A 72,089-nucleotide genomic window follows, 5' to 3' on the forward strand; every position below is an offset into this window, starting at 1 on the left:
TTACGTTGTTGATATCATTTTGGGTTCAACTAATAATAGGTTGTGTAAGTATTTTTCAAATTTGATGACCTCAAAATTTGAAATGAGCATGATGGGTGAACTCAAGTTCTTCCTAGGACTTCAAATTCAACAAACTAGTGAAGGCATTATGATCCACCAGCAAAAATACATCAAGGAACTAATCGGGAAATTTGGAATGGAAAATTCTCATTCTATGCCCACTTCAATGGTCACAGATAAGAAATTGACATTAGACGAAGATGGTAAGTCTGTCGACGAAATGACTTACCGAGGTAATTTCGATTTCATAGGGTATTCAGATGCAGATTATGCAGGTTGTTCGCTTGATAGAAAAAGCACTTTCGGCATCGCTACATTTTTTGGACCATGCATTATAATGTGGGGGGTCAAAGAAGCAAAATTCAGTTGCCTTATCTACTGCTGAAGCCGAATATATTGCTGCTGCACTGGTATGTTCTCAGTTATTATGGCTTAAACAGCAATTATATGATTATGGTATCAATGTTGGGTGTATTCCTATTTTATGTGATAATACGAGTGCTATAATTATTTCTAAAAACCCTGCACAGCACTCTCGTATTAGACACCATTTTCTACGCGACCATATCGATAAGGGCAACATAAGACTTGAATTTTGTAGTACAGAAAAACAATGGGCAGATATTTTAACAAAGTCGTTAGCTAGAGAACGTTTTGATATTTTACGGTTGGAAATTGGTTTAATCAGTGGCACCTAAATGTGTCATAATTTTTCATTCTTCTTATGACTGACTAGATTAAGACGAGATTGTATTATTGTGTCCGTATTTTCCGCTGCAAGTATATCTATATCATATATTGTATTATATTACGAGAATATTCCGTCTGCTAGTCAAGTATATTTTATGTTTTATTATGAACCAATATTCCGTCACAATATTTCCCTATTCTCCCGTTTGGCCGAAATTTTATCATAAAATCTCCTTATACTCTTTCGTAACCAAATCTTACCCATGTGACTTACCAAACTTTATCCATATCTTTTACCATATCACATCATACAAGATTTACCCTATATATTCCTAATTAAAAAAAAATATATATTTTCTTATGTTCAAGCCTACACATCGTCTATACATAGACTCCCACCATAATTCAATTTCCTCAATTTTTCATAAATACTCCACCTTCCTCTCGTCCCATCACCATCATAACTCTCTCAAACTTTCTCCCTCAAAACTCACAAATACTCAACCTCACACAAACAACCATCTTCATCATCATCATATCTCCTAAGCCCTCAACTTGACTCAACTCAACACGACTCAACTCATCATCAACACGGTCTTCAACCAAGACCGGTTCATCCAAACCCATGCAACCAACCCAACTCAACCACAAACCCGTCTTCATTACCACCTAACCCAAAACCTACCAATCCCGATCATAACCGGGTTGGAGCTAGTGTGGATGGGAAGCGAAGAAAGCTTAATAAGGGGAAGAATAAGGTTGTTGTTGAAGAGGATACGGTTGAGGAGGTTCAAGTGGAGATTATCCGTGATGGTAAGAAGAGGACTCTGTTTCGGGAATATATGCTGAATGCCACGGTCGTCGGGCTTGATAAAGTCCGTCTTACAAAAGAAGAGAGGACACTTGTGAACCGTGTATTCAAATACGGTATTCATGGTGGACGGTCTTATCCCGCGGCTTGGTACGGCAAAATTGAAGCTTTGAAGTTCTTTTCCGACTTCTTGAAATTTCAATAATGGACCAAGATTTGTCAGTTTTCTGGACCGGTTTATCCTATCGAGGTAATCCAATTTTATGCTTCGGTTTCTATCAAAAATGGAGTTTTGCATGCGGTTGTGAATGGGTCCGAAGTCACTATCTCCATTGATGACTTTTGCACTCTGTTTTCGGTCCATGATGATGCGATGGAAATCAACCCGAGTGCGGAATGGGGAGATGTGACCGAGGAGGAAAAGTTTGAGATTAAGCGATGTTTTGATGTTGATTCTACGGATAATAACAATATGTTGGCGGGTTCATTTTTGCCAAAGTTGAAGTTTTTCTTCAATTTTCTTTGGAATACTATTGTTCCACGAAGAGAAGTTTGGGACAAGGTTTCGACTTATGAGATGGTGTATAAATGGCTTGAAGGGGAAAAGGTTAGCCTTCCGTTATTTATTTTTTATCGCATTATACAAACGAGTATTTCCGTCACCGAAGAAAAATTTTATACAACCTTGGATTGGCCATATGGAATGTGGATTTCTCGTTTGTTGGAGCATAAGCAAGTTGTGAGTCCGGATAGTTATGGTGTGAAGATCAAAGACGAGATGTGTGATGCATTTCTTAAATTGATGAAATTGGCTGCTATTGGGCCGGACTTGGTGTTTCTATCTAAGGGAAGTTCGGTTGTTGTTGAGAAGGCGTCGAATGTAATGGAGGCTATGGAAAATAAGTTGGACTCGTTTATGGCGAGTATTGTTTAGAAATTGGAGACACAAGCCTCGGTTTTGGCTAATGTGGTCTCAGGTTTGGAGGGGTCATCAAATAATGATGGAGTGAGTAATAGTGATGTGGTGGCTTACATGCGGGGCTTGGAAGGACGGGTTAAAATGATGGAGAAGAGCATGTGGGATATCCGGCATGAGATAGTACACCATGGGTATCGAATGGATAATTTAGTGAGTCAAGGCGGTGCTTTGTGGAAGGATGGACGTGCTCTGCTGGAGGACGTTGCATTGACACTCGAGGCTACTAAGGCCTTATCTTTGAAAGTTCTTAACTTCGACACTTGCTTGACGGCTCAAGCTACTCATGTGCGATCGTGTTTTGATCGACTTGATTTCTGACTCGTCCCAGTTATGTTAACCCCAATAGGGTCAACCATAATATCCCATAAGCCATCCTAGCCCAACTCGTGCCTCTCCTTATTTTGCTCTCTTGAACTTTATTTTCGTTAAATGTTCAATTCGGCCCATTTTGGCATTACTTCTTATTCGGCCCATTGACATTGGTTTGTAGTAGACATATTTTATATTTTGCATGTTAGTCGTTGCACTATTTCTCGCTTTATAATATGTGTTGCATCTATATTTCTTTCCCCGGTTTATATTATTCTAGTTGTTTTATGTCTGTTTTCGTCTTTTCGATGATGCCAAGAAGAGGAAGAGAATAACCTTGATTACGTATTTGCCAAAACTTGCTCCTCGTCAAGACCTTTAATCTCTTAAGGTCCTTAGGTGCTATAACTTTGAATATAAATAGCTTGTTTTTGCGTTCAACTGACTATAACTTTGGTAGTATTATGTTGAGGGGGAATTTGTACTTATTCACAAATAATAGAGACTTGTCATCATCAAGGAATTTGTTGGACCATATAGCTATATGTTATGTTTTGATAATGACAAGTGCGTTCCTTTACATATATATATATATATATATATATATATATATATATATATATATATATATATATATATATATATATATATATATATATATATATATATATATATATATATATATATATATATAGAGAAGAGATCATGTAAGGCCATGATATATATTGAGTCCATAAGGTCTTTTGTGAGCCATTGGATGGAGGGAGATGGAGGGATGAGATGAACCCACCAAAAGTCATTATACAAGCAAATTAACACACTTTACTAATCCACCCTAATTAACCACTAATTTACTATATATTTGTTTTCTACCCACCCATTTCTCTCTCATCTCACACATTTCACTCTTCTCTTCTCTCAAAACCTCAAAAAAAAAAACCCAAAAAATCCAAATAAATAAAAAACCCAAAAAATCCAAATAAATAAAAAAAACCCAAAAAATCCAAATAAATAAAAAAACCCAAAAAATCCAAATAAATCAAAAAATCCAAATAAATCAAAAAACCAAATAAATCATTCATTTCTCTCTTCCTCATTCACCACCACCCACCACTATCCCAACCGCCACCACCCACCGCCCACATCCACCGCCACCTCCACCACCGCCGTCGGTAATTATATAAACTCTTTTTTTTTTTTTTTTTTCCAGATTTTGCGTCTCGGTTTATTTTCGTCACTTTTTTTTTTTTTTTTTTTTTCGATTTTGTGTTAAATTAGTTGTTTGGGGTCGGTTTATTCTATTTCTTAATTTTTGTTAGTTTTTGTTGTTATTTATTCTTTTCAAATCTATTCTTATTATACGTTTTTTAAATAAAAATTTCGGGTTTTAAATATCGTTTTTTTTGGTGATGTACTTTTTTTCAACTAAGATCTACTAAAATATTGACTAAAGTTATACAAATAAGGACTAAAGTTATACAAAAATGGACTAAAGTTATACAAAAATGAACCAAAGTTATACAAAAATAGACCAAAGTTATACAAAAAAAGACCAAAGTTATACAAAAATTGGACTAAAGTTATACAAAAAATTGGACTAAAGTTATACAAAAAATGAACCAAAGTGATACAACAATGGACCAAAGTTATACAAAAATGGACCAGAGTTATACATAAATGTACCAGAGTTATACAAAAATGCACCAGAGTTATACAAAAATGCACTAAAGTTATACAAAAATGAACCAAAGTTATACAAAAATGAACCAAAGTTATACAAAAATGAACCAAAGTTATACAAAAATAGACCAAAGTTATACAAAAAAAGACTAAAGTTATACAAAAAATTGGACTAAAGTTATACAAAAAATGAACCAAAGTTATACAAAAATGAACCAAAGTTATACAAAAATGAACCAAAGTTATACAAAAAATGAACCAAAGTTATACAAAAATCGACCAGAGTTATAAAAAAATGCACCAAAGTTATACAAAAAATGGACTAAAGTTATACAAAAATGAACCAAAGTTATACAAAAATGAACCAGAGTTATACAAAAATGAACCAAAGTTATACAAAAATGAACCAAAGTTATACAAAAATGGACTAAAGTTATACAAAAATGGACTAACTTTTGTATAACTCTAGTGCATTTTTGTATAACTCTGGTGCATTTTTGTATAACTCTGGTCCATTTTTGTATAACTGTGGTTCATTTTTGTATAACTTTGGTTCATTTTTTGTATAACTTTAGTCCAATTTTTTGTATAACTCTGGTGCATTTTTGTATAACTCTGGTGCATTTTTGTATAACTTTGGTTCATTTTTGTATAACTTTAGTCCAATTTTTTGTATAACTTTAGTCCATTGTTGTATGACTTTGGTCCAATTTTTGTATAACTTTGGTGCATTTTTGTATAACTCTGGTCGATTTTTGAATAACTTTGGTTCATTTTTGTATAACTTTGGTTCATTTTTTGTATAACTTTAGTCCATATTTGTATAACTTTAGTCCATTTTTGTATAACTTTGGTTCATTTTTGTATAACTCTGGTTCATTTTTGTATAACTTTAGTCCAATTTTTTGTATAACTTTAGTCCATTTTTTCTATAACTTTATTCTTTTTTTGTATAACTTTGGTCATAAAATGTATAACTTTGGTCATAAAATGTATAACTTTAGTCATAAAATGTATAACTTTAGTCATAAAATGTATAACTTTAGTCGTAAATAGTAAAAAAATCAAACAATAAATATGAAAAATATGAAAAAAATAAATAATAACAAAAACCAAAAAACTCATAATAACAAAAACAAAAAACCAAATAACAATAATAAAACCAAAAAACCAACAACCCAACCAAACCCGAAATCTAAAATAAACCAAATAACAATAAAAAAAACCAAATTTAAATATCGTGTGTATAACTCTAATGCACGCAGTGTATAACTTTAATAGACAAGATGTATAACTTTAGTCATAAAATGTATAACTTTAGTCATAAAATGTATAACTTTAATGTTTTAAGTGTATAACTTTAGTCGTAAATAGTATAACTTTTACAAAAACCAAATAAATATGAAAAATCGTAATTAATCAACAAATATTAAATCTGAAAAAAAAATTAAATAACAACCATCAATAACCAACAAAAAATTAATAACCAACAAAAATTTAAAAACCAAATAACAATAACCAACAAAAAATTAAAAATCAAATAACAAAAAACAAAACACAAAAAACAAAGAACAAAAGAGAAACAGGCTAATAATTGTAAAGTTCAAAACGTAAAGTTCAAAACAAAACAAAAACAAAGAACAAAAGAGAAAAAAAACGGAAGTCAGTGGGTGTTTTGGCAACAAACTAACAGCACACACACCAAACAAAAAATCAAATAAAAAAATCAAATAACAAAACCAAAACAGCCTAATAATTGTAGATCTGGGGAAAAAAAATATAACAAAACCAAAACCAACACAAACTGAAAAATCAGAAAAAAAAAAAAAAACCATCGAAAACAACGCAAAAACCAATCGAAAACGAAAAATCCCGAGGGTGGTGGTGGAGACCGCCGAGGGGAGAGGATGAGGGAGGTTGCAGAGGGTGTTGTGGAAACCGCCGAGGGTAGTGGTGGAGGTTATGGGTGGTGGTGGCCAGATTTGGCGAAGGGGGTTAGTGGTGGCGTTGGGTGTGGTTGTCGGGGTAGTGGGTTGTCGGTTAAAGGACAGGGGTAGTGGGTTGTCGGGGTGTGGTTGTCGGCGGTGGTGGGGCTGGAAGTTGGCGGTGTGAGGAGGTGGAGGCAGTGATAGGAGGGTGGTGGGGTCGGGTAGTGGTGGGGTGGTGGTGGGTCGGGTGTGGTGGAGTGATTTTTGTGGGTTTTTTTTGTTTTATTTTAGTTTGGGTTTTTTTTATCAACTTGGTTTTTTTTTTTTTAGAGAGCGTGGGAGAAAATGAGAGAGAAAGAGTGAATGTGAGAAATGAGAGGGGATGAGTGAATGAGGAAGTGAGTTGGGAGATTAGAATGGTGGTAGAGTTATACACAATTAGGTAGAGTTATACACAATTAGGGAAGGAGATTAGGGAGGGAGAATTGTGACCCTTTAATGAGATGTAATCTCATCCCTCCATCCCTTCCATCCAAGGGCTCTTATAAGGACTTAGGGCCTTATATGGTATGAAGACCTTATAAGAACCCTTCTCTCTCTCTCTCTCTCTCTCTCTCTCTCTATATATATATATATATATATATATATATATATATATATATATATATATATATATATATATCTTTGTTGCCTGTAATCGTTTGTTTCGTCTTAATTAGATCTAATAAAAGGTTACAATAAAGCAAGCAATGTTATAGTAGCTTTGACTATAACATTGAAGATTTGTGACCATTGAAGTAATATTATAGCTGCTTGAGCTATAGCAATGAAGATTCATGAAGCATTGTTGTGGTTATTTCAACTACAACTATGATGATCACTCAAGTAAAGACAGGATCAAGTCTTAAACAAGCTCAAGATGAAGAGCTTTTAATCAAGATGAAGAGATGATCTATATACTGAAGATCTCCAGAAAGATTATCTAGTATAGGACATCGTCCAATAACGGTATTTTTAGAAGTAATATTGGAAAGGTAAAGTTATAGCTATTTCACCTATAACTTTACTTACCAAGCTTAATGTTATAGTCATTTGACCATAACTTTGGGCTGCAAAATAAAGTTACGATTTTGGGTTTCAAAATCAGTTTTCGAAGCTTAAAACTTTAATATATTTTTCGTGAAAGTACGTGTGTGTAGAAATAAGGTACGGGTTTAATTAGATCGAATAAATTTATGATTATCCTATTGATTAGTAAAACAACTTATGAGTTGTCATGCTATCTAGAGTTTTCTAATTTATCTAGGTCTACACCCTAATTCATGTATCAATATCTCAACTAGGCTTTCGAAATAAGATGGTGGGCTTATGTGCCGTCGTCCATCTTGCTTCGACCCCTTGCACAAGTAAATGATTAGGTTAAATCTAGATTGAGTTGTCAAAAGATATTTTTATATCTTTACAATTATTTTGATTTATCTTATTTGCTAAAGAGATATTAATGAATTAAATATGAGAGGATAAGATTTGTTTCTTGAGAAACATTCCACAAGGGCCTCACGACACCTTCTAGGATTTCGACTAAACCCTAACTCTTCTCTCTACTATATATACACAAGTACTTCAACATTTCAAAACAACTTTTCATTATATAAAAATTCCTTTGCAAACAAATCAATTAAGCTTTCATTTTTCAATCGAGTAAAAATTTCTTGATTTGCATTCGAAATTCATTTTAGAAAAGTCGTGCTTCATATTGCTCTTTATTTCTAAGGATTACGTTATTGGATAATAGTGCTTCATATTGTTTCTTACTCGTTCAATTGTGTGAACATTAAAAGAACAATCAAGTACTTTCTTATTAACGTAATATAGATAAAAATCGAGTATTTAACGGTACTCATTTGAGTTGCAACTAGAGTTAGTTGTACGAGTGAATTGGTAATTTTGTAATCCGTAGAAAGGTACTAATAAAATTATTAATCGAGAATAGTGGACGTAGGTTTCGACTTGTGAAACTGAACCACTTCAAAACCACGTGTGTCACTCGCATTTCTTCGTTCTTTTATTTACGTTTTACTTTGCTTAATTAATTAGTTAAAGTTTAATCGATAGACTTTAAATAGTTAATAATTTAGACACGCTCATACGAACTGTCGAAAAAGTGGGCTAAGTTTTTATACTCAATTCACCTCCCACCCCTTCTTGAGTATTTCGGATCGATAAACTCTTCATATACCAAAACTGAAAGATCTCGGTTTCCTAACACCTTTCACTACAACTTCAGTGTATATATTTCCTACTTGTATCCTTGTTAAGAAGAACAAGTAAAAAAAGAAAGAGAAGGGAAAAACTTTATCTATCATGTCTTCTTGAAATTTCATGAAGGCTACATATGCACGTCTTTGCGAGCCGAATTATCAGTCACGGTTTTGTGATCTCAAACTAGCTCGCATTCGTAACATTTTCAAACTCCTAGTACACATGGACAACGTCACTTGTGTTAGCCTTGTTAACGAGGACCAACTTATCAACAATACTTTTCCTTCTCTTGTTGTACGATGTAAGATTCTCATTTGAAGAGATAAATGGACCGTCAAACTTGAACATGTGTATCCGCAAAGAGAATAGAGCTAGTAATTAACTTGGCAATCAAAGATTTTTGAAGGAGAAAGTTTTAATTACCCATTTCATCCCTTCCCTCCATACTATTATCCCGAAAGACCTTTGCAGAGTTTCATGGCCTTGTTTAGTTCTTAATTAATTGCTTTGTACCAGGTTCTTTTTCGCTCTTTCACCAATAAAAAAGTACGTTACATTGCATTCTCAAATTGCATTATAGAAGAGTAGACCTGTCAGAACTTAACTCGATCCGTATATTTGATCTGACCCGTAATCCTATTAACCCAAACTCAAAATGATGCGTTACTTTAGGGTCAACACAGGAGTCCCGACCTGTCGGACCCGTTTGAGAGGGGTGTAGAGTAGAGTGTTATGGTAAGTATGGAGAAAGAAGAGGTGTGAGGGAGAGGAAACAAGTAAGAGGGCAGTCCAGAAAAGAGAGAGGCCATACAAAATGAATCCATAAGCACAGTACTTGGAATAGGAAAGTTTAAACAAACAAAGCCCGACGCTACCTTCTCCTTCTTCCTCCCTCTGTCCCCTTCCCACCTCCTGTACTAGTTTACTAGGGTTTTAAACGACAAGCACTCACAATTCAAGAATCAATTCTAATATCCCGCCAAATTAATCTCCTTCTTATAATCCTTAATTAACTAACTACCCCTCAATTCCACCATTCTTCTAGATCTCTGGCACCACCACCAACAACAATGTCATTCTCTCTCTTCTCCACACCCCAACAACAACAACAACAGTCCAGCCTCTTCAACTTTAATCAACCCCAACAACAACAACAACAACAACAACCGAACCTTTTCACCCAACAACCCCAACAACAACAACAACAAACGGCGTTTCAATTTCAGCAACCACAGCAACAATTCCAGCAACCACAACAGCAACAGCAGCAACAACAGTTGTTTCTTTTTACAAACGACAAGACGCCTGCCAGTTACGGCACTAAGTGGGCGGATCTTCACCCCGACTCTCAGAAAGTTCTCCTTAAAATCGAGTATCTTTTCTTTCCTAATTTCTTTTTTTTTTTTTTTTTTTTTTTTTTGATATTTCTGTCATTAGGGTTTTTGTTATGTTAATTGAGTGTTGCTATATTGAATATTGTAGGGAAAGAATACTGGAGTATAGAGATGAAAGCCTGAGATTAGATCAATGTAGTCGTCTTTTCGATTCTTCCGTTTCCAACAATGCTTTTGAACTCGATGCTAGTCGCATTCTTCAGGTTTCGTTCCTTTCTTTGCCTTATTTTTCCCCCTGTTAATTATTACCTTGTTTCCAACCTTTTCATTCGATGGACTCAAAGCATTGAAATTTGGTGTATTTTTTTTATTGAATTAAGTACAAACTTTAGAATAGTGTTGTGGAAATTAACCACATTCAGTACCCGAATACGTTCTTGTTGTTGCTGGGTTGTACTGCTGTTTCTTGATATCCATTAAAGATTCTTTTATCTTAATATTTTGACAATCTGTTTGCATCCAGAGTCGTGACTATAGGGTCAGTTTTGCATGCACTAGGGTCAATTACTAGCCGACTAACCTCTCCACCACAACAGTTTCAATGCTTTGTGATTTATTGTTAGATTTGTTTCGCTGTTCAGTGACTTTGTGCATGCATATTATTTATTTTGGTTACAAGGGAATTATGGAAAGAGGATATGAGAACGAACAGTCATTGATAGATGGTGTGATGTCATGGCAGGAACTTGGTGGAATTAGTACTTCAATGGAAAGACAAAAAGTTGTAATGCAAGAGCTAATGACTGTTGCCAAGGACATGCTGAGAAATGCTGAGATTGCAGTTCGTTCTTTTATGATGCTTCGATCCAGATTCCTTCATCAGAAAACCAACCCCACCTCAACTCTCACCTCTCAAGGGCCAACGCCTCCTGGTGGTTCTGGTCAACCAGCTACAACCAATACGTTGCAAGTTGTTGACTTCTATAGCGGGATTCCAAAGAAACCATCCCCGTTCATGCAGCAAACAGTTATCCGATTTGAGAAATACCTCGGGGAATGCCGCCAGTGGATTGAAGAGTTAGAGCAGCTTCTTCTTGCAGACTCTGATCGAAACTCCATCAGTTTTAACTCGTCAGTTGTGCAGTCTCTTCCTAAAGTACTGACCAACGTTCATGAATTTTTTGTGCATGTAGCTGCTAAGGTAATGTAACTCACGATAAATTGTTTCATCCTTCCACTTTTTTATTTTATTTTCGTGATGATAGAGAACATGTTATTGAAGATAATAGATTTATTAAGTGAATTTGTGAACAAAAGAACATGCCTGATAAGCACTCAAATAGCTGGGTTATGCCTTATGCCTTTTTTTAACAAACCACTAGACTGCAGACTCGCAGAGTCATTGGTGAAGTTCTGGTTAGGTTGACTCTGACTCCCCTTGCTTACATCTGTTGAGAAATACTCGTAGATGTCAACAGTAACATTTTACTATTCTTCTTCATTTATGATTTTATCTCGTGTTCTTCATGCATCCCTATATCCATTCTAACTTCTGTGAAAACTGCTGCCTCTGCTAAACATTTTGCTGTTCATTTTAGGTGGAGAGCATTCATCAGTACATTGCATCCATGAGAGCAGCATATCTTGCCGACCAGCGATACCGTGGAGATGTGAATGATCCTTTTTTGGAGGCCGATAGACGTGAAACGGCCAGACAAGAAGCAGCTGCAAAGAGAGTACACCCGACATTGCATTTGCCTGCACCACCACCACCACAGCCTACAACTCAGGTTGCTGGGTTGTTTGGCAGCTCAGCGACTCCTGGGGTATCAACTGCGCCACAGACTTCGTCATCATCTGGTCCTTCTCTTTTTGGCACATCATTGTCTACTCCTGCTGGTAGTTCTTCTGGACAACTGTTTTCTACCGCTTTTTCTACTCCTGCACCTTCTCTTTTTCCATCATCCGGTGCTTCTTCCCAGTCATCTCTCTTTCCTTCCTCGTCACCATTGCTGTTTGCCTCAGCCTCAACTCCCTCGCTGTTTGGCGCCCCGTCATCTGCTGCTAGTGGAAACTCCCTTTTTTCAACGCCTTTTGGAACAGGTACTCACTCATAGTATCATTTGCTTAAAACATTATGTAACTTTATTAGCATTGATAACCTGAAATCTCTGTGTACACGTGGAAGGTTTGTGCATTACTTTCATTGTGAACTGAGTACGTGTGGCCTAACTTCTCCTTTGAAATTATATATACTAAGAAATCTTGTGATTCATTATCTCTTCTTGAGCTCGTATCTAAGCATAACCGAAATTCATAAGGCATAACTATATTGCAATACCAGCCATTAAAAGTTGGTTAGAGTTATAGGTCAACTTATGTTACTTCGACACCTCAGAATGGCTGTGTCTCCCTTCTCCAAATTCCGATGTTCCATCATGACACTTTTAAATCTTCATATTAGGCCAAAAACATGAGACTTCTCATGAAACAACCTTGTCCGACACTTGGCACCATGTTGGCTGCGCTTGCAACAAAGTAGGAATAGCACAAGGCAAAACTGACCGATCTTGTTAATCTAATGTAAGACCCTAAACACCAACAGAATCACCAACAAAAATATGTCCAAACTCATCCTATTTGATCCTTAGTTGGCCCTTGCTATTCTATACCTAACATTGACCCGATTTGAATCCATCCAACCGAAAACCACTCAACAACAACATTGCCTCAGTGGCTCCCTCAAGTTGCAGGGTGTGTGTGTCTTTGTTGAAAAAGAGGGCGGGGGATTGCTGTTGTTTGTCTTCGGATGTACGCAGCCTTACCCCCGACTCCTGAAGTACCAACACAAAGAGCCTGTTGCCAAATGAGCCTGCATCAAAAGACTGCCCGCGAGAAGGAATTAAAGACCAAAAGTGAAATTGGCAGAAACAGGACAACTTTCGCATTGCCTCAGTGGCTCATGCACGCATAGGCACAGCCACCAGCGAGGCACACTATTATGCAAGTTCAATATGTTTTCCTACTAGTTCAATATGTTTTCCTACTCCTCAACATGTAAATCTTCTTTAAAATCTAAACAAGGAAAATACTGCACAAACCTTTATCTACAACATTCATATATATATTTTTTTTTTGTAAAAATTGTGCGCCTTGTGCCTATAAGGCGCCGCCTTCGTCTTGCGCCTTTGGCTTTGTTGCCTCGGTCTCTCCTGGCCTTGGCACACCTCATGCCTTTAAACTAAAAGTGGAAGAATTCTATGGGAAAGAAGTACACAAGTACTGACGAAAATCTTATTATAGGATTAAAATGACATTGCTCAGGCCTGCATAACTTCACCAGGAACCACCCTGAAATTACTTTCCCTGTACTGACACGTACCCAGAATGACACGGTAATAGCGCATTTAGAAACAGGTTGGAACCTGAAACAACTCTATCCCACCTAACCGGAGCAGAAGTGCTCAGAATACCCAAAATGAGCCAACCTGAAATGACCTGACGTGTACACCCGAATAATCTGTTTGCTGGCATGTTACTGTATTCAAAGCTTCTACTGTGCAATGAAATAGTGAATTGATAGGTGGTTCAATTCACCTCGAAGCTTAGCAAGCGCAACATTAGGCTGTGCAAGTTTGTTGGTGTCAGTTGGTGTTTGCCTTTGTTGGCTTTGTCGTGGTCTTAGCAGGTTTTAGTGTTCAACATAAACCCTTGCTAAAATGGTGAGATATTATGCTGCATTGCTGAGTAATTGGCTCAGGTTTATTCGTGGCAGGTAGTCGGGCTGGTGTGACTATGCCTTTCCTAGCATAAGTCCTGAGATATTCACATATAGGAGGATCAACGATAGACCTTGTCATTTTGATTAGTGTTTTTTCTGATTGACAGGTGCTGCATTAGCATCAGGGTCAAGCCTGGGAAACTCAACTGTAAGTAGATGTTTTTTATGTCTTGATTTTTTTTGGATAAATGGAACCTAAATAGATCAATACATAAGAAGTTTGTCTCCCATGTCTAAGCCACCGGAGTTTTGGAATCAAGGCTCTGTTGTTGCCGTTGTTGTGTATGGCATGTCTATTTGGTGTTGCGTTTTCATTCTCCTACGGTTTTACAATAGTGGATAAGCTTGTATTCATAAAACTTGTAACCAGTGCATGGAATGCGTAAAGTTATTTTATACGACACAATCATAAGTAACATGTAAAGGTAAACCCCATGTCTTTGCTGATTACTCACTGTGTTTGCATTTATGGTTGACAGAGAAATAAGGGAAGAGCACGCACCTCAAGGCGGTAGCTTAAATATTTCTAGTTTAGGGAGACAAAAAGGTCGCATGACTGTGTCAGTGGTTGTGAAATTGAGCATTTGGAGCCTGATGTTCTCAAGTGAATACGTCCACCATTCATTAAAACTTGAAGCTGCTTTGGATATGAGAGTGCTGCCCAAAGATCCATCGTCTAACAGTCTGCCTTGAGTTATACAACATTGCGGAGCACACCCTTGGTCGGGTACAAAGTCGTCGTAGAATACCTGGAAACCATTGTTTTTTATTTCTATTTTTTCAGCCTGTGTATTAATATGATTGACGCTCCGAAAGGAGCCCCTATTATTTGAAGCGATAAGAATTCTACATTTGTCTTTACTCTTTACTCTTTAGGGGTGTGATTTAGTTGACTTTGTTCACCTGTCATTGTAATCTTAATTGATTCCATACAAGTATAGAACACTGTTTTTCTATGGTCCTTTTTTCTTTTCTTGGATTTGCACCTCTAGCTTAGTCTGGATTTTGAGTTGATAGAAGTTTGGAAACACGACCGCCTAATTTTGTTGCGGCTGCATTTCAAAAACTGAACTCAACTCCTTAAATTAAACTTGAAAACTCTTTCCAGCTGATCATAAATTTCATTCGTGCTAGTGGCAATGCAACAATGTTAGTTGATGCTGTAAAACTAACTTCTGATTAGAGCTGCTGATTTAGGGAAAAAACACGAATAATATTTTTTCGAGGGTAAAAAAAAAAAAAAAAACTTGAATAATCGACTTGATAGATTAGAACTTGAAGTATGTTGAGATGAAGCACGTATGAAGTTGTGCAGAAAAATGGATGGCATTTTAACAGTATAACAACATTTGGTGCTGCTGCTTTCTCTTGATCGGAAATAAGCAAGATTTATTCTCATTAACATTTTTATTCATAATGCAGCTGTATTATTTTTTAGTGAAGATGTTCATGGATGAGCAATTTCAATGAGGCAATCACATAGTTTCTGTGGCTGGCTGATCATTGGCGCGTGGTCTGCATCTTCAATCTCCTTGACTTCTGGCACTTGACTATTTGTGATCATCCAACGTGCAAATTCCTCGGTAATTCCTTGGTCTTTTTTGCAGATGATGTAAACTCGCCTGACTGAGCCATACCCACTGTTAGAGAAGTTGTTTGCCTTTGCCAGGGATGTGAGAAAGAGCGACCCTGGCCTTTGCAATGCCACTGCGAGCTCCACGTCCTACAAAACGAGAAAAATCTTTTTAATCTTAAAGGATCTGTTTTCGGATATCATTCAAGGGAGAAAAGGCTAATCGGAAAATGTGATTTCTCAAAGAAAGTATAATTATTGTAGTTTGTTCAAAATTATGCGTGCGTACCTGCGCAAGAGAATGGCTGTATAAAATTTGCATTAACTGGCGGTTTATGAGCACTGCTGTCGAGGGCTCTTCTTGGGGACCGTAAGTCCAAATCTGTGAATCCAACCACCCTTGTTCAGAAAGGGCTTTATCAAGCTTCAAACATAAGAGAAACAAGGCAATAGTTGGACATCAGTCAATCTTGCTACTTATCATACATACTACTCACTCCTTTTGTTTCTTTGGAATTTCATTATTTAATTAAAAATAGTTATGCAAATCTTAAAAAGCATGAAATAATTGCATGGGTGAATTGGAAAATTTCATGAATTGGAAAAACTGGAATTGTTTAATTGGCTAAAATCCCATGAATTGCTTTTTTCCGGGCATTGACGCATTGCCAATACCTCCATTATGGAGGAAATTTATAAAACCTAGTCCTAGGTGATTGAAACTCCACATCAGTTCGATTTCTGTATCCCAACCAAATGAATTTTAAGCAATTCACGTGAGAATGGAACAATTATTTTGGATAAATTTTGGAAGAAAGTGGATAATAAAATTCGGATAGAGGAAGTTCTAGTAAATATAAACTCACTAGTTTGCTATATTCCGACCCTAAAATTACTCATTCCGCCCCTAAAAAATACCGTTTTGCCCTTGAATAATTAAAACCCCACATTTTGGTAACATTGATTTTAGTATATTATTAAACGATAATTAATAACAACAACGATAATTAATAACCAACAACGATTAAATTAGAAACAAAAATGACGATTAGAAACGAAAAAACTTCAAACGACCATAACTTTATGCTCGGGTGTTCGATATTAACGATTTTTTTTTTCAAATTGCTTTATGGCCGGTTTTTCGTCTTAATCGTCCATTTTTGTCTTAGTTTAAATCGTTAATTTAATCATTTCATCCATCATCGTCTAACATAAGTAAAAAGTTCATTAATTCGTTAGTTCAATATTATTTTTTTGTTAATTTATCCGTAATTAATACGATAATTCATATCTAAGTTAAGTTACCGTCCCCATTTTCGATTAGTCGATAAAAATTATTGCTAGAAATATTATTTAGAGGGAGAAGGGCACAGTTGAAAAGTTAATTGAATAATAGGGGCTGAATGAGTAATATATGGACGGAATATAGCAATTTTGTATATATTACCTTATCCACAACAAAAGATGGTTGGTGAATGGTGTCAGGCATAAGAGCAGTAAGAAAAACAGCAGCAGAAATCTTAAGAGGGAAATATTCCATGGCTAGAGCAATATTCATTCCCCCAAGGCTATGCCCAACAACAACGACCTTCTCGAAATCTGGCAAAGACGACATGAAATCAAGCAAAGGCTTGCAATACTCTTCAAATGTGTTAATTTCTTCTATTTTCTCAAGGTTAACACCAGAGGCAGCCATGTCTAAGGCAGTCACCTTGTGCCCTTGTTCCTTTAGTAAAGTTGTAAGCTTGTACCAACACCATGCTCCATGGCCTAACCCATGTACCAATACAAAATGCTTCTCTTTTTTGCTAACATTCATTTTTTTCTTGGAAGTTTTCTAGATGTTACTTGGAGAATAATTCAGGAGTTATTCCTGATATTTAAGGAGCACAAATTCTCATTATAGACGGACACTATCCGTCTTTACGTATAGACGGATACCATTTTCCCTCACAAAATACCCATTTGGCATAAAGTGGGACGCACATGAGGGGTGCCCCACCTTGTCCCCCTACCTATTTTATTAGAGGTCTTTATCCGTCTGTTCGTCCCACCCATCTATACCAAGACCTATTGTTTAAGGAGTCCTATCCAAAATTTGATATGGGCCCTAATCTTTTCATCATTTATATCATCGTAATAATTAAATTTAAGAGTTTAGTTTTATAAGCGGGAAAGTGGTGATTGACTCTCATAATTCTATACAATTGTACCAATCGTTGGTTGCCGCAGTGGTAGCATGGGGTTGCGCTTGGTAGGGAGGTCTGCGGATCGATCCCCAACAACTGCGATTGAGAGGGTTTAAATACCGTAATCCTTGGACACGCCCCGAAATCCGGATTAGTCGGCCCAATGTGGTTCGGATTACCGGATGGTTTAGACCAAAAAATAACTCTATACAATTGTGAAATTAACTCCCATAACTTTCAATTGGAGTGATTAGACCCCATAACTTACATAATAGGTGAAATTAAACCCCTTTATCAAAATCTCACGATAAATTCAATTTATCATATCACTAAAATAAAAATGGTTATGTTCTTATGAAAAATACGAAATCAAATTTTAAAAAAGTTAATAAAAAAATTAGCATAAATTAGATAAAATAAAATTAAAAATATTTTACAAAAATCAAACCCAATTTATTATTTTTATATAATGTACAGATTTTTCAAATTTTATTTATATAAAGTACAAATTTTCCAAATTTTTGTAAAAAATTTTAATTGCAAATTATTTTGTTAGGTAGTTGTGTTAAAATTAGAAGTTGGAATAAAAGATTTTCATGACAAAAAATATAAAAAATATAATAGAAGCGTAAAAAAAATATTCAATTTTTTCAATATTTCAATAATTAAAAAAAAGTTTATACATAAAATTGTTATTTTTTTTCCAAAAAATCACACCGAATTTTACTATTTCTTATTTTACATAAGAACATAACTATTTTTACTTTTTTTTTTGAGGTGAACTATTTTTACTTTTGTGATATGACAAATTGAATTTCTCGTGAGATTTTGATAAAGAAGATTAATTTAACTTATTATGTAAGTTATGGGGCCTAATCACTCCAATTGAAAGTTGTAGGGGTTAATTTCACAATTGCACAAAGTTATGGGGGTCAATCACCACTTTTCCGGTTTTATAAGTCATATAAATTGTTCTTATATTAAAGGGGAGTATTATTTCATGGTCACTTTTAATACGCTAAAATAATCACAAAACGCTCTAAATTGTGTAATTGACTCTAAGGCATATTCTTATTGGCTAATTAAGACATTTTCGGCAATTACTAAATATAATACTTTATAGAGATAGTTATTATATTATTTTAGTAAATTATAATTGCTTGCTAGAGAATATTTATGGTAATTAGTCACGATAAGATTGAATAAATAACTAAAATAATATAATCTTATAAGATCACACATATAAGCACAATCAGAAATATATCAGTTCATTGACTTCGAGAAAGTGTAGCTAGTAAATGAAACAAAACCCTAGAGAGAGAAAGCCTATGACTGCATAGAGAGAGAAAGCGAAGTTTGACCTAGATTCCGCGCCAATGACGAGGAAATCTAACCTTCAACGACAGCGGGAGATGTCTTTACGAGGACGGAGCATCCCTGCAAAGCAAAGAGAGACGTCCAACAATGATGAAGAAATGAACGAAACCAAAGAAGGAAACCCTACAGAGATTCATGTCGGCCCTGATGTTGATGTCAATGGAAAAATGAAAAATATCAATGAAGTTGTTGGTATCCCTGAACTAGTTGTTGAAACGGATAGTGAGGATGAATCAATCCATGAGGATGAAGACGATGTGCATGAAGAGGAGGAAACAGTAGTGTCTGAAACGCAGGAAATAGAGTCTGAGGAGGATGATGATGCCAAAACAGAGTGCGATGAGATGTTACAAATCCAACCTGGGGATGTGGAGGAAGAGACAGTATACTGGAACCAGGCGGTGATGTGCTTCATATTGGGTGCTAATCCGCCATGGGAGGTGGTGGAGGGATTTATTAGGCGTATTTGGACAAAATTTAACATCGACAAAATTTCCTTCCTTCCAAATGGCGTATTCTTGGTTAGGTTTAAGTCAGTGGAGATGAAGGAGAAAGTCTTATTGTCGGGGCACTATCTATTTGATAACAAGCCAATGATAGTCAAGGAATGGACGAAGGATATTGAATTAACAAAAGCTAATGTCAAGTCTGTCCCTGCCTGGATACGCTTGCATAACTTACCCATTAAATTCTGGGGTAAGAGTCTGCCAAAGATATCAAGCTTGGTGGGCAAATATGTGAAAAGTGATCAGGCTACAAATGAGAGGCGAGATTAGGCTTTGCAAGAGTGATGGTGGAGATGATGGTGGATCAGCCTCTCCCATCAGAAATTTTGTTTAAAGATGAAAAAGGAGATGTGATTAAAGTGGAGGTAGAATATGAATGGAGGCCTATTACTTGCAGTAAGTGTCAAGGAATGGGTCATGATGGGGACCAATGCAAAAGAGTAGAGGAAATAAAGAAAGTAGCTGTGACCACTAGGAAAGTATGGAGGCCTGTTGCTAAGAAAATTCCTGAGCAGCAGGCACATGAAACTGTTATTGATACAGTTTTGGTGGAATAAGTAGCTGGTAAGTCTCCAGTCAAGAATGGTCAAATTATAACTCCCCCAATCAAGAGATTGACTATTCTTAATAGGAGAATGGAGGAGCCTGGTGGATATAGTAAAGTGGACTTTGGAGCTCAATCATACAAGGAGGTTGCTTCTTCTCCACCCCCAATGAAATCAGGTGTAAATGGTAATGAATTCTCCCCTACACATTCACATGGATAGTATTGGTTTTTTGGAACATTAGGGGTATGAATAGAGTAGGGAAACAGAAAAGTATTAATTATTTCTTACAGAATAAAGGAATAGGCTTATTTGGTCTATTGGAAACAAAAATCAAGAATAATTTTTTTTCAAAGGCTGTTAATAGTTTCAATAATGGATGGTGTATTTCTACTAATAATGGATATCATAGTGGAGGAAGAATTTAGATTTTATGGCAACCAAAGATGTTTAGAGTGAATTTTATTGAGTACAATGCTCAGTTAATTCATATGAAGGTTGAATCTTTGCTTGACAAAGGCATATGCTACTTGACTATGGTCTATGCCTTCAATGGCATTCAAGAGAGAGCTCCTCTTTGGAATCATCTGAGGAAGATTGCTGGACAGACTCAAGGTCCATGGGCCATAGAAGGTGATTTCAACTGTATCTTAGCTGCCAGTGAGAGATATGGGGGTGCATCCACTATGGCTGAAATGGAACCTTTCAGGAGATGTGTTGAGGACTGTGAGGTGGTGGATATTGCTGTTACTGGCTCTCTGTGTTGGGAAATGTGTCCTCAACAATAGTGCGATCACATGATTTAAGTATCATTATTAAATCTCATTTTAAAGAATACAATTGGGAAGTAATTTTATTCTTCACAACTCGGTCAACATATATCGGTAATGATTGGGCGACTAGAGTTTGACATTACCGCGTGTGTGACGGTGGTGATCATTTGACCCCTAGGTCATACCTAAAGGGCAATACACTTAATTGATTATTTAATTAATCGTATAATGTTACGAGTTAATTAAATTTCTTGAAAAATTGACGGACAATTTTGGTAGTAAAATTTACGTATCAAATTGAAATATGATTAAATGAGATACGGTCTGAGTAATCGAATTGTATCATTACTCGGATGAAATTATTGTTTAAAGAAACGATTGGATTTGAATGAATTATTATAAATACAATCTGTTGTGATTTATAAATGGTAAAAATATTTTGGCACAAGTAATTATGAAATTACTAAGTCAATTTTTGTATATGACGTATTTTTGATAATACGTTGAATTTTTAATATATTAAAAATTACATAACAAATATATGTGACATGTGACATGTAACATGTAGACAATTGACAAAAATAATATGGACTCCATATTATGTAAATGCCGAAATAATGGAGGGGATTAGGCTTAAATTGTGTTTATATTTTAAATAAGAAAGCATAATGATTATAAAGTAATCTAGCCATGCAAGCCTATGAACATTGTTAAGAGCAACAATTTCATGCATTGGCTCTTTCCTTTCCTCCACTCCCACCGGTTTTTGGGAAGAAAAACACTTGAGATTTTTCTTATTTTTTTTTGCCTAATATTCACTAAGAGGTAGTGGATGTTCATTCATTCTTTTACTCATCAAAATATAAGATTTCTAGAGAGACAAAACTCTCTCTTCTTCTTCTCTCCCATATAGCCGAAATTATTAAGTGTATATAATAATTTTGGGTCATTTTTCTACTAGATTAATATTATACTAGTATTCATAATATTAATTAGATTAAGTGTTAAGCCTTGGGTATAAAGCTTGGGGAGAGATCTTATTCTTAGATCTTGTTCATCCATTGGAATAGCTCAAGAACAAGAAGAGAAAGGTGATCTCTCTTGTGCCCAATATAGCCGAAATATTGAATGTAAGGACATTATTTCTCTTCTTTTATATTATTGTTTGCATGCATAAAATCCGTTTTAATTTTATGACAAATTATTTTAGACATATATGAGTATGTTTTTATGTATATGAATCTACATTTCCTTCAATCGGTATCGAGAGCCACGGTTGTTTGCATGCAAATTGGTTAAAAGTTTTTCCGAGTTATATGAATAACAAATAAAACTTGTAAAATTTGTGTTATTATGATATATCACGAAATAATTACATGCATGTTAATATTTCTGGTCCTAAAGTGTTTTAGGATATTTTGGTTAATTTTTCGGATTTTTATTGTTCATTTTTAATAATAATGACATTTAAATGTGATTTTATGAGTAAAAATGTCATTTTTGGTCGAAAATTAGCTATACTTCGAATTTTCACTTGGTTTTTGGATATGTTGTTACATATATTATTTTGAGATAACCTGTAAATTTTCATAATTTTTGGACTAGTTATGCTCGAAAAATGATTTTTTCATCATTAAATTCGGATTTAAGAGAAAAATTAGGTTAATATGAGTTAAATTTCGAATCTGGTCATAGAAATTAATATGTTGTCACATGCAATTTTACAAGATGTGTGTAAAATAATTGGCTATAAAGAAGTCTTTTAGCATGATTTATGAATTTTTGAAGAAAAATAGCATAAATAGTGACATTATTAGTGAAAAATTAATAAAACATAATCTATGACTTAGGAAAAACGTCTAATGTTGCATTTTATTATATTTTTCAGATCTAAAATTGAAAAGTTAATGAAAATAATTTTTCCATGTTTTTATGATTATTTTATTATAAATTGATAAACCGCAACATTGTTTTTCCGGAAAAATTTCGAAAATATTTAACCTAAGATTTTGAACATTATGAGTGTCATGGAATTTTTCCAGAATGTTCATGAATTTAAATTTCAAATTTTGAATTTATTTGAAATTTTTGGATTTATTTGAAGTTTAATAGCTTATTTTGTAATTTTTGGTCCATTTATGAACAATTTTGTAAATAAAGGTTAATTATGGTCAAATTATTAGTGAAGACTATATTTTGAGTCCTAAGAGGTTAGGGTAATTAACTTATGCATAAATATGAGTTTATGTATTTTTGTGATTATAAAATGTTGAAATCACGCAAATCCGTAAAAACCGAGTAATATACGATATTGGCTAATTAAAAGGCGATTTAGCATAAATTTGAGCATGTTCATACATATTATAATGCTGCATTTTTCTTTATGATTGTCATAATTTTAATTTATGTAATTTTGAATTATGTAATTTTACTTAGTATGGCCTTAGATTTTAATTGGTATTTCCCGAAATGTATGGGAATATCGATTCGGTTGTAATTTTTATTGTGATCTCGTATCACCGTTTTGTAATTTAATAGATTTATTTTATGTTAGTTACAAATGTATAATAGGAAATTATGTAATTTATTATGTAATTTTATTCATTCCGGAGTTCCTAAAGACGGATTTCTTCAAGAATGGCGATACATAAAGACGGTGTTACCTCGAGATGCGTGCCACAACCGAAGTTCAAGGGACCAATGGAGTTGGTTTCCGAATATGTAATAGATTAATAGTTTTTCTATTTTAGGAAAGGTCATACTAGGATTTATTTTTTCCTTTATGCTTGCATTTTATTTTATGTCACATGCATCGCTAAATCGCCATAACTAAACATGCATTGTCTTTTATCGAGTTTTTCGACCGTGTCAATTAGAATTATCGTAGTTCACCGCTTTAGTTCACTTCAAACGTGATAGATAATAAATTGACATGACCTCTCGCTAAAACTATCAATTGAGACATAGCCTTACCAAATAGTAGAAACCATGAAAACCTATTTCGTGAGGGAGTGCACTCGGCCACACCGGGGTACAAACCTTGTTACGTAGGGGAAGTGGGTGATGAATGTTAATCCACCGAATTCATGTTGATGAGGGATGTATCGGCCCCACCGTGCCCAAGTTAATGTGGGTTTGGATCATGGACACATTTATTCGAAATTTGGATTGAACTCAACAAAAGTATTTGATAAGGGATGTATCGGCCCCACCGTGCCCTTGTCGATGTGTTTTGGGCTATAGATAATTGTTAATGTAATATTATCGACCAAGAGTTCTAAAAGTAGAATCGATTAAACGTTAATCCACCGAGTTATATTGATAAAGGATGTATCGGCCCCACCGTGCCTAAGTCGATATGAATTTGGGTCTTGGAATCATTTATTATAGTTGGGTAGAGGTCACTATATAAATGTTCATATCTTGTTAAAATTGCAAGTATGATTTAAAAAAGACAAATGTTAATATTTCCTTTCCTCCATATTTGTAGTGCATTACAATGAATCCATCAAATGCTACCGCACCGATAACCATTGAGTCATATCACCATGTTCTTGACGACGTATGCTCCAACAATAATTTCGATACAACTAGAGAACTTCATTTCGGGATAGGTTCGGATGGAAACCTTAATTTCATCACCACTTCTAAACCACCCACTACTACTAGACCTCGTGTGAGTCCGTCTCAGGAAGACTACCTCATACGATCTATAGGGTCTTTGTCTCTGGAAGATAAAGATGCCAAAGCTAGTGGGAGCTCTAGCAATCAAGTTCTTGCATCAAAGGGTGAGAGGTTCAAGAAGAAAGGAAAGAAAGTCAAAAACTTCAAGCAAGTTAATGATGAGTGCCATTATTGCTATGGCATGGGACATTGGCTTAGGAATTGCCCTATGTATTTGCGAAATATAAGGGAAGGACTCATTGCTCCAAAAGGTACAATTCCTAAAGAAATTTATATTATTGATATAAATTATACTTCCACTACGACATGGGTACTAGATACCGGTTGTGGTTCTCACCTTTGTAATCATTTACAGGGTTTAAGAGATGTGGAGAGGCTTAGCAAGGGAGATGTGGATCTACGCCTTGGAAATGGAGCTCGGGTAGCGGCCGAATCCAAGGGAACTTATGTTTTAGCTTTGCCAAATGGATTTGAGTTGTATTTGCATAATTGTTTTTATGTACCTACACTCTCTAAAAACATTATTTCAATCGCCATGCTAGACGTGGACGGTTTTTGTTTTGCCATTAAGAACAATTGTTGTACTATTTCTAGGAATGATTTGGTTATTGGCCAAGCCACTTCCATCAATGGCATTTACATTTTAGAGACCTCAAATCCAACAAGAGATATTTATAACATTCAATCAAAGAAACTCAAAACAAGTGACCCAAGTGAAGCGTTCATTTGGCATTGTCGATTAGGTCACATAAACGAGAATCGCATCAAAAGATTAATTTCAACTAATGTGATTACACCATTTGATTATCAATCATATGGCACATGCGAATATTGCCTAATTGGCAAAATGACTCGTAATCCTTTTAGTGGTAAAGGGACACGAGCTAGTGAGCTATTGGGACTCATACACACCGATGTGTGTGGACCATTGTCTATCACCGCTCGTGGTAATTATAACTACTTCATAACCTTCACCGATGATTTAAGTAGATATGGGTATATCTATTTAATTAAACATAAGAGTGAAGCGTTTGAGAAAATTCAAGAATTTCAAAATGAAGTGGAGAACCAATTGAATAAAAGGATTAAGGCACTACGATCCGATCGTGGTGGAGAATACCTTAGCCTTGAATTTGATTCACACTTGAAAAGTCGTGGTATTATATCACAACTTTCTCCACCCGGAACACCTCAACTTAATGGTGTTGCCGAAAGGAGAAATCGAACCTTACTAGATATGGTTCGATCCATGATGAGTCAAACCGAGTTACCGAACTCGTTTTGGGGATTTGCGATACAAACCGCAATTCGATCTTTGAATAATAGTCCCACAAAGTCCACCGAAAAGACTCCATGTGAGATGTGGATTTTGGTAAGATCCCAAATATATCCTATATGAAGATTTGGGGATGTGATGCTTACGTCAAAACTAAGAACGACAACAAGCTAGCTCCAAGATCCGAAAAATGCATCTTTGTAGGTTATCCCTCGACCTCTCGAGGGTATTACTTCTACAAACCTCAAGATCATAAAGTGTTTGTGTCTTGCGAGGCTGTCTTCTTAGAAAGAGAATTTATTTCTAAGAGACAGAGTGGGAGAAATTTTGAACTTGATGAAGTTCAAGAGCCACAAACCGAGATAGAGACGCAAGAAGATGTTCCTTCGTCGTCTAACGCGGTTGTACCTCCTCCACTAAGAAGGACGGGCCGAGTAATTCGCCATCCCGATCGATATGTGGGACTTATCGAAGAAGATGGAACACTCGATGTGTTACTTATGGAAAGTGACGAGCCCGCCACCTACAAGGCCGCAATCTCTAGTCCTAATTCCACCTTATGGCTTGAAGCCATGAAATCCGAAATGGATTCTATGCTTGAAAACCAAGTTTGGGACTTGGTAGATTTGCCTAAAGGGGCAAGACCCCTCCAATGCAAATGGATTTTCAAGGTAAAAAATGGCATAGAAGGACATGACGATGTCTACAAAGCTAGGCTAGTGGCAAAAGGATTTACCCAAGTCCAAGGTCTCCATTATGATGAGACCTTCGCCCCCGTAGCCATGCTAAGATCCATACGGATTTTGTTAGCGATCGCCGCATTTCATGATTATGAAATATGGCAAATGGATGTCAAAACCGCTTTTCTAAATGGGCATTTAGAGGAGGAGGTGTACATGATACAACCCGAAGGTTTTGTTGATTCTAAAAATCCTAACAAAGTGTGCAAGCTTAAGAGATCCATTTATGGTCTTAAGCAAGCATCTAGAAGTTGGAATCATCGATTTAATCATGTTATAAAAGAAAATGGTTTCACTCGAAATGTTGAGGAACCATGTTTATATATGAAATTCAGTGGGAGCAATGTTGTGTTCCTAATATTGTATGTCGATGACATACTACTCATTGGAAATGATATTCCAATGTTGTCTTCTGTTAAGAAGTGGTTAGGTAACCACTTCCAAATGAAGGATTTAGGAGAGGCACAACGCATATTAGGTATCTGGATCTATAGAGATAGACCCAAGAGGATATTGGCACTAAGTCAAGAGTCTTATGTTGATAAGATTCTTCGACGATTAAGCATGGACAAATCCAAAAGGGGTTTGGTACCTATGGTAACCTAACGATATTGAGCAGGACTCAATGTCCCTCCGAACCCCATGATGTTGAACGCATGAAGTTGATCCCTTACGCTTCCGCTGTTGGATCAATCATGTATGCCATGATATGCACACGTCCTGATGTCTCGTATGCCTTGAGCATGACGAGTAGATATCAAGCAAATCCAGGTGAGAGTCACTGGATTGTTGTCAAGAACATCCTTAAGTACTTGAGAAGAACTAAGGACTCTATCCTTGTGTTTGGAGGAGACACCGAGTTGCGTGTTACAGGATACACGGACTCAAGTTTTCAAACGGATAGAGATGACATGAAATCACAAGTGGTTTTGTTTTCATGCTCAATGGTGGTGCCGTAAGTGGAGAAGCTTCAAGGAAGTCAGAATCGCGGATTCGACAACGGAGGCTGAGTACATAGCATCGGAAGTCGCCAAGGAAGCTATGTGGATCAAGCAATTCACGGAAGGTCTAAAAGTAGTACCTACCGCCGATGATCCCATCACTCTCTATTGTGATAATAGTGGGACGATCTTCCAAGCTAAGGAGCCAAAGTCTAGTAATAGATCTAGACATGTACTTAGAAAGTATCATGTAATAAGAGATTTCATTGAAAGAAAGGAAATTGCGATTTGTAAGGTTGGGACGGATGACAACATAGCCGATCCGCTCACCAAGCCTTTATCGCAGGCTAAGCATGATGGGCATGTTGCGTCCATGGGACTTAAACGTGTACCAAATTTTTGTTAGATTTTGAAATGAAATAAAAGTGTTGTTTTTGTTCATGTTCATAATCGCATTTGTCTTTTATCCTTAATTTATACTTTGTTACATCCAAACGGGTTGTAGAGACAATTGAACCCCGTTAAAGTGAACATGGATTAACATTGTTTTGCCCATAGTTACTTATATGAGGTGACGTCTCGAAGTGACTAGAGTGTGAGGCGATTGATGGCAAGTTCAAGTGCCATACGGTCATGTGAGATGACTAGTCGATCACATAGGCGGTAGATTAGGAACATTTTGTCGGGCCTAATGACCGCTTATAGAGTTCTGGCAAATTTATATAGCCTGGTCGTGGCGAGAGATACTATAGTGTTCTAATGAGTCGATTCTTTTGACTAGAGACTATTCACCTAAGATGGCACAGTTTGATTAACTTTGATTTGTGTTACTACGACCTTCGTAAATGGGGTCAAATGGGCATATTTTGGGTTATGATGGCTGTGGCTAATCGAAGGGAATGAGTGCGATAGGAATTGTCCACCCCTTGTCAGGGTTATAACAATATCTCGGGGCCACTCGAGGAGCAATGAATCGAAAATGCGTGGCCACGCTCGGAAAGTATCTATGATAGATAAGTCCGGTCAATCGGTTATTCTCCAGATCGAGGAAACCACTCTCGATATGATCACTTGCAAGTACGACCCGAAAGACACCTCGCATTGAGTGGGAGATAGTAATAGGACAAGAGAATTGGTGACGCACACTTGTCGAGGACAAGTGGGAGATTGTTGGGAAATGTGTCCTCAACAATAGTGCGATCACATGATTTAAATATCATTATTAAATCTCATTTTAAAGAATACAATTGGGAAGTAATTTTGTTACTGTCAACTGGTCAACATATATCGGTAATGATTGGCTGACTAGAGTTTGACATTACTGTCGTGTGACGGTGGTGATCAGTTGACCCCCTAGGTCATACCTAAAGGGCAATACACTTAATTGATTATTTAATTAATCGTATAATGTTACGAGTTAATTAAATTTCTTGAAAAATTGACGGACAATTTTGGTAGTAAAATTTACGTATCAAATTCAAATATGATTAAATGAGATACGGTCTGAGTAATCGAATTGTATCATTACTCGGATGAAATTATTGTTTAAAGAAACGATTGGATTTGAATGAATTATTATAAATACAATCTGTTGTGATTTATAAATGGTAAAAATATTTTGGCACAAGTAATTATGAAATTACTAAGTCAATTTTTGTATATGACGTATTTTTGATAATACGTTGAATTTTTAATATATTAAAAATTACATAACAAATATATGTGACATGTGACATGTAACATGTAGACAATTGACAAAAATAATATGAACTCCATATTATGTAAATGCCGAAATAATGGAGGGGATTAGGCTTAAATTGTGTTTATATTTTAAATAAGAAAGCATAATGATTATAAAGTAATCTAGCCATGCAAGCCTATGAACATTGTTAAGAGCAACAATTTCATGCATTGGTTATTTCCTTTCCTCCACTCCCACCGGTTTTTGGGAAGAAAAACACTTGAGATTTTTCTTATTTTTTTTGCCTAATATTCACTAAGAGGTAGTGGATGTTCATTCATTCTTTTACTCATCAAAATATAAGATTTCTAGAGAGACAAAACTCTCTCTTCTTCTTCTCTCCCATATAGCCGAAATTATTAAGTGTATATAATAATTTTGGGTCATTTTTCTACTAGATTAATATTATACTAGTATTCATAATATTAATTAGATTAAGTGTTAAGCCTTGGGTATAAAGCTTGGGGAGAGATCTTATTCTTAGATCTTGTTCATCCATTGGAATAGCTCAAGAACAAGAAGAGAAAGGTGATCTCTCTTGTGCCCAATATAGCCGAAATATTGAATGTAAGGACATTATTTCTCTTCTTTTATATTATTGTTTGCATGCATAAAATCCGTTTTAATTTTATGACAAATTATTTTAGACATATATGAGTATGTTAAAGTGTATATGAATCTACATTTCCTTCACTCTGTACACCTGGAATAACAAGCAGAGACCTGAGGAGAGAATTTATAGCAGGATAGATAGATTCTTAGTTAATAAAGAATGGTGTGATCTATATCCTGACAAATATGCTCATTTCTTGCCAGAGGGTTTATTTGACCACTCACCATGTCTGATAAGGAGTTCTACCAATGTGAGGGGCAAAATCAGTTTCAAATACCTCAATATGTGGGGTAGCTCTAAAGAGTTTATCAACACTGTAAGGAAGAATTGGGACAGAGGCATAGAGGGTACTCCTCTCTATAAATTGACCACAAATCTGAAGGGACTCAAAGCTGGTCTGTATCAGCTGAATAGGGATGCCTTTAGTGATATTGAAAAGGCAACTACAAAGCTGCAGCAGGAGGTTGAGGATCTACAGGCTCAACTGGGCAGGGATCCTGACAATATGCAGCTACAGCAGCAGGAGTTTGAGGCTTTCCAGGAGCTGAAGATTAAGAGTCTGGCTAGGGATAGCTTTTTGCATCAAAGAGCTAAGAGTGTCTGGATCAAGGAAGGGGATACTAACTCTGCTTATTTCCATAATTCTATCAGGCACAGAAGGAATAAGAATAGGGTGATCATGATTGAGGATATGGATGGCAAACTGTGTGAGTCTCCTGATAAGGTACAAAATGCTTTTCTGAACTACTATAAGCACCTGCTGGGCTCTAGTCAAGGGGTGCAGAAAATCCACAGCAAGATCATTGATCAGGGGCCTAGGTGTTCTGAAGCTTAGGCTGCTACTTTACTTAGACCTGTCACTGGTGAAGAAGTCAAGGATATTCTTTTTAGTATCCCTGATGTCAAATCTCCAGGTCCAGATGGGTATACTAGCAGGTTTTTCAAAGATGCTTGGGGAGAGATTGGCAAGGATGTTATCACTGCAGTGCTTGACTTCTTTCAACATGGTAAGATCTTGAAACAAATTAATGCAACTAATCTCACTATGGTGCCCAAATGTGATAGACCTCAGTCTGTACTGCAATTCCGTCCCATTGCTTGCTGCAATGTTATATACAAGGTCATATCAAAGCTTCTATGTGCTAGGTTGGTTGAGGTCCTCCCTTGCATTGTAGACAAGAATCAAGGAGCCTTTATTCAACACAGAAGCATTCAAGAGAATATCTTGATATGTCAAGACTTTATTAGACTGTATGAAAGGCCTTCCTCCTCTCCTAGGTGTATGTTTAAAATTGATCTGCAAAAAGCCTATGACACTGTTGAATGAGAGTTTGTGGATATGCTTATGATAATGCTGAAATTCCCTTTGAAATTTAGAGTCCTGGTAATGCAATGTATCACTACTGCTTCCTTCTCTATATCTCTAAATGGTGAGATGTTTGAGTTCTTTCCAGGGAAGAGGGGTCTGAGACAGGAAGACCCTCTTTCTCCCCTTATCTTCACCCTCTGTATGGAGTACTTGACTAGAACTCTTAAATATGCAGCTGCTAGATATGACTTTGCTTTTCACCCTATGTGCAAGGAAATGGGTCTTACAAATCTGATGTTTGCTGATGATGTCTTGATGTTTAGTAAGGGGGATGCTAAGTCAATGATGTTGTTACTGAGATCCTTCTCTACTTTTTCAAGAGCTACAGGCCTTAAAATTAGTGCTGCAAAATCTAATGCTTATTTCTGTGGAGTTTCTAATCAACTAAAGTAAGAAATTCCAAGTGTGTCTGGCTTCAAAGAGGGGGAGCTGCCTTTCAGGTACTTAGGCCTGCCTATTCAAACTACCAGACTGCAGAAGAAAGATTGTGAATGCCTTGTGGAAAAAATATGCTCCAAAATCCATGGTTATGGGTCGAGGAAGTTCTCCTTTTCAGGAAGACTGACTTTGGTGCAAGCTGTTCTAAAGAGCCTATTGTAACACCCCCTCATACCAAGGTACCTTACCAGGACTACCTAAGCATGAAAGGCTGTTACCATCTCGGTTGCCCGAGGTTAGTATAGATCAAAAGCGTCCGTCCCAAACACAATTATTAGAAGTGCTGTAAAGTATTAATGTTTACAACAATCCAAACCCAAACAAAAACCAATAAAGTGAATACAACTGAGGACAACTACAAAATCATAGCTAAGACTCAGGATCGTGATACTACAACCGTGATGACGACTTCCCCCACCACCCAAGCTCACCAAATGCAATACACCGTCAAGTCTCTCACCATCCCCGAATGGATCACCGCAGTTTTACAAAACAACAACAACGGGTCGTACCATTCAATCAATGTAAGACAACAAACAATATAACCGGCCGATCATCCTCCATAGTAACCGACTACACACCGAAGTGTGTAGCCACCGCCATTACCCATCGCAACAGGTAATCCACTCCGCCAATGGGTGACCGCAGCCCATCCCCACCAAGTCCAGCTCATCAACGAGCGACTAACAATCCCCGTCCCTTAATGTGCACATCCCCTCCCGTGGCGGGTTCCACGGAGGGCGAACTAGGGTGTGAAGCCACTCCCGCAAGTGACTCCACCACAATCACACAAACCACAAAGATCACAAAAATGTCTCAACACCACAACCGTCACCACACAATCACATCACCACCGTCACCACAACACCCATAATCCGATGATCAGCAGATAACAACAAATACAACATAACTACAGTCTTAAATCAATTAACAGTAACTGAGTAGGGAAACCCTACCTTTTCGTAATCCTCTTCTTACGCCGCAATCAATCATACAATAAGCATAACAATTACCACATCGTCACCTACAACAATGATAATCAACAATCACATAACGCACACACTATATGCAAAACCCCATTTCCCCCAAATTCATAATCAAAGACAAACCCTAGGACAATCATCAACAAGCATGGGGAATAAAGACTTACCGACGAAAGGATGAATGATTGAATGCGGTTGCTAAGATTGTCCATACATACACAGAGGAGAGATTGGGAATGATTAGAGCGTCGTAGGTTTTGATTAGGTTTACAAACCGTGTTTTAGAAACTGATTTCTCAAATTTTATAATCTCTAAAAACACTCCCATCAACCGTTGAATTAATACTCGTCGGATCGGATACTCGGTCGAGTATGATGTATACTCGGCCGAGTATCCTCCACTCGGTCGAGTATTCATCATACTCGGCCGAGTATTCCTCGCGAGAAGCCAAACAGAACATACACTTAGCACTACTCGGCCGAGTAGGCTCTACTCGGTCGAGTACTTAGCTTAATAAAATCCGTAGTGTTACAATCTTCCCCCCTTAAAAAGAACTTCGTCCCCGAAGTTCCAACCCAACCTATAAAACATGGACACCTAACACTAAGTCTACCAACAACACTTACTTCCACAACATGACTCACGGTATCATCCCAACTACAAAGATAGCCTCTCGACACTAACTCCAATATTATCGAATAACCACAATATAACGTTGCCAACCTTGTCTCACTTCCATAACACTCGAGCACTCAATCCACAAAAGAAGATCAATCATCAAAACGGAGTGTTACATTCTACCATCCTTAAAGCGAACTTCGTCCTCGAAGTTTACTCAAATACATAAACATCATCTTCCAACTGTCAAAACTATCGGACTCATAATCATTATCATACAACTGTCAACACTGTTGAAATATTCTCTCATTGCTAAACATCGAATTACTACAAGCACGGTCATGACCTTTAATCAAATCAATTAAAACAAATATCCGTCCTCTATGCTACACCAACACTCTACTTCCAATAATATTACGACATGCACAATCCTCAAACGCTATTTGCCGCATCCTACTCCTCTTAAGACACATGTTACGTCCTCGTAACTCATTAGTACTAAATCCTCAGCTATACCTCTCATTATCTTCATTGCCACCACATGTGAAAGATACACGTGTATAATCTAAACACTTACTATTCCTATATCCAAGGCTCTCTTACTTAAACAGTTATCATACCTCAACTCATTTTGCACTCCATTTAACCAATACCACACAATCCTGATCAAAACAAACACTCTAACTCTTCCACATTACCGCAACACGACATACCTCTCTATATAAACTATATAAAACTCTTATCGCCAAAAGCATAACTCACGATCCGCACTTTTTTCGTACACTCACACGAGATCCTCATGTTCTTTCCTTCATTACCGCAAAACTCATACATAACTTAACATGACACTAATTCCCCAACACTCTACACTCACTATCTCAACCCAGGATTATGAACCACCTGCATCTTTCAGGTCATTACCACACATGTTTTACGAATCACTAACCATTACCATTTCTACCAAAGCCTCATCTAGAACAAGATCAAAATTACAGAATAACCTATCACAACCGTGTCCCGTCAATGAATATCACTATACCATGATAACAACGAAAACATATACAACTCTCTTTCATATAATCCTCATACCCTCATTCCCAACCCGAAATCGGTAAGAAACATCAACAAACAAAACAACAAAGCTTACATGTCTAACCGAAACTCACAAGAAACAACAAAGAACAAAACAACAATCTGTGCATAATCGGTATGTACTTTCGAAACTCAAATCGTAACCACCCCGTATACTCCACCACAACGGTGACGGCATCGCAACTTCGCCACCAACAGCCGCACCGCAGCAAAATGCCCGCATCACAATACGAAATACCGTGCCGGATCACCACCCGAGGCACAACAACCACATCGATAAACATCACGCCCACATATAATTCCCACAAGCACTGACTCGGTATAACTCTCCGGACAAGAAAACTTACTCAAAACCGCTTTACTCGATCATAACAAAACATTTTATACAGAATAAACATACAAGAATCTCATGCACATCATTCTTACCATTTCACTAATAAACATGTATCATCAATACACATGCAATTTTAACTATCCATGTCAGATCAATCAAATTATTACCTTTTGAACCTTATTCCATTATATTGTCGTACCCAACATATATCACAAACATTCATATAACAACTTTATGACTATTACACCATACATTTCTCGTGAGGTCGAACCTCACACAAACATTTATACACATCATAGACCCATAATCACATCCAACCAATCAATCCCGATCACGTAAGTTACCACTTGACAATGAATACCTCTCATCCGGATTTAACCTGTGTGCCTTTCATAACATATCCTCTCATACCCACAATTATCACTCCTCCGAAAATTGTAGCCATAACATCGCACCCAACTTGAGCGAATACCTCACATATCTACATCTTATACTCCCTCACAACCAAACATATTAATTACCCCCACAAAATCAACCTCATTAAAACAACTAACTTCCCTAAAGTAACATCATCCTCAACCACTAGTGACAATACGATGGCACCAACATCCTTCATGTGATCACTCTCTTACTAACACTTCGTAATATCACAATCCGTTTTCTCTCCTTGGTTATCATCCCAAGTAAAGAACATCCAATCCATCAACAAGATTTACCTCAATATTCTTCCCAATACTATGCTTAATTGTCATATTACCCGATTCCCCACCAAGATTTCATATCGTGCAAATTCTCTACCCAACTTTTACTTTACTTAGTTCCTCGAAACTCCCGACTAATCATGTTGTTCAAAACTCCTATATAACCATTAACTCAAATCCTCATACTAGGATTATACATCTCGACGATTATTTCTTACTTTATATCACATAACTTCGGTGAACATTTTCTTAGTTTTACTCCCCTCATTCTTTTCTTTTTACACTCGACAAAAGCAATTAACCACTCAACTCCTTATTACTTCTTACCTAACTCTTAAGTAATTTGTTTATTTCTCCCATAGCTCCACAACTCTAATTCCATTAATTCATATCAATATCTTATCATTCTTCTTATCATTTATCCTCTCTCATCTTGCTTCTCACTCACCCTTGTCACATCAAGTCTACACACTAATGGTTACTCTTCCATTAGTCGTATCTCCCTTTCGTATCTCTAGGAAACCAAAAATTTATGTCATACCGTTAATTTTCCATAGAATTACACACTAGGCTTACCCCTTAATATTCCAACTTCCCAAACTTAGCCACTATCTACAAATCCACATCGCGACATCACTTCCTTTAAGTTCACTATATACCTCTCTTTCCTATCTTCTTACAACAACCTTCCATTACATATATCCTTAAGCAACTCTATCCTAGCTGTCTTCCTCCCTAAATCCTTACACATCCAAATATGCCACTATTCTTGTCCCATATCTCAATCTTTCATTCTCATGCTTCTTTACACTTACATCACCCTTGTCCATATACACTTACTTTTATACTACTCAATACACGACTATTTCACTCATCATATCTCACAAAACATGCTCTTTACCTCGATTAGCTCATCATTCTTCCCTTTTCTTCTTCCACTATCCTTCACAACCACATTAACACATGTCTTCCTTACCCAACACATGTCCCTCATAAGCCATAATTCTCCATGTCATACCTTCCTAAACTTACGTATCAAGACCGTCTCACATATAAAAGAATGCATTAAGACTCAAAACATACATGTGTATATACCCTATGACTCAAAACAATGAAAAACATAGCCACCGGCTCAAAACAAAAGTAAAAACATAGCCATCGACTCAAAACAAAAGTAAGAACATAGCCACCGACTCAAAGTGGCCGCCCAACGAGGTACTCGGTCGAGTACATAACATACCAGGTCGAGTATAAGGTACTCGGTCGAGTAACTATATTACTCGGTCGAGTTTCGACTCTGAGAAGCAAACTCAATTGTCGCAGAAGGATTACTCGGTCGAGTATTGGGAATACTCGGCCGAGTGGACCTTACTCGGTCGAGTTTGAGACTACTCGGCCGAGTTTAGGACTCCAGACGCTAAATAGTATTATCACAGAGAGATTACTCGGCCGAATATGGAACACTCGGTCGAGTACAAAAGACACTCGGCCGAGTAGGGACTACTCGGTCGAGTATCGGCAGCGATTCTTAAGACCGTCCAGTTTTCGTAAAACAGTCATATCTCACTCGTTACTTGGTCATTTTGGGCGTGTGACCTATCGTTAGAATCGTAAGAGGACAAGCTATCACCTCAACTTGGAATTACAGCAATATCATTTCTAGAACTCGACTTATGACAGTTTTAAGACAACCCTTCCAAAATCGGTTTGTATACAAATTAAAATTTCTTAACAAAACAACTTAAACATGCATAAAGCAAACAATAACAACTCAATACTTCTAAAAACCAGTACATAGGTGAACTTTCATCATACTCACATTAGAATTAAACACGACATTCACATATGTAGACGTATGACCTTAACCACATGCTACGACCAACAACCAAACATTAACATCATCATGATTATGCAGACACATCCTACCTCACATTACATATACTCCAATTTCACATTTCGTTAGCACAATTACACAAAATTTTCCATCTATATATGACACTTCACACCCCATTTCAAAAGCCTAGCAAGAAACCACATAACATGCTTCGATTCTCACACACAACTACGCAATTCCTTTATCATATACCACCATGGTCAAATCCTTTCATTTCATCCAACAACTACACAAGGCTCAAGTTACAAGTATTACACACACATGACTCAAGCATACAAAATTTCACCCCATGTGACCGGCTTGAGATCGTAAGGGCCTTAGTGCGACTCCGGGACGTCTCCCAAGTCTTTGCGGTAGCTCCAAACAACTCTCCCCGGGTTCATTTTATTTAGACTCCCTAAGTTCATTGGGTTCATTTGTTTTAGGTGCCGGAATCGTCGGCTCTGATACCACTTTGTAACACCCCCTCATACCAAGGTACCTTACCAGGACTACCTAAGCATGAAAGGTCATTACCATCTCGGTTGCCCGAGGTTAGTATAGATCAAAAGCGTCCGTCCCAAACACAATTATTAGAAGTCTTTGTAAAGTATTAATGTTTACAACAATCCAATTCCAAACCAAAACCAATAAAGTGAATACAACCGAGGACAACTACAAAATCATAGCTAAGACTCGGGATCGTGATACTACAACCGTGATGACGACTTCCCCGACCACCCAAGCTCACCAAATGCACATACTGTCAAGTCTGCTCACCATCCCCGAATGGATCACCGCAGGTTTTACAAAACAACAACAACGGGGTCGATACCATTCAATCAATGTAAGACAACAAACAATATAACGGACTGATCATCCTCCATAGTAACCGACTACACACCGAAGTGTGTAGCCCCGCCAGATTACCCATCGCAATGTAATCCACTCCGCCGATGGGTGACCGCACCCATCCCCACCAAGTCCAAATCATCAACGAGCGACTAACAATCCCTGTCCCTTAATGTGCACATCCCCTCCCGTGGCGGGTTCCACGGAGGGCGAACTAGGTGTGAAGCCACTCCCGCAAGTGACTCCACCACAATCACACAAACCACAAAGATCACACTGTCTCAACACCACAACCGTCACCACACAATCACATCACCACCGTCACCACAACACCCATAATCCGATGATCGCAGAGATAACAACAAATACAACATAACTACGGTCTTAAATCAATTAACGAAGAATCGAGTAGGGAAACCCTACCTTTTCGTAATCCTCTTACGCTGCAATCAATCATACAATAAGCATAACAATTACCACATCGTCACCTACAACAATGATAATCAACAATCACATAACGCACACACTATATGCAAAACCCCATTTCCCCCAAATTCATAATCAAAGACAAACCCTAGGACAATCATCAACAAGCATGGGGAATAAAGACTTACCGACGAAAGGATGAATGATTGAATGCGGTTGCTAAGATTGTCCATACATACACAGAGGAGAGATTGGGAATGATTAGAGCGTCGTAGGTTTTGATTAGGTTTACAAACCGTGTTTTAGAAACTGATTTCTCAAATTTTATAATCTCTAAAAACACTCCCATCAACCGTTGAATTAATACTCGTCAGACCGGATACTCGGTCGAGTATGATGTATACTCGGCCGAGTATCCTCCACTCGGTCGAGTATTCATCATACTCGGCCGAGTATTCCTCGGCAGAAGCCAAACAGAACATACACTTAGCACTACTCGGCCGAGTAGGCTCTACTCGGTCGAGTACTTAGCTTAATAAAGTCTGTAGTGTTACACCTATGCTCCTACTGGGCTTCTTTGTTTGTGCTTCCCAAAGGAATAATACAAAGAGTTGAAGCTACCTGCAGGAACTTCTTGTGGGATGGGGGTACTGAGTATAGGAGAGCTCCATTGGTGGCTTGGGACAAGGTGTGCAGGGCTAAAGAGGAAGGGGGCCTGGGATTACAGGATATGGAGATGTGGAATAAAGCTCTAGTTGGGAGACTAGTGGACTGGATATATGAAGGAAGGGATTCTGTCTGGGTCAAGTGGGTGGAATGTAACCATCTTAAGGGTCCGTTTGGATTGAAGGAATTTGAGAGAAGGGGAGGGGAGGGAAAGGGAGGGATTTAATTTCCTTTGTTTGGATAAAAAATATTGGAGAAAGGAAATGGAAGGGGAGAGAAATGAGAGAACTTATTTTCCTTCCTATAGAACAAACTATAATCTTTCCAAGGGTGGCAAGATTTGGAAAGAAAACATTATTTGGACTCTAATTATACCATCAATCCTCCATCCATTCTTATCTCCCTCCTTCCTCCCCTTCCATTTCCCTTCATAATTTTTATTATCCAAACACCCACATCCCATTTGCCCTCCCCTTCTCTCCCCTCCCTTCACCTCCCCTCACTCCCCCTCCCCTCCCCTTCCCTCCTAAAATTGTATCCATACGGACCCTAAAGGAAGGACTTGGTATGAATATGAGCCTAGTACTAATTCTAGTTGGGTGTGGAGACGTGTATGCAGGGTCAAAACTGAACTAGCAGCTGGATACTTGACTGGCAAATGGCATGACCAACCTGATGGTTACTCTCCTGCTAGCTGTTACAGATGGTTAAGAGGGGTTCAGCCTAAGGTTTGTTGGCATCCTGTGATGTGGAATCCCTGGAACATTCCTAAGCATAGCTTTATGGGGTGGCTATGGGTTCGTGATGCCCTAAAAACAAAAACCAGGCTTCTGCAATATGGTGTTACAGATGATGCTGATTGTATGCTGTGTGGGCAAGGTATTGAAACTCAGGAACATTTGTTTTTTGACAGTTTTTATAGCAGAAGAGTTATCCATGCTATAAATCTGGTGATGGGAGGAGTACTAGCTACACACGATCTGCTGGAATGGAGTATGCAACATATTGGTTCCCAGGTTCAGAAAAGAGTATTTTCTGCAATGCTTGTGTGTTTGATTTATCAGATATGGCAGCAAAGGAATAAGTGCAGGGTGGAAATGCAAGTGCTCAGGCCTGAAAAGCTTAGTACATTGATCATACAGGAGATTAGAGCAAGAATCAGGAGTAAGGACTTAAAGATGCTGAAACATGATGATGTTGAATGGTTACATAGCATGAATTTATTGTAATATCCTATATGACTCTTGTACTATGATATCCATTTATTAATATATACTTACATCTTACCAAAAAAAGAAAATATATCAGTTCTATAAGAAAACAATATAAGCACCAATTTCATTTCTATTGTTTTCTAAATTGTGTAATTGCTGTTATTGGCCAACCTTCATTTCTATTGTTTTCTACATACATCACAAAGAATATATCTTCCCGTGTTCCGATCAAGAGTTATCTATTCCTTTTGCCATAATAAAACCAAGAAATTAGAAACGAGTGATTTCGGACCACACAAAATAAATAACTATTAACTAATATAATTATTTATATTATGATGTGTCTACCATAGTTGACAAAATGCTGACTGCATTTACGGAATAATAGAAAACAAGGTTTGGGGGATGTAACATTCATCTACCTTGGAGTCATAGGTCCCAAAAAACCAATTTTGTGGAATAATTTATTGATTGATTTAGATGAGGAATCTTTTGTCTTCTAAAATAGGTGAAGCTTGGCTTGGCTCATCAATTGCGACATTTTTGGACAATTAAGGTTATGAGATTATGAGGTGTCTACCATAGTTGACAAAATGCTTTTGCAACAATAATTTCTCAAATAATATACTTTTACTCCTTTTATCTCAACTGCACAACTCTTGATTTGCATTAATCCCGAACAATAATAATAGTACCTATCATCATACAACATGAGGCTTTAAGAATAGTTGGGTTCTGGACAGATAAGAGGGTTGTCGAGTTTATTTAGCGTTACTTTGTGTCGAAAGATTGTTTATGAAATTTGAGTCACCAGCGGGTAGTTAACAATAGTATATGAAAAATTAATGAATCTTGCAGAATAAAGGAAACTTGATTATTAATATAAATTATGATTAAGGAGATACTTAATCAAAAGTACAATATAATTTTGCTTCTTTTCAAATCCTAGTGTAAACTTAAGTTGAATATGTTCCCCATCATTCGATTTTTACAGTCACCCTTTCGTAACTGATGCTTTCTTCATGTCGGAAAGTTGTAATAAATCTTTCCTTGGGGTTAAAACTAATCAACGAGTACTACAATGAATAAAGGGAAATGAATCTAATACTTAGCAGCCTTGCCACACTTGAGGGCATTCGGAGGGATATCAGCCTCGGACAAGAGGCTTTTTTCGTCGTTCCACACCCGGAAATAGAGTTCCTGGCCCAAGTACCTCCTGTGCCATATTTCAGACCTCAGGTTCCACATTCCCTTGTTATCTACTGCTGCCAATACTACTGTCCATGAGTTTGGGTACACCTGCAAATACCGCCAATTGTAATCTCCATCGATCAATATCTGTATCGATCAGTTAATAATCTAGGCGACATCTGCAACTACTCGGTACTTTTTATTTGTAGTTTACCTGTACAGTGGTCCTCCATACAGAATCGACCAGATTGTATTTTTTCCTCATTGCAGGAGTCCATTTCTTTGCTCCATATCTAAAACATGACCAATCATCAAAACCAATCATCAAAACATCCAACATCTAAAGAACATAGAAATCAATCTGACTTACGCCACAACAAAGAAGTTATGGCCATCAAGATGCCAAGACTGGAGCGTTTTTTCTTTGTTTTGGAAAACTATTTCCACGAAATCATGAAGAGCAAGGCCAACGACTGATGTTCCATATTCTAGACGCTTGCCGGGTGTAGGAACATCCTTAATTGTGTTGAGGTTGAAGACATCAGGGATGTTGTAGTAGTCAGCAAGCTTCAGTGGAGTGTCTGGATTCACATAAGAAACCTGGTTTACTGCATAACGCTTCTTACCATTAATCTTGCCAGCAGAATTGGCCAGTATCAGAGTCCTTGTAATCTGGATACCCCCATAATGGTAAGATCCTTGAGGGTTTGGCCTTGCCGCATTAGCTGTAAGGTTCCATCTACAAGAAATCGATTGGCACTTGTTACTCACAGAACTTTATCTGTAATAGTTAGATTTCATAGTATACTTTCATATGAGTAATATTGTACTGCGTGCAGACGTGCAGTGACTACACATGTCACTTTAAATGGTTTCGGGTAGAGTCATTAGATTATTTAAGATGTTTTGCATCATTTCGGTTGACAGTTTTGAAAATACGCGATTAAATTTATTTTAAAAAATCAATTTAGTTCATTTTAGTTAAGCACATAATTACTCAGAACAGAAGGAAGTTGGTTGTACCTCAAAGTTCTAGCTTGCTTCATAGACCAGTGAATTTGATAAGTAGGGCCAACGGGCAAAGGGTCAGCAGGAGGAGTGGTTGAACCAGTGTAATGTAGGATGGCTCGGCCAACAAGGTGTTTTTTGGTGAATCGAGCTGAAGCAACAATGTGATAGTCCTTAACCATCCCGTGGAGGGTCACCAAGAAAGACATGGATTGGCCTGGATGAACATCAAGTGACTCGTACATTTCTTGGAGGACGTGGGAACCCTCAACCTCAACTAGCTTTAACATGTGCCCTTGAATTCTAACATTAACTGAAAGCATTGTCCCAACATTTGCCACTCTAAACATGTATGTTTTCCCTGCACCAACCCATTCTACATGTTAGGACGCAAATTGGCCCGACCAGAAACTGACGCAAACCAGATTATGATTCTACATAAAATAACATTTTTATTTTGGTACATAAATTGTAGTCTGCTAGACATGTTCAATACAAAAGATAGGCGGAGAAAGCCAGGAAAGCAGTTCTGACATTGAAAAGTTGTTAATAACAATGATCTGAAACATTCCTTAAAATGACCTGACGCGGGTCAACTGACTCAAAAATGACACAAATTGACCTGTTCATAAAATGATCGAACAAGAGTGAACTAATCATAGGACCATTTTACCATAAACATAGCAAAACATGGTTAAATTTACCTGCTTCACTGGTGAAGACAGTATTTTTAGGATGTCCATTGATAAGTATACCATCAGGGACGGGCATAGCTTGTCCTAAGTCCAAGTTTTTTCGAAGTAGCTGCAAAACAACAACAATTTAAGGTAAAATCAAGTCAACAGCTTCAAACTATAAAATAATAAGAATAGTCAACGTTCATAGTAGACGAGTGGCAGTGAAAAACCTTGAAGTCAGTCTTGTACCAGTCTCCAACAGTGAGAGTAAATTGTTGAGCAGGTTCAGGGTAAGGGCTAGGAATGACAGGTCTTCTGTGAATGTTGAACCCTCCAAACCCACCACCGGTTCTGTGCAACGATGTCGAGGGGTAGTAACTGTATGTACCAATTTGATCCTTAGCCTGCATCCTGTAAGTCCAATTTGAGTGAGGCGGTATAGGACAGTTTGTTCCTAGTACTCCGTCTTGCCACGACATTCTCCTCTGCCACATTCCATTCCTGCAGTTACACAACAACATAAACTCTTAGTTGGCGATTGACTGACAAAACAGAGAAAATAAAGTTGCATACGTATACTAACCATGTCATGAGGAATGGCTCGTCGAGCTTATTAATGACGTTAACAATGATATTGTCATTGGTTTCACAGTCCATAGTTGGGCCAGGCAACTGTCCGTTAACAAGAATAGCCTGAAAGATGACAGCATTTTATTTAGTTAGGATGAAATTTTACCTAATCTTTAAATTTAATTTTGCAAGAGAAAAAGTAGGATATCTTTTGAGGTGAAAGAACCAACCCTCTGAGATACACCAAGAGGAGAAACTGTTCCATATGTGATCTCCAAATCGTAATATCGGTATGGACTTTCTGCATTAAGTCCAACTAAAGTCGATAATGCTAAAATTCCGACAAGGAAAGCCAAGTATTGCGTCTCTCCCATCTTCTAAATTATAGATTGACCAATCAACCTACTTAAAATAAAAAGACGGACATACACATTAATAATCATTAATCATTTTATATTCACGCAATACAACCGTAGCCATATGAGATAATACGAGAAGAATGTAGCTAATGTTGCAATGTAATTATGTAACAGTATGACATGATTAGAAGATTAATATACTACAAGTCTATGATTACCTAGTAATAGAAGAGTAGAGCAAAGAAAGATGGAGTTTTAAGTGTGTAGTTTCCAAAGGCCCTTATATAAACCAGAATTTATTTTAGTGAATTTATAAACAAAGAAATACTGACAGCCATTGAAAAAATGAGAATATGCCACGGTGGATTATATTACGGCGTACTTCATGGTTTTTTTAAGTGATCATCCTTTATTACTCCACTTTCTTGCTTGGGCAATGGAGGATACTTCATTCTGCAACCTTCATTTCTGTTTAATTCCAGTTTCGTGTTTATTAAAAATACGCAATATCAATTTAATTTACAGTAGGAAATGATAAAAAGGGTCGGAAATATGCAGTTTTGATCATGGGCAGACACTTTTTTTCACGGGCCAAGCCATGCAGCCATGCTGATAATGCTGAAAAGTGAATTGCATTTCAAGTGTGATACAAAGATATGCCAAAACTTTTCGCTAAAATAGTAAAATGCTAATTCCATTATGATAAACCCCGCACAAAAACAAGCTATATCAAACGATTATAAGCGATTCGGTTAACAACGCACAAAACATTCCATATGTACATTTTGTTTCTACAGTCTATAACAATTTTAAATGGTTCTAACAGTCCGGCTTGCCATTTGAAAAAAATTACGAAATTAATTTGCCGTGACAAAGATTATTATTTGTCGCTTTGAAGTTTGAACGTCTTTGTCAATAGAATGGTGATAGGGCTTCATCCACTTTTGCAAAATTTGAATAACACCCTAATTAAAATAAGGAAAATGATAAATACAGCCCTAAAAAGGAATGAAAACCTTAAAGCAAGCATTAATGACATTAATTTACGCGTAATTGTGTCATAAATTCCTAATTTAATTCCATTTTGGGAAGTAATTTAATTCTTAAATACAGCCTTCAGGGCTGTATTTATCATTACCGTTAAAATAATATACAAAATCTCAAATTTAATTTTCACTTATTGTTGAGCGCCTAAACCGAAAGGGCTATAAATGTACGAGTAATCAATAGAAAATGCATCAAAATCGTCTATGAAGCATGATCAATTACATAAATAAGGTATTTCCATCTAATTAGATGTTTTCTTTCACATAATGTACCGTCTTATTGATGTGATGAACATTGATAAATAATCTCAATCATTTCAACCTCAAATTCTTAATGATCAATCATTTGTATATAATTTATAAGTACATGATCATTATAGGTTTGCACTTTGGTATTTATAATTATCAATCTCCAAAATTTAATCTCTGCATAACAACTAACACTGTATTACGCTCATTTTTCTTGATTTTTGTGTCAAAAGTAATAAATAATTATTAGTCGAGATAGATGGAGTAATGTTTTAGACACAAAAATTTGGGACTTTTACTTAATCTTTTAGTGGATAGGAAATTTGACAACTCTAATTCCAATCAAGTTTTACCTCACAATATAACATACGCAAACAATTTAAAAATCATTTTACATTTTTTGTTCGTGTTTAAAAGACTAGAGAGTGAGGCTAACAATATTGAAAAAGATACTCCGTACGTGCTAGATAGCATATGGTCTTTATTGGATAGTACTCATTCCATCCCAATTACTTATTTACTTTTGGTTTTGTCATGAAGTACCAAGGAACGGACAAGCGAGAAACCATTTTAAAATATAATTGTTGGATGATAAGTGGATCAAGATGAGGTGGATGTAGAGTTAGCATTTCGTGCCCAGGCACGGCGAGTGACACAAGTCTAGCCCTACATGGCATGGCCAGAGTGAATAGTGCAGCCGGTACGGGCGGGTTGAGGACGGACCATGACATGTGAGAGGGGAAAATGTCGTGCCTAGGCACGGTGTCACGGTCCGGTACTTTTGGCGGATCGTGGTGCGCACCTTTGCCTAACTCTAGAGCAAGAATGCAAGCAACAAGGGTCTCGTACTAGTGAGGGATCGCCCACTATAGCATATTTCTCGGGATTCAGAGTAGTGTGTGTGTGTTGGGAATCCTAATCACGATTATCAAAGTCCAGCACACGAAAGCAATAAAAGTAAGCAATACGATTATTGAAAGTAAGAGACAAGTAATATCAAGCTTAAAGGTACGGTGAGAAGTGGTTTTCATTGACTAACATTCCTCATAGAGGCAAATTTGGTAGTACATAATTTGTAGCAGGATACATTATTGAGTGTGCATAATAGCGATACGTTTTCTAAACGCCTAGAAACGTATATTAAACTAAAAACTAAGCTCCAAGACACGCAGAAAGTAGTCTTGGAGTACTAATGGAAAATAAAAACATAAACAAAAATACATAAGTGCATTAAAGAAATCTAAGGGCTCAATCAATTCTCAGGGATTATGCGGCTAAAAATGCGGCTAATTACACGCGACACGACACGAAAAACGATGGGCCAGGCACGACGGTTTTAGGGGTAAATAATTAAAAATATCCAAAGCACAACGGCCTGGCACGTCCGACACGACTTTGACCGGGCCAATAGCAGTGGGGGATGTGGGAGAAGCAGGCTGGCACGACATGACACGACCTGAAAGCACGATTGACCGGGCCTGGGGCCAGGCGAAAACTTCTACTGGGCACGACGGGCCAGGACCCGGGTCGGCATGACCCATTGCCAAATCTAGGTGGATGATCAAATAATTCACGAAAAGCATTTGCAAATTAGATAGGTAAACAAATGAATGATAAATCTAAAAATGAAATAGCTAAACAAATGAGAGAAATTATTGCGTCCTCCTGTAGGACGTCTTCTATACACACAAAGGAGGATTTTGTAATATTTAATTCTCATTTAGCACCAAAAAAAAAAATTTAATTCTCATTTTGGTGCTCCCCATTTGTGTGTAGGAAGAACGTCCTCGGGAAGAACGCAAGAGTTTCTCAACAAATTATCGGGACGAAGCGAGTATGAGATTAAACAAAGCAGTAATACAAGAAGTACTATAAAATTAAAAATAATTTACAGGGAAATAAAACGAGAAACGTCGGTGAGGTGAGAAGAAAAAATGAGAAGGCGAGAGTAGTGGAGCCAAGAACGGATCTTTTCATTAAATGGGCGGGTTCTCTTAAATTCATTGATATGAAGCTTCTTTTATAATTTGGTCTGATATGAAAAGGACAATAAAGAGTTATTGGTGGATCCAGTTTATTTGAGGTTATTGGGTTTTGAGCTTCTGATTCTTGGACTTAATTGAAAGGCGCCACAACAATACAACAACACGACTTTTCCCGCCATACCTTACGCTTCAAGCTTCGCTATATATTTAAGTTTCTTAAAAGTTCTTTTTATTTTCTTGAACTTCACTCAACCTTTCAAACTGGTCAACTCCCATGCATAGTAGACTAGTAGTACTATATCTACCCAGTTTTAGGCTATGTTGTTCGGACTTTTCAATATTACCTCGCTTACCGTATCATATACCAGACACTCGGACATTTCATTTTAGACCAAAAACATGAATTTTTTTCCATAAAATAGCGGAATCTCACGCTTGAACACGCACATGTTTTGGATACTTCTAACCGAGTCGAAGCAACTTAGCTATTAGCCAATTAGGTTACTCTTGAGAATTGTAAGGTGTTCAACCGTAGGTATGTGCCACCTAGGTTGTTCATCGTTGTGGCACACTAAAAATCGAAAGTGCTTTCTCATAATTCGATCTTATTTGAATTCACCATTCAACTAAAAATCTTATTGGTTATTAGCTTTACTTAATCTGAAATCGAGTATTATCGGGTAACAAAATTTATCATACGATTACGGATTACCACCCGTCTCTACATTGGGGGTAATATCGGCTGAACTCTGAAGTTAATGTAATGAGTGACATTAGTACATTCCGCTCATCGATTACCGGTTCACAATAAAAACATGATATTTTCTTGCCATGTATCTAGACTTGTACAAATCGAAATTAAGAAGTACTGTGATTTTAATTGGATGACAATTTGTCTACTACACCGTAGTTGTAATTTGTAAATCAAATTTCTGAATAAATCAATTATATGGTGTAGATACCTCATTTCTACACCTCCCGCCAACCATCCAGTGATGATTGGGCCGCATATTTGGTACGCGGAACGATTTATGACAGTCCGTAAGTTCATCGACAAGTGATAGCTCAAACACTCGAGTCCAACCCTTGGTCATCATCTACGCACTGATACGATCGTTTTGACAGTAATTAGAGTTAATTTGGAGTCCGGGTCAAAAACCGCTTCATTTTCTAAAAACCGTTTAGTGCCGAGTCGGAATATTCCGGAATGTTATAGAATTCTCTGGGTGTTTATTCCTAATTAAAATTAATATTTTTAAGTAAATATCTTCCGTATATTGTGTTTTATGGAATAAGGAAGTGTAGATCTACCGAAATTCCATAATAAAACGCGAAAATCTTGCTTGCTGAGGAGGAAACATCTGGGGAAAAGACGCAGCAGGTGTTGCGCCTCTTCCAAGGGTCGCAGTGGCTGCTGCGCCTCTTCTCCAGCCCTCTTTTCATGTTTTTCAGAATATTTCCGTGATTTATTTCCGTACCGGTGTCATTCCTAAACACTACAACGAAAACGCGGGATAGTGACGGGCACACTGATGGAAAAAACAAGCCGTCAGAAAACACGGAAAACTGATATTTTTCTGACGGCGTTTCCGTCAGTACCTATTCCTGACGGAAATTCCATCAGATATTATTAGCGCGTTGACAAAGTCAATGACGCTAAAAACTATATGACGGAAATTCCGTCAGTACATTGCTATTACTAACGGAAATTCCGTCAGATGATTCTCACACACAGGAGTGCATACCAGCTGTTAAGTAACTGGGCTATCTGACGGAAATTTCGTCAGTAATAGCAATGTACTGACGGAATTTCCGTCAGATGGATTAGATATTTCAAATCCAGTGTGCAACCCAGCCGTCACAATAATTGAGTCTCTGACGAAAATTCCGTCAGTAAAGTGCTATTACTCACGGAATTTCCGTCAGAGACTCAATTATTGTGATGTGTACTGTTGGGTGAATTATTGACTGAGTAATTGTGCCTCTGACGGAATATCCGTCAGTAAAGTTAATAATACTGACGGAATTTCCGTCAGGAATACTAAGTCACCGACGGAATTTCTGTCAGAGGCGTCTTTTATCTCAAACCCGCACTATCCCCTCGACACTTTACCAAATTTTCCCCCAAATCAATTAAAATCGCCTAACCCTAATTCTCTAAAAACCCGACACCACCACCACCCTCCTCCACTTCCGGCGCCACCACCACCACCACCACCACCACCACCACGCCATCGCCGTCACTATTAGGTAATTAATTTTGCCTTTCCTTCCTTTCTCCTTTCTCTTTTTCCTTTTCTTGTTTTCATTTTTTTTTGCTTCCACAGTCGTGCGGCCACCGTCCCGCCACCGTCCTGCCGCCGCCCCGCTTCTTTGTCATTCTTCCTTTTTAATTTTTTCTTTGTGAAGTTAATTAGGTATTGTTTAATCTCCTTTTAATTTATTTTTGTTTAATTAGCTTAATTGATTTAGGATATTAATTATTGTTGTAATTTTTTTTTTGGTCAATCGAAGCGCGCACAAAGTCGCATTACAATAAAGGGGAGGGGGGATTCGAACCTGGGACTTATTGTCCACAATACCTCCGTCTTAACCACTAGACTAAGATATTTTCGGTAGTTATTGTTGTAATTGTTGTTGAATTATTGTTGGTGTTGATGCATGTTGACTTAGGATAGAATCCCATTTTGTTTAAATGTATGTTGTGTTGTGAAAATTTTGTGAGGTGTTAATATTATTGTTAAAAATTGAAATTATTGTTAATTAGATTAGCTATGTAATTTTATTATTAAAAATTGGAATTATTGTTAATAATATTTTTAAAAATTGGAATTTTTGTTAATTATATTATTCTTAAATTTTGTGAAATGTTAATGTTTTTAAAATGATAATTAGACTTAATGTTAATTAGACTAGATATGTAATGAAAAAATAGTCATGTTAGTTTTTGTTAATTGAAAAAGTAGTCATCAATCGAGTAAGCTCAGATCATTGTGAGTCTCAGTCACGTTGCATAGACCGACCAATTTGACCAACTCCACCTTTAATCAACCTAATCAATTTACTAAATCCTCTAACAAGGGCACTTTCTACGCATATTCGAGTCGAGCAATCACTAAACGACAACTTTAGTCAATCTTGTTTCGTCAAATATGTAAGTCTGAGGGTGTAAAATCCCATTTTATTTATGGTACTTCTTATTTTGTATCATTAATGTTGATCTATATCAAAAGCACGTTCGAAAACCGATTTAAAATCCATCTTTTAAAACCGTTTTTATAAAACAGCAGAGTTCAGACGTCGAGAAGAAACACAGCAGCAGCTGCGCCTCTTCGAAGGATCGCAGCTGTGCTGCGTCTCTTCCAGAGGCTGCTTGCTGCTCCTGCTTTTCTTCTTCTTCCTCGATTTCCTGCAAGTTTCTCTTTTCCTTATCACAAATTCTTGTTTCAGACGGACACTTTTGGTCTTATTTGTTAGACGGATAAAATGTTGCCATTTTTTAAGAAAATGTAACCAATTAATTCACAAAATGTTATGACTAGAGGTGTCATTTTTTACCCTGAAAATGATGTGAACATTAATGGTAACATGTTATCAAAAAATAACAACATTTTATTGTAAAATGATGACATGTTACCCGTCTTCTTTCAGACCAAAAGCAATGGTCTTAAGAAAAACGGACCGTTTCCTTATTTCTTTCGTTTTTCTTTGTTTTCTTTGTTGTTTCAGTATATAAGTCATGTTTTATCAATTCCCTTTTGATTACAATGTTTAATTCGTCCTTAATTCCAAGTAATTCAATACTTGCGGGTTTTCGCCGTTTTAATTCAAATCGATTCTTCGGGGTTTCGACTTGTTCATGTCGAGGTTCTGGAATTCTAACTTGATACATAAATTTTATTTCGAGTCTTATTTATCTAGTTTCATCTTAATTTAACCTCAAGTTTGCCTTTTTGTATTTTCGACACGAGTTAATCATAATCATGTGTGTAACACCCCATACTCCAAGTGCCTTACCAGGACCACTCAGGTATAAAGATGTTACCATCTCGGTTACCCGAGGCAATGAATATCATAAGACAATAAAGAAACATACTTAAAAGTAAATAATGTTTAAAGTGATTACATACCAACTCCAAAACTGATAAAAAGAAATACAAAATTCTCAGACGGTCTACTGCTAAAACTATCAAAACTATAAAACATCGTCTGACACAACGGAAGACTTCTAACTGCCACGTGATGACTTATCCCAGCTATCCCATACGCGTCAAATCATACCTGCTCAATAACTGCTCACCACCCCCGAATGGATCACCACAGTTTTTAAAACATTAAACGGGGTCAGTACTAATCACACAATTTATATAACCAACAACACAGTAAACAACACAGCTCAAAAAGTCACACACAATCACCCACTCCAATCAATCTCCGTCACCGACTGTCCACTGGACCAGCCCTGCCAGTGGGGGACCGCAGCCGTTCCCACCAAATCCCCGCTCATCATACCGAGCGATAACCCTGTCCCATTAATGTGCACATCCCTTCTGTGGCGGGTTCCACAGAAGGAGAAACTAGGGCGTGAAGCCACTCCCGCAAGTGACCCCACTCTGCCGAGGGCACGCCTCGAGAAACATAGACAACCAATCACAATCACAATCACAATCACAATCACAGCCGTCACAATACAATTACTATAGCAAACAATCAATCCCAACACATCAACAATCATCCCATTATGGGACTAATACTGAGTAGGAAATCCTACCTGGAAAGCAACACAATCATCAGACGATCTAGCAGCTGTCTCAAAACCTTTCCTCTACGAACCCTTCTCCTATACACATAATCATACAATCACTACCACATCAACATAAACATAGAAAACCCCCAATCCCAAAATTAGGGTTTAACGAAACCTAATTAAATATAACAAATTCGGTACGTAGATCTTACCCTCGATGCAAGGATCACAAAGATATAAAGAACGACAGGATCCGATACTTCTAGCTCCGGGATTTGCTAATAATGCGGCGAGAATGATTCAACGTAACTTCTAATCTTCTCTTGAAGGTTTTTAGATTGTAAAAGTGTTTTGAGAAAAGTGACGAAAGCTTTATATATCATTCCCACATTATTAATAAAACCCGTCTGAAACATTACTCAGAATCCGGGCTACTCGATCGAGTAGCTAAGGTACTCGATCGAGTGCCCCCTTACTCGATCGAGTATCAAAGTTACTCGATCGAGTACCCAACAGGTCAGAAACTATTTTAAAAACGCAACTCACCCCTACTCGACAGAGTAAGGCCTACTCGATAGAGTACCCAGAGACTCATAAAACCGTAGTATTACAATGTGAATCGCTGTAATTTCTCGTTTTTAATTCATTTTATGACTTGCCCAGATGCATATAATTTGTTAAAACACTTCAACTCGAGGATAATATCAATAATCGATCTTAAATTTACCAACGAACGATAATAATGTTGTGGTTCTGACTTCACAGCCAGAGCCCAGCTCTAGAACAGACGCAGGGTTTGCTGCACCTCTTCCAGAGGACGCAGCAGATGCTGCGCCTGTTCTGGGTTGGCTTCTGTCTCTGAACTCTTTCTCGCTTTGACGTAGCTTTACGGTTTAAATCTATTATTATTCGTATTATCGTCTCTAATCTGGCATATTTTCATATTTTAATTCATATTTCTTTTTTTCTTTTATTTTCTTCTTCGAAATCTCGTCTAATATTTATAATTTTAATTCTTGTAATTTTAATATTCATTTATTATTGTGTATGATTTATTTACTTGGCTCTCACATGTAATTAATCTAAACATCTACTTCGACCCAATTATTTGCTAAACACGTGTTAACCGACATAGTCTAATTTCACATGCTAGGATTAATCTATGTTTGTTGCATTGCATGCATTACATCGACGACATATCAAATATAAACGATTTCTCTAATCATTAGTAGAGGCCGCTATCGAGGTGGGCGGGATTAGGTGTTCAAATTAAAGAGCTTCCTAATACGTACCCTCACCCCTTACTCTAGTTATCTCTGGACATCCGTGTCCATTGACATCTCGAGAGTCATTCTATACATGGAATGTTAAGGGTAACGAGTTCTTAGTGTTCATGTCACTACTTTGTGTCTTGACATGACATGAGGTATTCGAACGGTTTCAAATTTTTCCACAATAAATTGGTGGCGACTCCACAAATGCAGGCTTATTCAACCTTTCACTGGTTTCAATGCCTCACCAATCGGTAACGGCCCATGTCCACAGTTTGGCGACTCCGCTGGGGATGATACACTTACGTGTTACCCAGGGTGAAACTTGAACAAGGTTAGAGAATAGTTTATACGAGACAGTTGTCGATTTTTATCACTCTACCTTCTTAGGTCGTTTCGCCAGCTTTTCTAGGCTTAAACCAACCCATTAGACCAATCGTCCCGTCCGGACGGTCCAAATTCCTATCTGGGCCTAAAGATGGATAGCGATTGATGTCAACCATACTGTGGTACATACTCATGTTTGTATCAAGAGCTTTCACTACTCGAGGAAATGGACTAGGAACCGACCTTACTCATGTTTGGCACGGACATCTCCACAGACCAGGGTTTGATTGCGTGGTATGGCAACCCACCTTTTTTAAGCCAAAACCCTTTAAAGGCACTCAACATACCGTTATAATGCCCATATGTATCATATACGTGATCACCTTTTGTAAAAAAAAACCATGACGAAATTTTGTAAAATAAAATCCATTTCAAAATGTAAACCTTTTCAAAAATGGCCTAAAACAACACAAAATAAGCCGAAACTCTGTCCAAATATCGAGTCAAAATTCAGGCCTCAAACCCATTTCAAAACTCACTTCGAGTCAGCACTCCTACAACTACACTACAGTTGTCTCGGACAAACATTTCAAAATTTGTCATTTTCAAATCCCACTTGACACAGTGGCACACACCCACTTCACGAGTCAAGTCCTTTTTTGAGTAAGTGTGCGAAAATGGTCGATCGTGTTTTGATTCGTCGTCGATCTCTTATCCTCAGTCCAAAATGGTGGGAACTAGTCAAGGAAGCATTAATGGTCGATCCAAACAACCCGCAAATGGTAATGATCAAATCTTAGCTACACTCCTTCATCTCCAGACAAGCCAAGACCAAGCTTATGCTCGCCTTAACGCTATCAAAGGCCGTATTGTCGCTGTAGAAGCTAGACTTCCTTCTGCAGAGGATCCCATTCCGACATGTTCATACACGATAATCTTCCACCCTTTGTTGAACAACCAGAAGTCAATCTTCCATCAGGTCCTACTGAAGCTGAAAAGCGACTCCAGTATTTAGAAGAGCAACTAATGTATCTCAAGGGAGATGACATCTATAGGGAAAACAGTCACATATATGAGGCAGTAAATGCTCAACTACCAACTAACTTTAACATGACTGACATCTCGAAGTTTAAGGGGCATGGAAACCCTTTGAACCATATTCGTGCTTTCAAAGATTATATGTCTATCAAAGACATCAAGCCAGAGATGTTCTTAAGGATCTTTTCTTCATATCTCGATACTATTCCTAAGCAATGGTTCTACTCCTTGGATCACAAGAAAATTTCTACTTGGGACGATGCTGCAATTGAGTTCACCAAACAGTACGCAGATAACGCTGAAATTCAAAGCAGTATGCGCACTCTAGAGGTTCTTACCCAAAATGAGAAAGAAGGTTTCACCGACTTCCTAAGTAGGTGGAGAAAGACTAGCACACAACTCGTCGAGCGCCCAGACGAAGCTACTCTTGTTGAAACGTTCGTGGACAATTTAAGCCCAATCTATGCGAACCATCTAAGGTACCAAAACATAAAGTCTTTCAAAGACATAACTGTGCTAGGAACAAAAATTGAAGACGACATCCGTAAAGGACTCTTGTCCAAAACGATAGGTCGCGGATATCAATGTGGGACTTATCTGTATGCATCCCTTTAAATTTAAGGACTATAACGAATATATCATGATGAATGCTAGTCATAAAATTAAATTACATAAACAAAAGCATAAAGGATTAAGAAATAACCTTCGGTCATAGCAAAACGGCCTAAGAACAATATCAAAGTTGATATTCGCCTATCAGTTGCACCCAAGACGATATGAGAAATGCCCTTTGATTTTGCTAGAATCGATCCAAAAATAACTGATTAATTTTTAGGTTTTGTGTTTTTATTTTGATGAGATGGAGGCTAGGTTAAATTAGGTTAAAGAGAGAGAGAGCCAATGATCTCCCTATCTACCCTAATATAACCGAAAAAATAAGAGAGAAAAAATAAGAAAGTTTTTTTTTTCTTTTTTTTTTTCTTCCACTCGGTTTTGGGCCGAAAAACCAAAAAAAAATAGGAGGATTAAAATCCTCTTATTTTTAGATGTTTCCTTAATGTATAAAAAATGTGTTATTTATAAATTGTCATCTAGTGAGGATCGAACTCATAACCTCTTGGTTTGAGTACCCTTACTATTACCACTATTACACATTCATCTTGTTGATTAAATATAACCGATTACATTTAATTATGAATTAACATATTAATTCATCCAAGCTTAACATTATATACATTAATAGAATATAACATATTATATTCAATTTACGAATTGACAGTTAATTCGTCTCAGCTAATATTATTTAATCGGCATTAAATAATCATCTCATCAACACGTTGACTAACTGTTTAGTCATATATGGCATCAATGTAATTACATATCCATAATCACATCTCTCAAACACATCCTTTAGGTGTGACTTTTAGGGACCAGTTGATCACCGCCATCTGTATGATAATAACGTCAAACTTTCTAGCAAGCCAACCGTTATTAGGTAATCGTTAATCAACTGATAAAATACGAAGTATACCTTTGTGAACCTGTAAGAGATTTACAAATGTTATCACACTAATTTGTGGAGGACACAAGCTCCAACAAACGCCCACTTGTCCTCACAAGTGTATGTGCGATAACCGATTCTCATATCCTAAAATTTCTGCCACTCAATGTAAAACAATTTGCAAATCTGTATTCACAAAGGTCGTATTTTACAAGCGATCTGTATCAAGAGTGGTTTCCCCGACTAGAGAGTAACTTAACTGATAAACGAATCATCATTCGACCATGGCCATGCATTTCAGTTACAACTCCTCGAGTGGCCAAGAGAAATAACTATACCTGATAAAGGCTGGATTTTTTCCTCAATTCGAATCCTGCCGATGTAAGCACAGTATGAAATGACCAAGAAAAAATCTGCTTAGCCTCCAGTTACGGCAGACCGTGAGAAAGAAACCAAAGTCACCCAAAAACTGCATTAATCTCAAGAGACAGTCGATAGTCAAAAGAATCGACTCTAGGAACACAATGGATGTCCTATCCACGACCTGTCACCGAATGTTTTTAAACATTTAGGACTCCATTACGTTGTCACAAAAATTTGTCCTACGAGGTATCGTTATAATATCGCATCTGTTATCGATTAGTCAACCGTTTGACTTATGGCTCGTTGAACCCACCATCAATCAACTGCACAATATAATAGCCAGAGTTATCAGCTCATTAAGGCAATTACGGACCAAACAAAATATAATGTAATTCAGTTCACTTTGTGGTGTTCAAGGTTGTCAGTACAATCCACATGAAAAACAAAATATTATAAAAACGATGAAGTTATAAATAGTATATGAAAAAGATAATGTATCAAATCCATAATCAACTACTACAACTCAGGAACACGTTTAATTCCCGTGGAAATAACGTGCCCTTCATGCTTATCAAAATTTAACGGTTTAGTGAGAGGGTCCGCGATGTTATCATCCGAAGCTATCTTGTCAATCACTATCTCTTCTTGCTCCACGTAATCACGGATCAGGTGAGCTTTCCGATGTACATGTCTAGATTTGTTGCTAGACTTTGGCTCCTTAGCCTGGAAGATGGCACCCTATTGTCACAATAGATGGTGATCGGGTCATTCGAACTAGGAACTATCGTAAGTCCTTGTAAGAATTGACGCATCCATATCGCTTCCTTAGCTGCTTCCGAAGCGGCATAGTACTCGGATTCAGTGGTAGAATCTGCTACAACACTCTGTTTGGAACTCTTCCAACTGACCGGAGCACCATTAAGAGTGAAGACGAACCCGGACTGAGATTTTAAATCATCTCGATCCGTTTAGAAGCTAGCATTTGCGTAACCAATTGTGCATAGCTTAGTATCGCCTCCATAAGTCAATACCCTATCCTTAGTCCTCCGTAGGTACTTAAGGATATTTTTAACAGCTATCCAGTGTGTTTCACCTGGATTCTTTTGGTACCGACTCGTCATACTCAATGCATATGCCACGTCTGGACGTGTGCATATCATGGCATACATGATTGATCCTATTGCAGATGCATAAGGAACACGACTCATACGCTCAATCCCTTCAGGCGTCGTGGGTGACTGAGACTTGCTCAACTGCATCCCAGACGTCATTGGAAGGTTCCCATTCTTGGAGTTGGTCATGCTGAACTTCTCAAGAATCTTATCCAAATAAGACTCCTGACTAAGTGATAACGTCCGTCTTAATCTATCTCGGTAGATACGGATTCCCAAAATGCGTTGTGCCTCACCCAGATCTTTCATCTGGAAATGGTTCTTCGACCATTATTTAACCGAAGATAAGAGATGAATGTCATTCCCAATGAAGAGTATGTCATCGACATACAATATCAAGAATACAATCTTGCTCCCACTCGACTTGATATATAAGCATGGTTCCTCGACCGATCGAGTGAAACCATAGTCTTTTATCACCTGGTCGAAACGATGATTCCAACTCCGAGAAGCTTGCTTAAGTCCATAAATGGAGCGCTTAAGCTTGCATACTTTCTTAGGATGTTCAGGATCTATGAAACCTTCGGGTTGCACCATGTACAACTCTTCCTCCAAATAACCGTTTAGGAAGGCGGTTTTCACATCCATTTGCCAAATTTCATAGTCATGAAATGCGGCAATCGCTAAGATTATCCGAATGGAACGTAGCATGACTACAGGTGCAAAAATCTCATCATAATGCAATCCGTGCACTTGAGTGAAACCTTTTGCCACTAGTCGTGCCTTATAGGTATCTGGTTGCGCGTCTACAGAACGATTTATTTTGTAAAGCCATTTGCACTGTAGAGGTTTTACCTTATTAGGTAAATCAACAAGATCCCATACGTCATTCTCATACATGGAGTCCATCTCGGATTGCATGGCTTCGAGCCATAGCTTTGAGTCGGAACAGGCCATAGCACCTTTTTAGGTAGCGGGTTCATTACTCTCTTGGAGCAAAACGTCATTCTCCTCGACCATACTAATTTATCTGTCCGGAGGATGAGAGACTCTACCCGACCTCCTAGGTTCCTCAGGAATATTAACCGTATCATCAGTTGGAGGAACAACTTCCTCCATCTGTTCCTCCGTTGTTGGTTCTGGAATCTCCGACAGCTCAAAGGTTCTATTACTTGTCTTTTTCTCGAGAAACTCTTTCTATAAGAACGTCGCACTAGCCGCAACAAAAACTCGATGTTCGGTAGGCGAATAGAAGTAATGACCAAACGTTCCTTTTGGATAACCTATAAAGTATGTCTTGACCGATCGCGGGCCGAGATTATCCTCGTGTCTCCACTTGATATAAGCCTCGCAACCCCAAACCCGAATAAAGGACAAGTTAGGTACCGTTCCCTTCCACATTTTATATGGAGTCTTGTCGACAGCTTTAGTCGGACTTCGGTTAAGTATAAGAGCGGCTGACAAAAGAGCAAAATCCCATAATGAATCAGGCACTACCGTGTGACTCATTATGGATCGAACCATGTCAAGTAAGGTTCGATTTTTCCGTTCGGACACACCATTTAATTGAGGTGTTCCAGGTGGAGTTAACTGCAAAACGATTCCACAGTCTTTAAGGTGTTGATCAAACTCATTTGAAAGATATTCGCCACCCCGATCTGAACGGAGTGCTTTAACCTTTCTACCCGGTTGGTTTTCAACCCTGTTCTGGTATTTCTTGAATTTCTCAAAGGACTCACTTTTATGCTTCATTAAGTAGACATATCCGTATCTACTCAAATCGTTCGTGAAAGTGATAAAATATCTATAGCCATCTCTAGCGGTAATTGACATAGGTCCACAAACATCAGTATGTATGAGTCCTAATAGGTCACTAGTGCGCATTCCAACACCTTTGAAGGAAATTCAAGTCATTTTGCCAATGAGACATGATTCACACGTGCCATATGTAGAAAATTCGAATGCAGGAATAGTCCCATTATCGACGAGTTTCTTTACACGTTTCTCATTTATGTGTCCCATTCAACAATGCCATTGATAGGTTTGATCTTTGTCACCAACCTTTAATTTCTTATTATTCACGTGTAATACTTCCGTGGTTTGATCTAAGATGTAAATTCCATTCATGGAAACTGCTTTGCCATAAATCATTTCATTGAAAGAGAAAATACAGCTATTATCCTTTATTAAAAATGAAAAACCGTTCTTATCAAGTACGGAAACTGAAATAATGTTCTTAGACAAACTGGGTACATAGTAACAATTATTTAAAAATAACTCAAAACCACTAGGGAGTTGGATTACATATGTTCCCTTCGAGACAGCAGCAACTCTGGCTCCATTCCCGACTCGCAGGTCCACATCACCCTTTCCGAGAGGTGTGATGTTTCTTAGGCCCTGCAAATGATTACACAGTTGAGAACCACAACCAAGATCAAGTACCCAAGTTCAAAACTTGCATGGTTAATCTCAATCTTATGAATATAAGATGACATACCAACAGGAACGACGCGGCCTGCTTTAATGTCCTCACGGTACACGGGACAGTTCCTCCTCCAATGTCCAGTCTTGTGACAATGGTGGCACTCAATGTCACCGCCCTTGCTCTTTGCCTTGCCCTGTGAGCCACTAGTCTCACCAGGCCCACTCTTACCGTTTCCTGGCTTCTTGAATTTTGGCTTACCTACAGTTAGGTCGCCTGAAGCTTTGCCCTTACCTTTACCCTTGTTGGAAATCATGAGAACATCCTGCTTCATGCTCCCACTCAATTTCATATCCTTCTCGGTCTGTACGAGAAGGGAGTGTAGCTCATGAGAACTCTTTTTCAAGTCATTCATGTAGTAGTTCGCCCGGAAAAGGACAAAACCATCATGAAGAGAATGAAGCATTTGGTCAATGCCAATGCTCTCACTGATTTTGCAATCAAGTGCCTCCAACTTCTCGACATTTTCAATCATGTTAAGAATATGTGGGCTAACCGGTTGGCCCTTTTGGAGTTTCGCATCAAAGAAGCGATAGGTATGCTCATAAGTAACGATCCTCGGTGCTTTTGAGAACTCGTTAGTGAGCGTGGTGAAAATCTTGTTCGCACCTTGGACAATGAAGCGTCTCTGCAAATTGGTTTCCATTGCAAAGATGAGTACGTTCTTTATCGCACTCGCTTCCATAACGAAATCACTATAAGCAAGTGACTCGTTAACTCCCGCATTGGGGGCCTGGTTTACCGGTATTGGCTCGATTAAGTACTTGAGCTTACCGTCGGCAATGGCGATTCCGTAGTGCCGCCTCCCACCCGCAAAAGTTGGACCCATCATTCTTAAGTCGCGTGTACTTGATTCATGTTGTCCATAAAAACATTCACCAGACTCGCGTCCAAGTGTGGCACTTGGCATTGGGATTTCGTTATTTCCGGCCATTTGTTGTAACAAAGAAAATAAACGTGTTCTACACTCCGAAAAGAAGAATAAATAATAAGCATGTGCATCGATTTTAATTTAAGTCTAATGAACTAGTGTCATAACGCGAAGACTCAAAACATTTATACAATTGACCTTCCTCAAGAATTATATAAATAATCCCAAGACTCAATTATCTGTAAATTGATAAGCTAACCTTTTAGTTAATTCTACTGTTAGAATTCTTGGTCGATAAATTTCTGTAAATTCTATCTTTAGTCCATCATAATCACGAGAAACTCTTCGGACTATAATGTTGAGATAAACTAAGTCAACACAAACTACTTACCCAACGTAGAAGGGGTCATATTATGCCTACCGACGAAGAAGGGATTCATAGTTGTTTGCCCTTATAAAGACTAATCTCAATTTCCGTTTTAGAGGAAGATCCCATCAACTTTATTTTAATTCATTTTAAGTGAACTAATATCTAGCATGCGTGAATGAATAAACTAAGATGATGGCTTAATAAACATGTGACATCTGTATGTCTATGAAAACTAACATACAACCTATATGTGTCAATTTTCATGCATTTTAGTAGTAGGTGGTTTGGTTTTAGGCGGAAAATGATGCATAAACTATCATGTGAATGAAAAGCAATAGGAATGAAAAACGTAAAAGCAATAATAAAGTCCTAGTGTGGCCTATCCTATCAAAATAAACATTAAATACAAGTTTGGAATCCATCCTAGGACCCGAGAAGCTTGTCTCGATGTTCCATTTTGATCCATGTAGCGGGAGTGAGCTCCAATCTCCATATTTAGTCTTCTTCGAAAATTACAATAAATAAATTTACATAATAAACCTATTTATTACATTCTAATTTAAAAAAACTAAAGAAAAATAAAGGAGATTTGAGATCTCAAATTACATTAAAAATTATGTTCCCATCATTACGAAAACATAATTTGACTAAGGCCAAACTAAGTATTACAAATTACAACCGATTGCAAAAAAAAAATACGTACATAAATTAATTCAACGATTCATTCAACAAAAATAAAATGCATCAACTAAAATTAAATTAAACATACAAGACATAATTCTTTAATAATGTTGATTAATTTTATCCAAACCACCTATTTAAATTATCAAATTAAGTGACAATTCCTCAATTAATCACATTAATTTCAATCTTAATTCATATTAAACTTGTAATATGAATTTAATCCATCAATATTTTAAACTGCTTTAAAATAATTAGGTATCTAAGAATTATGAACCGCTTCACAATTATTTATCATATATTGCAAATTTAATGTATAATCATAATAGGCCATAAAAACAAAATAAAAAACCCTTTTTTTCTTTTTGAAGCTCGGCAAAACAGCAGAAAAAAGGAATTTTTTTTTATATACAATGCTCTCGGCAAAACAAAAAAAAAAAACAAAAAACAACCCGTTTTTTTTCCCTTTTTGCGGTTGTTCTGTAAAAACCAAAACAAAACAATTTTTTTATTTTTTTTTTTTATTTTTTTTTTTTTTATAATCTGGCCACTGTGAACAGTAACCGAAACATAATTTTTTTTTTTTCACGGCTCAAAATAAAACAAGAACCCTAATGCCTCTTTTATGTCTCTTTTGCGGCAAAAATGCCCTAAAACAAAATTCGATGAAGGAAATCGGTTATAGTTGCTATTAGAACATGATTAGCATATGAATTAATAAAACATGATTAATCATATATGCCAAAAACTATATAGCAAAAACAAATTTCTATATCATCGACATGACGATTCTATTTTCAATTTTAACTTAATCTTCATTTAATCAAAAAAACTACCAATTTATCATATGTTTATATTAACTGATTAAACAACAATATGAAAAATCGAAATGGAAATAATCATCAAAAACAAGAGCATAAACTCGGTAGAAAAAAAAAAACAAATCGGCAAAAAATTGTTTTAAACCGAAACCCTAATTTTTTTTCGAAACCCCAATATTGTTTACATCCAATTTTTATGAAAATCATCAAAATAAATTCGTGACCTTGGCTCTGATACCACTTGTGGGATTTATCTGTATGCATTCCTTTAAACTTAAGGACTATAACGAATATATCATGATGAATGCTAGTCATAAAATTAAATTACATAAACAAAAGCATAAAGGATTAAGAAATAACCTTCGGTCCTAGCAAAACGGCCTAAGAACAATATCAAAGTTGATATTCGCCTATCAGTTGCACCCAAGACGATATGAGAAATGCCCTTTGATTTTGCTAGAATCGATCCAAAAATAACTGATTAATTTTTAGGTTTTGTGTTTTTATTTTGATGAGATGGAGGCTAGGTTAAATTAGGTTAAAGAGAGAGAGAGAGAGCCAATGATCTCCCTATCTACCCTAATATAACCGAAAAAACAAGAGAGAAAAAATAAGAAAGTTTTTTTTTTCTTTTTTTTTCTTCCACTCGGGTTTGGGCCGAAAAACCAAAAAAAAAATAGGAGGATTAAAATCCTCTTATTTTTAGATGTTTCCTCAATGTATAAAAAATGTGTTATTTATAAATTGTCATCTAGTGAGGATCGAACTCATAACCTCTTGGTTTGAGTACCCTTACTATTATCACTATGACACATTCATCTTGTTGATTAAATATAACCGATTACATTTAATTACGAATTAACATATTAATTCGTCCAAGCTTAACATTATATACATTAATTGAATATAACATATTATATTCAATTTACGAATTGACAGTTAATTCGTCTCAGCTAATATTATTTAATCGGCATTAAATAATCATCTCATCAACACGTTGACTAACTGTTTAGTCATATATGGCACCAATGTGATTACATATCCATAATCACATCTCTCAAACACATCCTTTAGGTGTGACTTTTAGGGCCAGTTGATCACCGCCATCTGTATGATAATAACGTCAAACTTTCTAGCAAGCCAACCGTTATTAGGTAATCATTAATCAACTGATAAAATACGAAGTATACCCTTGTGAACCTGTAAGAGATTTACAAATGTTATCACACTAATTTGTGGAGGACACAAGCTCCTACAATCAGGGCACAACGAGGCGTTCTTAAGGCTCCACTAGTAAGACCGACAAGGTCATCCTTGTCGAATCGTCTACCAAGAAGAATAACCCGCAGAGGAAGTTCACGGACTCATACTCCAATGCTCTAAAAAGATTGATGAAACAAGGCAAACTCCAACCCATAGGACCTACACCTGACCCAGAGAAGAAGTCTAGATTCTGGGATGAGAATGCCTACTGCGAGTACCATAGAGGCAAAGGGCATGATACAGAGAATTGCTTCAAATTGAAGCACGCCATTCAGGATATGATTGAAGATGGGCGCTTGCCTATACCTCCTGCAAGCAAGCCTAACAATACTCAGAATCCTCTTGGAATCCTGATGATCACAGATGAGGAATCCACCTTGGATTTTTCGCACCTCATTTCTCTAGCTGAAGATGAGATCAATGCACTAGAAAATGAGGAGAGTTATTCCACCATCTCCCCTACTATCACTGATTTTATCGCATGGGCAAAGGGTGTAAGTAGACAAGTTTCAGAGCTAGAATCTATAGTGGCACCCCTACGCAATCCAAGCATTATACCTAGGGAAAATAGGCCAGTGGTTCCAATATTATCTCAAGGATCCACAATGCAAGAAGTGATCGCAGTGTCCGACAATCTAGTCGAGCAAATAATCAGCCTATAGGCTGAAATCGTAAGCTTGAGAGAGCTCAGTATCGTCAATGAAATATGGGCAGATGACGATGAAGATGTTTACCTGAAGGAACATCCTCTAGTCAAGGCTAGTGAAGATCAAGATGTAGACCACCTTACTCGCTCGGGACGCCCATATCAAAATGTCGCTCAAGGATAAATGAGTGGTCCACTTGCTAATGATCCAACTATTAACACCAATGTCTTCACACCAAATGATGGCGAAGATACATCTGCTGACCATTTATTGAAGTAACTTCAAAAGACAAAGGCTGATATTTCAGTCTGGCAACTAGTGGCAAGTTCATTTCCTCATAGCTAGGCTTTACTGCAAGCATTGGCTAAATTGAACGTAGCACACGACTCTACACCCGATGACGTCGTCAACCTAGTCTTCCAAGACTCATTTAGGCTAAGTAACCCAATTACTTTCTCAGATGAGGACTTATCTCCCTTTGGCGCCACTCATAACCTTGCTCTATACATCACAATCACATGCTTGAAAAAAAATGTACCAATGACTTTGGTAGATGATGGCTCCGCAGTCAATGACATAGCACTAAAGACAACATACATTGAAGAGTCTATTGATCCAAAATACTCAAGAGGGGGGGTGAATTGAGGATTTAAAACTTTTGAAAGCTTTTTCGATTATGTATGTATAATTAATTATTTAAAGTTTATTGATAAAACTTTAACTAATTAACCAATTAACGAATTAAAAGCAAAGCAAATAAACAAAAGAAAGAGAGACACACGGATTTTTGAAGTGGTTCAGTTTCACAAGTCGAAACCTACGTCCACTATTCTCGATTAATAAATTTAGTACCTTTCTCCGGATTACAAATTTACTAACCCAACTCGTACAACTAACTCTAGTCAGAACTCAATGAGTACCGTTAAATACTCGAGTGACTAACTTACGCTAATAAGAAAGCACTAATGATTCTACTAAAAGTTCACGTTAATGAACGAGTAAGAAATCAAATAAGCACTATTATCTTATAACGATAAATAAAGAACGAATGCACAAGTTTATAAATCACACGACCTTTTTCGAAAATAAACAAAACGGTTTTCTTGCTTTAAAACACGGTTATTGTTTTGTGAAAATAATTCAAGTTATGCTCAAAGGTCTTAACTTTAATGATGTAAAGTATGGAGTATTTATAGTAAAAGAGGAGCAAGGGTTTCGGTTTACTAAAAACCCTAGATGCCGTGTGGTGTCTTGTAAAGCAAGAAGGAATTAGGTTAAATCTTTCCTTAATTCTTTTCCAAGACTTGCCTTAATAAATAATATTTTCCTATCTTAACAACTCACCAATATCTTGGAGATTAGGAAAGATAATATAAGGAGATAAAAAAATCTCTAACAAATATTATCCTAATACCTTAACCCTTATCCAAGCAAAGGCTTATTGTGCAAGAAAGAATTTACTATTCACAGCACTATTCACTGTACTGTTCACGCGACACTATTCACGTGGTACTATTCATCCCTAATATTTTTATAAGATAGAAAGGAATAAATAAAATAATAAAGAGATAACAAATCTCTAACAAAATATTATTTTAAAGATTTACTCAATCTTTTCCTTCTATCTTTTCAAAAATAATATCTTATAAGTTAGGAAAGAATAAATCAAAATAATATAAAAGAGATATTAAATCTCTAATCAAATATTATAAAGATTTACACAAAACCCTAACTTGTACAAAGAGTAATCGTGTATGAGAAAGAAACGACTCATAAGCCCATTCCTCTTTCATGAAAACCCTAGGTAAGATAAATTAGGTTTAGGGTATTATAGAGTATGTAGAAACTAGAAACCCTAATTAGCAAGATGCCTCAACTCATAAGTTGATTCAATCATAATTACTAATTATAAGCTCATAGTAGAACCATACTCAATATTAAAATAAGCTCCCTTGTAAAATAAATACTTTTACTAAAACATTTAAAACGGTTTTCCAAAAACAATTTAAAAACTATTTTGTTGTGTGTTTTATAAACTTCACATCTCAATGTTATAGTAGAAAAGCTATAACATTGAGCTCTTTTATAAGTAATGTTATAGCTGTGAGGCCATAACTTTACCAATGTAAGAAGTCTATTCTTACGTTACCATTACGAGATAATCACCTATGCTATTCTAATCTTCGTTAGAAGATCTTCGAGTGTAGGCTACTTCATTATTCAAGCTTGATCAATCATTAATTGAGCTTCATCTTCTCATGAATGCTTGAACAATTCTTCCATTATCTTGTAATATCTTGATCCTTGATTGAGGGCATGATCATGATATGTTCTTGTATACTTCCGTCACAATTCTTTAATGCTTGCGATTAGTAAGTCCAATCTAAAAGGCTAAACAAACAATTACGCGCAACGAGTATATAGAAAATAAAGCACTCTTGACATCATCAAAACATAAACATATATTCTATATGGTTCAACAAATTCCCCTTTTTTGATGATGGCAAGTTTCCTAAAATTGTGACTAAGTATGTAGTTCCCCCTCAATATAATACCGTTATCTTTATAGATAAAGATCAACGCAAGATCAAACAATTATATTCAATACCAAAGCTTTAAGGACTTTAAGAGACAATCGGTCTTCACAAGGAGCAAGCTTAGGCAAATACTAAATCATGGTTATTTCTTCCCCCTCTTGACATCATCGAAAAGACGACAACAGACATAAAACGTCTAGAATGATATCAACCGAGGCAAGAAATAAATATTAGTCAAAGCATATATTATAGCATAAGAACGATTTCAACATAAGCAAGCTCTAAATATAGAGTGTGCAATACAAACAAAGATGAATAGAGATGTTGTAGAAGAGAAGAAAATTAGTCACTCACCTAACTACGACCTACAAAAGCATGCATGCAATCTAACATGATAGATATCTCTAGCTACCGTACATATACACTCCAACCAATCGAGGTCCAAAACACATGCCGAGGACTTACATATGAATGTGAGGTGAGTTAATTGGGAAAGAAGGGGCAAAATAATTTGAATATGTGGAGGTAAAAGCCAAGCTAGCACCGATCACAACCAAAAGTAACCATATTCCACTTTCCAACCCAACATGAAAGATGATGCACCATGCCATGTATGGCAAACACTCACTCACATCAACAAGTACTTCTCCTCAAGTAATATGGAAATGAATAAGAATAGGAGTAATAAGAGATTTTCGCATTTCCATCTTTTATAGTATCATTTTTCTCTCTTTTTTTTTTGTATATTTTTTTCATTTCATTTTTTTTTTCAGTTCATCTTTTTCTTCCTTCCTTCCAATATTTATCACAACATCAACCAAATTGACCACAACAAAACTTCCAAATATACCAACAAGACTAGCTTGACAAGGGTAGGTCATATGGAATGTAGTTGAATAAATAGGTCAAAATAGGACAAGTTTGGCTAATGTGAGGTTAATAGGTAAAACGTAAAGGAAGGGTCGCCTCTCCACATGTGTAACCACCACAAACCCGAGTGTATACAGGTAATAAGAGACAAATTTCATGCTTATGCAATTTGATGTTACATGCCATGTAAGGAGTACTACTCACATCCTAAATGAAACCAATCATGAATGTCATTGGTTTATGAAGCTCTAAACCTTAGAATGTATATGTGATGAACAAGAGTTACGGTTTGTATACAACACAAAATATAATAGACTAGCAAATGGAATATTCTTATAAAATAATAAAATACTATATAAGAATGTACTTGCAACGGAAAATACGCACACAATCATACAATCTCGTCTTAACTAGTCAGTCATACGGTTAGGAAATAATTATGATAGTTTAGGTGCCACCGATTAAACCAATTTCCAACCGTAAAGTCTCAAAACGTCCTCTAGCTAACGATTTTGTCAAAATGTCAGCCCATTGTTTTTCAGTACTACAAAATTCAAGTTTTATATTCCCCTTCTCAACATGGTCTCTAATAAAATGATATCTTATTTCAATGTGTTTGGTACGTGAATGTTGTGCGGGATTTTTGGAAATAATAATTGCACTAGTGTTATCACATAAAATAGGAATACATCCTACGTCAACACCATAATCACGTAATTGTTGCTTAAGCCATAAAAGTTGAGTACATACCAGTCCTGCAGCAATATATTCGGCTTCAGCAGTTGAGAGAGCAACCGAATTTTGTTTCTTCGAACCCCACGTGATGATACATGGTCCGACAAAGGTGGCGATACCCGACATGCTTTTTCTGTCTAGAGAACTGAAGGAAATGTAGATTCATATACATTTTTAGCATACTCATATATGTCTAATTAATTTGTCATAAAATTAAAACGGATTTTATGCATGCAAACATTAATAAAAGAGGAGAGAAATAATGTCCTTACATTGTAGTATTTCGGCTATTAGGGCACAAGAGAGATCACCTTTCTCTTCTTGTTCTTGAGCTTTTCCAATGGAAGAATAAAGATCTAAGTGTAAGATCTCTCCCTATGTATTATACCCAAGGCTCCTCTTAATTAAATTAATATTACAAATACTAGTTATAATATTAATTCTTAGTAGAAAATTGAACCAAAATAATCTTGAACACTTGAATTATTTCGGTTTATGTAAGAGAGAAAGAGAGGATATTTCTTCTTACTAGAACTTGTATTTTGGATGAGTGAATAGAATGAGAAAATAATACACTAGCTTTTGTATATTATTTGGTAAAATTATAGAGAAAAACAATGACAAATTCCCTTCCCCAAAACCGTGTAAGAGGGGCTTTATGGGTGAGCCAATGCATGGAGAAATTGTTCTTCACAAGGAACAATAGGCTTGCATGGCTAGGTTCCTTTTTCATCATTGTGTTTATCCACTAATTACAAACAACTTATAATTAGTTCAAACCCTTCTAATTTTCGGCCTATTCAATAATATGGATTCCATATTATTTTTGTCAATTGTCTATATGTTACATGTTACATGTCACATATATTTGTTATGTATTTTTAACATATTAAAAATCAACGTATTAATAAAAATACGTCACATACAAAAATCGACTTAGTAATTTCATAATTACTTGTGCCAAAATATTTTACCATTTATAAATTTCAACTGATTGAATTTATAATAATTCATTCATTTTAATTGTTACATTAAACAATTTATTTCATCCGAGTAATTATACAATTTAATTACTCAGACCGTATCTCATTTAATCACATTTCAATATGATACGTAAATTTTACTTCCAAAATCGTCCGTCAATTTTCAAGTAATTTAATTAACTCGTAACATTATACGATTAATTAAATAATCAATTAAGAGTGTCGCCCTTTAGGTATGACCTAGGGGGTCAACTGATCACCACCGTCACACGACAGTAATGTCAAACTCTAGTCAGCCAATCATTACCGATATATGTTGACCAGTTGACAGTAACAAAATTACTTCCCAATTGTATTCTTTAAAATGAGATTTAAACATGTGATCATCATGATCAACAGTCGTGATCGCATTATTGTCGGAGGACACATATTCCAACAATCTCCCACTTGTCCTCGACAAGTGTGCGTCACCAATTCTCTTGTCCTATTACTATCTCCCACTCAATGCAAGGTGTCTTTCAGGTCGTACTTGCAAGTGATCATATCGAGAGTGGTTTCCTCGATCTGGAGAATAACTGATTGACCGGATTTATCCACTCTGGATACCTTCCGAGCGTGGCCACGCATTTCCAGTTCATTACTCCTCGAGTGGCCCTGAGATATTGTTATAACCCTGACTAGGGGTGGACAATTCCTATCGCACTCATTCCCTTCGACTAGCCACAGCCATCATAACCCAATATATGCCCATTTGACCCCATTTACGAAGGTCGTAGTAACACAAATCAAAGTTAATCTGAAACTGTGCCATCTTAGGAGAATAGTCTTTAGTCAAAAGAATCGACTCATTTGAATACTATAGTAGCTCTTGCCACGACCAGGCTATATAAATTTGCCAGAACTCTATAAGCGGTCATTAGGCTCGACAAAATGTTCCTAACAGTCTGCCTATGTGATCGACTAGCCATCTCACATGACTCTATGGCACTTGAACTTGCCATCAATCGCCTCACACTCTAGTCACTTCGAGACGTCACCTCATACAAGTGACTATGGGCAAAAACTATGTTAATCCGTGTTCACTTTAACGGGGTTCAATTGTCTCTACAACCCGTTTGGATGTAACAAAGTACAAAATAAAGATAAAAGACAAATGAGATTATGAACATGAACAAAAACAACACTTTTATTTCATTTCAAAATCTAACAAAAACTTGGTACACGTTTAAGTCCCATGGACGTAACATGTCCATCATGCTTAGCCTGCGATAAAGGCTTGGTGAGCGGATCGGCTATGTTGTCATCCGTCCCAACCTTACAAATCGCAATTTCCTTTCTTTCAATGAAATCTCTTATTACATGATACTTTCTAAGTACATGTCTAGATCTATTACTAGACTTTGGCTCCTTAGCTTGGAAGATCGTCCCACTATTATCACAATAGAGAGTGATGGGATCATTGGCGGTAGGTACTACTTTTAGACCTTCCGTGAATTGCTTGATCCACATAGCTTCCTTAGCGACCTCGATCTTGCCGCAATGTACTCACCTCCGTTGTTGAATCCGCGATTCTGACTTCCTTGAAGCTTCTCCAGCTTACGGCACCACCATTGAGCATGAAAACAAAACCAGCTTGTGATTTTATGTCATCTCTATCTGTTTGAAAACTTGAGTCCGTGTATCCTGTAACACGTAACTCAGTGTCTCCTCCAAACACAAGGATAGAGTCCTTAGTTCTTCTCAAGTACTTAAGGATGTTCTTGACAATCCAGGTGACTCTCACCCGGATTTCCTTGATATCTACTCGTCATGCTCAAGGCATACGAGACATCAGGACGTGTGCATATCATGGCATACATGATTGATCCAACAGCGGAAGCGTAAGGAATCAACTTCATGCGTTCAACATCATGGGGTTCGGAGGGACATTGAGTCTTGCTCAATATCGTTCCGGTTACCATAGGTACCAAACCCCTTTTGGATTTGTCCATGCTGAATCGTCGAAGAATCTTATCAACATAAGACT

General features: G+C 37.0%; 4 protein-coding genes across 5 annotated transcripts; 2 read left to right on the forward strand and 2 right to left on the reverse strand.

The window, feature by feature from the left end:
• The first annotated feature begins 9,469 nt into the window (after positions 1–9,469).
• Positions 9,470–14,795, forward strand: LOC141591392 (nuclear pore complex protein NUP58-like). Its single transcript, XM_074411694.1, has 6 exons — positions 9,470–10,091; positions 10,202–10,316; positions 10,796–11,254; positions 11,652–12,156; positions 13,942–13,982; positions 14,314–14,795. Exons 1-6 carry the CDS (start codon positions 9,790–9,792, stop codon positions 14,347–14,349), a joined length of 1,458 nt encoding a protein of 485 aa, XP_074267795.1. The 5' UTR covers positions 9,470–9,789; the 3' UTR covers positions 14,350–14,795.
• Positions 14,796–15,115: 320 nt separating this feature from the next.
• LOC141591393 (salicylic acid-binding protein 2-like) lies at positions 15,116–17,289 on the reverse strand. Of its 2 annotated transcripts, none has more exons than XM_074411696.1 (3): positions 16,855–17,289; positions 15,697–15,789; positions 15,116–15,557 (listed from the first exon to the last, which is right to left on the reverse strand). In XM_074411696.1, exons 1-3 carry the CDS (start codon positions 17,224–17,226, stop codon positions 15,282–15,284), a joined length of 741 nt encoding a protein of 246 aa, XP_074267797.1. In that variant the 5' UTR covers positions 17,227–17,289; the 3' UTR covers positions 15,116–15,281. The 2 variants fall into 2 exon arrangements, with proteins under 2 accessions (XP_074267797.1, XP_074267796.1); XM_074411695.1 differs by having other exon boundaries at positions 15,697–15,831.
• Positions 17,290–20,114: 2,825 nt separating this feature from the next.
• Positions 20,115–31,119, forward strand: LOC141593149 (uncharacterized). Its single transcript, XM_074414103.1, has 4 exons — positions 20,115–20,204; positions 20,522–20,770; positions 29,899–30,516; positions 30,628–31,119. Exons 1-4 carry the CDS (start codon positions 20,115–20,117, stop codon positions 31,117–31,119), a joined length of 1,449 nt encoding a protein of 482 aa, XP_074270204.1.
• Positions 31,120–41,296: 10,177 nt separating this feature from the next.
• On the reverse strand, positions 41,297–44,179 carry LOC141590813 (L-ascorbate oxidase homolog). The gene is made up of 8 exons (XM_074411368.1): positions 44,036–44,179; positions 43,819–43,928; positions 43,466–43,736; positions 43,263–43,362; positions 42,574–42,919; positions 41,921–42,289; positions 41,765–41,843; positions 41,297–41,658 (listed from the first exon to the last, which is right to left on the reverse strand). The coding sequence occupies exons 1-8, from the start codon at positions 44,177–44,179 to the stop codon at positions 41,461–41,463; spliced, it is 1,617 nt and encodes a 538-aa protein (XP_074267469.1). The 3' UTR covers positions 41,297–41,460.
• Positions 44,180–72,089: the final 27,910 nt, after the last annotated feature.

This window comes from Silene latifolia, chromosome 7, assembly GCF_048544455.1.
Source record: "Silene latifolia isolate original U9 population chromosome 7, ASM4854445v1, whole genome shotgun sequence".
NCBI classification, from domain to species: Eukaryota; Viridiplantae; Streptophyta; class Magnoliopsida; order Caryophyllales; family Caryophyllaceae; genus Silene; species Silene latifolia.

What these genes read in the sequence shown, in the direction of transcription:
- LOC141591392 (XM_074411694.1), top strand. Translation starts at nt 9,790, where the DNA reads ATGTCATTCTCTCTCTTCTCCACACCCCAACAACAACAACAACAGTCC. An exon ending in AAAGTTCTCCTTAAAATCGA is followed by an intron (nt 10,092 to 10,201) that starts GTATCTTTTCTT and finishes TGAATATTGTAG; the next exon opens with GGAAAGAATACTGGAGTATA. An exon ending in TTGTGCATGTAGCTGCTAAG is followed by an intron (nt 11,255 to 11,651) that starts GTAATGTAACTC and finishes TGTTCATTTTAG; the next exon opens with GTGGAGAGCATTCATCAGTA.
- LOC141591393 (XM_074411695.1), bottom strand. Translation starts at nt 17,226, where the DNA reads ATGAATGTTAGCAAAAAAGAGAAGCATTTTGTATTGGTACATGGGTTA. An exon ending in CATCTTTTGTTGTGGATAAG is followed by an intron (nt 15,832 to 16,854) that starts GTAATATATACA and finishes TTATGTTTGAAG; the next exon opens with CTTGATAAAGCCCTTTCTGA. An exon ending in ACAGCCATTCTCTTGCGCAG is followed by an intron (nt 15,558 to 15,696) that starts GTACGCACGCAT and finishes CTCGTTTTGTAG; the next exon opens with GACGTGGAGCTCGCAGTGGC.
- LOC141593149 (XM_074414103.1), top strand. Translation starts at nt 20,115, where the DNA reads ATGGAGGAGCCTGGTGGATATAGTAAAGTGGACTTTGGAGCTCAATCA. An exon ending in GTGAGGTGGTGGATATTGCT is followed by an intron (nt 20,771 to 29,898) that starts GTTACTGGCTCT and finishes AATAACAAGCAG; the next exon opens with AGACCTGAGGAGAGAATTTA. An exon ending in TGTGTGAGTCTCCTGATAAG is followed by an intron (nt 30,517 to 30,627) that starts GTACAAAATGCT and finishes TCTGAAGCTTAG; the next exon opens with GCTGCTACTTTACTTAGACC.
- LOC141590813 (XM_074411368.1), bottom strand. Translation starts at nt 44,179, where the DNA reads ATGGGAGAGACGCAATACTTGGCTTTCCTTGTCGGAATTTTAGCATTA. An exon ending in GGTACAAGACTGACTTCAAG is followed by an intron (nt 43,363 to 43,465) that starts GTTTTTCACTGC and finishes GTTGTTTTGCAG; the next exon opens with CTACTTCGAAAAAACTTGGA. An exon ending in TATGGAGGACCACTGTACAG is followed by an intron (nt 41,659 to 41,764) that starts GTAAACTACAAA and finishes CGGTATTTGCAG; the next exon opens with GTGTACCCAAACTCATGGAC.